Here is a 53,654-nt window from a genome sequence, read left to right as displayed (position 1 = left end):
TACCACGAATATTTTATGAATTTTTAATCCTATTTAAGCACTAGAAAATTACGAAAAAATAAGGTTCGGGTTTACCTTTGCCGATTCCGACTTTGGGAACGCGCTCGGGACGTCTAACAATGGGGGGTAGCCAAAACCTCGGTCCAATTCGGAGACTTTTCCGGTAACGGTCCGTGCATCGCCCAAATTTGCGGCTTGGCCAATCGCCGAATTTCTGCGAATTGAGGATACCTACACGAAGCCCACAACACGGGGGTTAGTACATAAATTTTTCAGTATTTTCTAAGCTCATTTAATGCTCGAAAAAATACTGCGAAGTTCCATGGGATCCATCGAAAAACGATGTCGGAAAAATTCGAAATTTATGTCGCCGCGAAGCTCTCGACGAGTGGAGCGCTCTGGTGCTCTCGGTTTTCTCGTGGGATTCACGGTTTGCGAGAAATCTAGCCCGAAAGTCAAAATGGGCTAAAACTTCCCGGGCAAAAATTGGACAAATCACTTGATGGATTTCGGCGTTCTTGGTGTCTATGGAAAGCTCTCGACGAGTAGATGATTTTAGACACAAGACCCGGTCCGATTGGGGGCCAGATCGGCCAGATTTTGGCTGGGAAGACGAACGGTCACGCGCGCGAGGGAGGGACGTTCGCGCGCGTTTTTCGGCCGTTTGGGGTGGCGGCCAGTGGGCTGGGACAGCTGGGGGTCGTCGCCGGCGAGCTGGGGAGGCAGGAGAGGTGGCGGTGCAGCAAGGGGAGGAGGAAGGAGAGAGAAAAAAGAGAGAGAAGGGGAGGAGGTCGGACGCGCACGGGAGGAAGAAGGAAGAAAAAGAAAAGGCCGGTCCGATTCAACCGGTCCGATCCGGTCCGGTTCGATTCTACCGGTCCGATTCATGATACAAAATTTTGAATTTTTACTCTGCCTCGGGACCGAAAACGAGGTCCAAAAATTTCGAAAAAATTCTAGAAAACTCAGAAAAATTCGTATATTCCAAATATATTTTTAGTTTTACCACGTGGTCTTTAAATTAATTTTTAAAAATCATCAAAGTTTATATTTTCGAAAAATCGAACCCGATTTTTAAAATCCGAAAAATCTCAAATAATTTCTTAAAATTTAAATAAAAATTAAAATACTAATATTACTCATAAAATAATAAATTTAAAATTTTTGGGGTGTTACACCAGGCAGGTCTATTTTGTAGGCGTTATCGTTAATTTTGGCCAGCACTTGGAAAGGTCCATCACATCTTGGTTGTAATTTTGATTTCCTTCGAGAGGGAAACCTTTCTTTGCGCAAGTGAACCCATACCCAATCTCCAGGTTGAAATGTGACTTTCTTCCTTCCTTTGTTGGCTTGACTAGCATATTTTTCATTTTTCTTTTCAATTTGAAGCTTGGCTTGTTCATGGATTTTCTTCACCAATTCTGCTTTTCTTTTTCCATCTAAACTAGCAAGCTCGTTCACAGGCAAAGGTAAAAGATCCAAAGGAGTTGAAGGATTAAAACCATACACAATTTCAAATGGAGAATAGCCAGTAGAAGAATGCACATTTCTATTGTATGCAAATTCAACAAATGGAATGCAATCTTCCCATGACTTCAAATTTTGCTTAACCACAACACGCAAAAGAGTAGTTAGTGTCATATTTACTACTTCAGTTTGACCATCGGTTTGTGGGTGACAAGTGGTAGAAAATAACAACTTGGTGCATAATTTTCCCCACAAAACCTTCCAAAAGTGACTAAGGAATTTAACATCCCTATCACTAACTAAACTCTTAGGTATGCCATGCAACCTAACAATATCTCTAAAGAATAAATTTGCAACATTTGTAGCATCATCAGTTTTATGGCATGGAATAAAATGTGCCATTTTTGAAAACCTGTCAATAACAACAAAAATTGAATCATGGCCTTGTTTAGACCTAGGTAATCCCAACACAAAATCCATAGACAAATGAACCCAAGGATCACTAGGGGTAGGTAAAGGTGTATACAAACCTTGTGGCAAAACTTTAGATTTAGCCTTAGTACACACAATGCACCTAACACATACTCTTTCAACATCTCTTTTCATATTCGGCCAATAAAAATGTTCCTTTAACACATCTAAAGTTTTGGCAACACCAAAATGACCCATTAATCCACCAGCATGAGACTCATTCACAAGTAATTCACGCATGGAACTCTTAGGCACACACAATCTATTTTCTCTAAACAAATATCCATCATGCCTATAAAACTTCTCAAAAGCATTCTTTTCACAAGCTGCATACACTCTAGCAAAGTCATCATCTTCAGCATATAATTCTTTCACATATTCGAATCCTAATAACTTTGCATCAAGAAGGGCAAGAAGGTTATACCTTCGAGATAAGGCATCAGCCACCACATTTTCTTTCCCATGTTTGTATTGAATCACATATGAGATGTAACACCCCCGGTTACATAGCCTGGTAGATTTCACTGTTCCGGTGACCGGTGTCGGTCCGGACAATTAAGGGGATTAGGACCACACTTAAGACAACTTAAGAAGCCATAAATACAAATAATTAGTAATGTTTAATTAGTTAACTATAAATAAGAAAAACAGAACATAAGAGGTTAAACGAGCCGAGAGTCACAGCGATGAGTGACCTCCTCGGGAATGACTGCGAAGTCGTTTTAAACTCAAATTTCGAACCGTAAAAAGTGACGTTGCGGTCCTTAGGACCCTTATGAACACAGTGGAAAAGAGAAAATCACGAAAAAGAACTGTTAAGCCAGTCAAATAATTAGGTCAGGGAGCCGGAAGAAATATTGGATTATTTGCAAACCGGGATGAACCGGCGAGGGGCGATTTGGTCAATTGACCCCGAGAGCTGACTCCTGACCTAACTGTCAAATAAAATTGGAGAAAAGAAAATTTTAGAATCGAGAATTAAATTAAAAAACTAATAGAAAAAAAAATAGAAAAAAAAAGAAAAAAAGAAAGAAGATGGAAAAGTCAAAGTGATGACATCATGTATGATGTCATAAAGGCTTAATTGATTTATTTTATTAATTTGGGGATTTTTGGTCTTCAAAAAGGGGATAAGATTAAAGAAAAGAAAAGAAAAGAAAAAATTAAAACACAAATCTTCTTCTTCCAAAACGTCACTCTCTCTCCCTCATCCTCTCCCTCTCCCTCTCCACAAACTCCATTAAAGCTCAATTTTGAGCTTGAAAATCTTAAGATTTCACCATAGAAAAATTAGCCACCATAGTTAAAGCTTATCTAGGAAACTTGAGAAGAGGATTGAGCAAGAAGAAAAAAGGAAAATTTTAAGGAAAGGAGGAAGAAAATTGCTACACAAAGGTTAGTATGCTAAACTCTTTATTTATCCATTTAAATGCATATGTGACGGTTGAAAGTGAGCTTAGAACTTGATTAAATGAAACAAACATGTGAGAATGACCATTGCTGAAATTTGGCCTGGTTGGGAGGAGTATGGTTTGCATGAATATGATGCAATTGAATGAGTTTAGAAACTTTACATAGTTAAATGATTAACAATTAAACCATTAGAAGTAGTTAAAGGCATGAAAATGATGAGTTAGGGTTTTCAATGCTAGGGTTTATGAACCAAAATTTAGAGAAATGCATAAATGACATGTGTGACCTATTGTAAAATGAAATAATGGTCAATTATAACCAAATAGGTTGTGTGGGAATTGTTAGAAAGAAAACCAAATTCGTAGGTCAATTGGTCATACTGCTGGCAGCATGACCAAACCCACTTTGAAGGACCAAAACTCAAATTTTACAAGTCCCATTGATATGCCACCAATTGGAGATGAAAATAGACATAAAAGAGCACAATTTTCATTAAGGAACCATGGCCAAAAACTGACCAAAACTTGGTGAAACAATTGACCAAAGTGAATTGATTGCAGGCTGCCACTGCACTAAACTGACCAAATGAACAGTAACTGTTCATTTGGTCATAACTCGAATTAGACAGCTCAAATTGACCTGAAATTTGGCTAGGGATTAGAGGGAATATAGATCTAAAACTTTCATGAAGAACATCACCCCAAATTATTCCATTAACCCATTCAAATTATTGAGCAAAGTTAGGTTACTAAACCTGCAACTCAGCAGAATTTTCAGTGAGCAGCAATGTTTGGATGGCTATAATTCCCTCTAGAAAACTCGGATTTAGGCGATTCTTGAACCGATGGAAACCTAAGACATAGTAAAAAATTTCATATGAAGAAAGTGAGACCAAATTATGAACTTAACTTGATCAAATTATTGACCAAAGTTGGATCAAAATCTGCCAGAACCCAAAATACTAGTATGAACATTACACGTGAACAGTAAACTTATTTTGGCCATAACTTGAGCTACAAAACTCCGATTGAGGTGATCCAAAAATGAGAATATACTTAAGACAATAAGAAACATTTTCTATGAAGGAAGTTTTGTTAAATTCCAACAGTAGATCGACCAATGGAATAGTACAACTTCGGAGAATCAAAACCGAAAATTGGCAATTTTGCCAAAATGACCTAAGCTTTGAGAAAATGACCAAAACCAACAAGTTTAATGACCAAAATGTGGTATGTGGGTGAAGTTGGAGTTCCCATACCTATTAAGCCTTAGAAAGTCAATAATTTGACTTGAATAGTGCAGTGAATAGTAACCCAAAATATAAAATTTCGAGAACGTCGAATTTAACACGTTAGAGTTAGGTAAATGTGAAGTTAAGTTTATTTTGGATTTATTTTAAGTTTTAGTACTGAAACATTGGAAAATTTCGTGTTTCAGTGGAAAAGAATATTGGGACATAACCCGAGGAGTCGAGTCAAGGCCAACAGGCGACTCGTTTGAGGTTTGTGCACAACATATACTTTTATAATCATCTTTTGCATATCGTTTTGAATAATATGAAATATCATATTATGGCATTCTTATGATGTTTGATCTAAATTGTTGAAAGTTATTATGTATATTTGAAAAGACAATGTTTAGCAAATTATTAAGATAAGTTTTGAAACCACAGTGTCATGACCACATATTTGAACACCTCACTAGCACGACTAGTGGGGGTAATTAGTTTTGAATTTTGATTCCTTCTCTGGAGAAGTGTTGAGGTGTGCCAGTAGAAGAGGATGTGAATGGATATCCATATATTTGAGCTAGCTAGCCTTGTGATATGATTTCTCTTTAGCCTCTGGCTATTGAGATTCATGTGATTTCTCTTTAGCCTCTGGCTATTGAGATTCTATTTGTTTCGAATGGCGTGATCTAACTGTGGGTTTTATGAAATGTGTTTTGATACTTTGAAATGAACTTGGTTTACATGTAAAATCTCACAATGCATGATTGTATTTAATTTTCATGTTTAGCCAAATTTTTGAATGAATGTGCTTTAAGCTTTGCATAAAGATTATTTTAGTATATTGTGCACCACTGAGTCCTAGTACTCAGTGATAGCTTTATTCTTTGCCGCAGATCAGAGACTAGAGGAAGCGTGAGAGTCTTTGAAGTGTGTGAAGTCATCAGCTTGAAGCCTTCGGGTATAATTTATACCCTAACTGTAAATACTTCTTTTGATGTATATATTGCACATAAATGTATGGACATGTAAAAATGGGTCTTGAGCAGCTTGTACACAAATTTGTATGAAGTTTGTAATAAAGTTTAGTTTATGTTTCTTTTGATATAAATTTGTAAGGTTGTGTATAAATTATTTTGTTTTTAATGAAATATGAATAATATTGATTGACAGTATTTTGAGAACTATTGAACTTGTGAATTTTGAGAAATTGACTGAGTTTGATTGTGAAACCGAAGTAGTGGTTGAGAAAAACTTTTAGAAGTGCTTTTTACAGGTATTCGAAGAACGGTTTTCTCAAAATACAGAGGAAACTCTGTCAAAATTTTTATAAAATTTGCGGAAAACTAAAATGGCCAAAAATATTAATTAGTTTTAATTTCAACTAAATGTTTTTAATACTTATTAGAAATGCTCACCACTTGTCAAAGATAAGAAAATTGTTTTAAAATCCCTTGTAGGGTACTTAATGAATTATCGGTAGGTGAAGTTCGGTAGTTCATTAGGTATTCTACGGGATCATGTTATGCCTTACAGAGGGGTAAGGTGTGACATGGGAAGGTCTCAAGGAACTCAACCCATTTTGCATGACGCCTACTCAACTTATTTTGCCCCTTGATATGCTTCAATGACTCATGATTTGTGTGGATGACAAATTGCTTTGGCCAAAGGTAATGTTGCCATGTTTCCAAGGCACGTACCAATGCATACAACTCCTTGTCATATGTAGAATAGTTTAAAGCTGCTCCATTAAGCTTCTCACTAAAGTATGCTATTGGTCTCTTATCCTGCATTAAAACGGCTCCAATACCTATACCTGATGCATCACACTCAATCTCAAAAGTCTTAGAAAAATCAGGTAAAGCCAACACAGGAGCGGAACATAACATGTCTTTAATTTTGTGAAAAGCATCATCTTGTTTCTGTTCCCAAACAAAATTAACATTCTTTTTGACAAAATCATTCAATGGTGCTGCAATGGTACTGAAATTCTTAATAAATCTTCTATAGAAACTAGCTAGTCCATGGAAACTACGCACTTCAGATGCAGACTTTGGAGTGGGGCAGTCTCTAATAGCTCTAATTTTTTCATCATCAACTTCAACACCACTAGCACTAATGAAAAATCCTAAAAAGACAACCTTTTCTATGCAAAATGAACATTTCTTCAAGTTAGCATATAATTTTTCCTTTCTCAACACATCGAATACAGCTCTTAAATGATGCATATGTTCATTCATGCCTCTACTGTAAACCAATATATCATCAAAATAAACAACAATAAATTCTCCAATAAAAGCATGCAACACATGATTCATCAATCTCATAAAAGTGCTAGGAGCATTAGTTAGCCCAAAAGGCATCACTAACCACTCATATAGTCCATGCTTTGTTTTAAATGCAGTCTTCCATTCATCACCTACTTTCATGCGAATTTGATGATATCTGCTTTTCAAGTCAATTTTGGTAAACACACAAGCACCACAAAGTTCATCCAACATATCATCCAATCTAGGTATAGGGTGGCGATACTTTACAGTGATTTTGTTGACCGCCCTACAATCCACACACATGCGCCATGTGCCATCTTTCTTTGGTACCAAAAGGACAGGTACAGCACAAGGACTCATACTTTCTCTCACGTAACCCTTAGCTAGCAATTCCTCAACTTGCTTTGTAATTCTTTGGTTTCTTCAGGATTAGTTCTATAGGTGGACGGTTGGGAATAATCGCTTCAGTACAAAATTAATCAGTGCTCAATCCCTCGAATATGTGGTAGTCCGGTGGCATCTCCTCGTATCACATCCTCATATTCTGCAAAAGGAGACAACAACACTAGGCAAATTGGGGTCAAGGTCAGATGTGGATAAACAAGAGTCCTTAAACACAATTAATAACATTTGCTTGTTGGCAAACATGGCATTCCTCACATCTCTTCCTTTAGCATACAAGCTTAATTTTCTCTCCCCTCTTTCCATGACTCTCCTTTTGCACAAGTTTCACCTTTTCAAGCACTCTTGGAATGTTTTTCTCTCTTTTATTTCCTCACAACCACCCTTGTCTTGCTCACTCACAACATTTTCAGTCAATTTCTTTTCACTCCTTCTTTTTTCCTCTGCTCTCTTTTCGGCCACTCTTGATTTTACCTCACCCATTGCTTGCTTAAGCCTTATTTGGTCTTCATAAATATGTTTTGGTGTCATAGGTGCCAAAATGATTTTCCTTCCATTCATTTCAAAAGAATACCTATTTTTATACCTATCGTGGATCACCTTTCTATCAAATTGCCATGGTCGGCCAAGTAATAAATGGCCAGCTTACATTGGAACCACGTCACACATAACCTCATCTTGATACTTTCCTATTGCAAAGGAAATCAGCACTCGTTTTGTTACTTTCACCTCACTGCATTCATTCAACCACTGCAATTTATAGGGTCTAGGGTGTTTCAAAGTCCTCAACCCTAATCTCTGCACCAAAATAGTACTAGCAACATTGGCACAACTTCCCCCATCAATGATGACACTACAAGCTTTGTCTTGGATAAAACACCTTGTATGGAAAATTGTTTCTCTTTGCAATTCATCACCAACGTCCTCCTTTACTTGAGTATTTAATGCTCTCATAATCACTAGAGCACTTCCTTCAGCAGCATATTCCACCTCTGCATCCTCCTCCCCTGAAGATGTGGAATCACTAACAATTTCCTCCTCCGTTTCTATCTCACCATTTTCTCTCATGACCATGACTCTCTTGTTAGGGCATTAAGAAGCTATGTGTCCACTACCCAAACACCTAAAACACTTCACATCTCTATTTCGGGTAGTAGTTGCAACCTCCTTTCCTTTACTTTCTACAAATTTCTTCTCCACCTTTTTTTCCTTTTCCTCATTTCTCTTATATTTGCTAACAGCATTTTCCCTATCCTCCTTCTTCCAGTTAGACTTCCAAGATGAAGAAGTACCTGCATTTCTCCAAATTTTGACTTGCTTTTAAGTTGCCTTTCTACCTTCATAGCCATGTGGACCATATCCTCCAACTCAACATAGTGATGTAACTCAACAACATGAGCAATCTCCTTGTTTAGCCCATTCAAGAATCTAGCCATGGTGGCTTCTCTATCCTCCTCTACATTTGCTCTAATCATAGCAATTTCCATTTCTTTATGATAATATTCAACACTTTTAGAACCTTGAGTCAATCTTTGTAACCTCTAATGTAGCTCTCTATAGTAATGACTAGGAACAAATCTCCTTCTCATTATAGATTTCATCTCCCCCCAGGTTGCAATTGATTGCTCATAATTTCTCCTTCTACTAATCAACACTTGATCCCACCATACCAAAGCATAATCAGTAAATTCTACTGCTGCTAACTTTACTTTATTCTCCTCTGAATAGTGATGACAATCAAACACAGCTTCTACCTTCCTTTCCCATTCTAGATACACATCCGGATCATTTTTCCCTTGGAAAGAAGGGATGCTCATTTTAATACTTTTGATATTGTCATCTACCCTTTTCCTCTCTTCTTATCCCCCTATCTCCATTCCTCCTATCTTCAGCTCTTCTCTCATATCTACCCCTCCTAGGTCTTTCAACCTCAAAATCATAGTTATCAACCTCATCTTCATCAGATTCAACTATTGGAGGTACAAGATCCCTTCTATTTGGCCTTCTCTCATTTTGCCTATCTCTTTGCTCCAATCTTTCCAACCTATCTATGATTCCATTGCACACAACATTCATTCTTTCAAATTGTTGTCTGACAGCCTGCATGTAGAATGGATTTTCACATTCACCCTCACTACCATCACCCCTTATAGACTGTTTTGACACTGCAAGAAAATGGTTAGTGTAAAGAAAACACCTCACTCACTCCCTTACGTGTTTACACTCAACAGGGGACACTCCACTCGTGTTTAACTCAACAAGGCTTTTCCCCTCTTATGAACTCACCACTCTGTGCTTTTTACCTCTCTTGGCTATGTCCACAAGTTCTTATCAAACTCAAGTAACTCAAACCAAGACTGTACTCACAAAAATTTAACACACAATAAAATTCTTGAACGTGACGGATCAAAACGAGTAAAAAAAAAAAAGCAATAATGTGACTCAAGAAATCAAGAAAAGAAAAGCTCAAGTATGTAAATGTAATGCAATAAGGAATCAAGAAAGAAGACACCAAAATAAAAGAGTAATGTGTTGGAAAAGTGACAACCTAAAGAAGTGATATCAAGCTTAAATATCCAAGTTTGCCACCAACTTATCACAATTACCAGCAGTTCACACAATACACCAAGAATTGCATAAATTTAGGATCACCAAGCAAACGAGTGTATTTTGATCTGAAATTGAGTAGGCAAATGCAACCCAATACTGACTAATTGCTGCTAGAATTTCAGGCTTTTCTTGACAGACTTACTATGTAAATCAAATGTAATCGTGTCTGCCGCAAAATTTTGGTTCCCCACACAAATGGATGAATTTTAAGCTGAAATTTAATCTGGGAACTACTGATATGGGGTATAAACACCCTGTAAATTTTCAGGCATTTCTGGGTCTATTTGCTATGTGAACTTAATTTGATCGGATCTGCCGCAAAATTTTGGTTCAGTAGGCAAACAATATCAAACAACCCCCAAAATTTACACCCAACGTCTTAAACACACCCAAATAATGCTGGTAAAGTTTCAGGCCTAATAGGTAAGTCGAACTCAATGACCCAAATAATCTCTCATGCTTGATATCAAAATGAAGGAAGCAAGATGGATAGCTAGAATAATGACTTTGGCTTGATTAACCCAAAACCCTAAGACAAACTCAACAAAACAAATTTTTAAACAAACAAGTCATACTAAACCCCAAGAGCCAATTTCGGTCAAGCATACAATGAACAAAAATGTGAATAACAGAAACACAATAAGAAGCAAAATAAGGTTTAGCAAGAAAGAACCAGATGCAAGATGAAGAAGAAGAAACAAATATGGAACTAGAGCCAAACAGCAAATATGAAAAAGGTAACAAACAAAAAGAATAAGAAGCAAATAGAGAATCTACCTTGTTTGGACATCCCTTTGCTCTGACACCAAAACTGATGTGAACCTTCAAGCAATTGGTAACTTGAAAACCCACATTCAAGAATTAAATGAACAATATGGAAAGCACCAAATCAAGATGTATGAATTTGAATCTTTGAACCAGCACAATCAGATTGTTGTGTAATTCAAAGAAAATATCAGAAATGGGATTCTTGACCTAATTCATATGGAGAATGAATAAACCAAGAATATTATGCACATTAAACCTTGCAAGATAAAATCTCAGCAAGTTAATGAGCTTCCCAAGAATAAAGGCAACAGCCAATTTACTCACTAAAGGAGCAGAAACAATCTCTCATTAATATTCAAAGTGTGTCCTCCACTCTCTCATTACACTTGTATTTATAGCCTCTTGGCTTCAAAGCTAAAGACAAAAATATCCCTACTTTAATAACAGCTGTAAGAAGCTTTAAGTCTAAACAAAAATTAATTTATCAAAAGACTAAAAACTCTTACAAAAAGTAAATTTAATACAGCAGCAAATAAGGGCATTTAAGTCCAAAAGAGAGGTGGTTATAACAGATGAAATATTCCTTGAAAAATGTGCCAGCAGATGCATATACATGGGTTGGATCTGGTGCATGCATGTCCACAGGTTATTCCATGTAACCTAATGCTCCACATGACACCTGGTCACTTCTAAGCTTAATTTTCACCAAATTTAATTCTTTATAATTTTCTTCATGTCATTCCAGCTTATAATCCTTACTTCTTATGATTTCACAAATTAAATTCTGAAGTGATTTAGCTCTAGCTCTAGTAATTGGACCTTTGATGAAATCATTTGGTGTGGATGTAGCTTGATTCTCATCAGTTGCATTCCACTGTTTATGATGCATTAGGTTTAGATAGCTATAAAAATTTATACTTAAAATTGGTATTTTACTATCTGAGTCAAACGCTCACTCCTGTTCACCATATTTTTTCAGGCTACAGGATAAGACATTTTTCACAATAACCTGTTCATGTTCTCGCAGGTTATGAAAAAATTACTTAAATGTATTATTATTATTTAAATTTACAATTTAGAACTCCGCATATACTAGTAGTAGCATTAATCCTGTCAGTGACTCCATTAATTTAAGTTTTTGTATTAACAAATGAAACATTTTTATAAGTTTTAAATAGTTTGTAAATGATATAACAGGGTTGAGCTAGACTCCTCTAATTTTAGTTTCTGATAATTACTAGGTTAAGTTGACACAAAATAAAATTATAATAATTTAATTTAAATTATTTTATATGCATATTGGGCCTAAATTATGGGCCTGGTCATGGGTTTAAGAACAGTAAGACTTACTACGGGCCTTTGAGGCTTTATACTGGTCCAAGTCCTAGTGCCAGTCCGACCCATAGGTTAGATCGTGACAAATAACAATAATTATTATAATTAAATAACAATTAATATTATAATAAAAATATTTGTTTAAGATAAATAAAAATAAAGCAACATTAAAGTAACTTAAAATTTATTATAGATATAAAGGGGGAGACAGTTAAGCCACATACAAGCTCTTAAAAATAAATATCACATGATAAACTCTTGAAAAAATTTAACTTGCTTTCATATACAGAGATTGATTTAATCACTTTGTAAATTTCACATAAAAAAATTAAAAAAAAGAAAGAAATATCCATGAGAATCTCTAAATCATTAATTTCGATAAGAATATCCTTCGTCCTAGTTTAATTTAATTCAGCAGCTAAAAGATATATTATTCATTTAATAAATTTAAGTTTAAGTTTTTACTATTCTAATCTTAAAAAAAAAAAAAAAAATTCCCCTAAATCACTTGCAAGTGAGCATGGAATATAGAGTGAATCAAGAAAAGAAATAAATTACTCAATAAAGAACGAATAATAGATTACCAAAGCATGATCAGCCTGTTTGGCGATATTAATGCAACTGATATTAAAAAGTTCCGTGAATAAATTATGCCACCGAGTGTATTTTGTTTTCCTTGGGGGAATAACAGACAATATGCCTTTTTAGTGCAAAAATGTTTGGCAGATGCACCTAATTTTCGTTGTATTCGTTGAACAAATATTTAATTTCTAATAATACAAAGAATAAAAGCAAGGGCAAAGTCATAAATGACTATCCTGTAGTTTTATTTTTTTATAAATAGAAACGTATTTAATTTTTCCACACTTTCCTTTAAAAAAATTAAAAAAATGAAAAGAAATAAAAATCTTTTAAATAATTAATAACTTTTGGTAGATCGCTGTTAAAATTAAAATTGATTAAAATTAAATTGATTAAAATATGTCATGAATTGTGTAACACCCTGAAATTTTAATTTTTATGAGCATTTTGGTATTTTAATTTTATTTAAATTTTAGGAATTTTTTTGAGATTTTTTCGGATTTTAAAAATCGGGTTCGATTTTCCGAAAATATAAACTTTGATAATTTTTAAAAATTAATTTAAAGACCACGTGGCAAAACTAAAAATATATTTGGAGTCTACGTATTTTTCTGAGTTTTATGGAATTTTTTCGGAATTTTTGGACCTCGTTTTCGGTCCCGAGGCAGAGTAAAAATTCAAAATTTTGTATTTCGAATCGAACCGGCCGAATCGAACCGGACCGGATCGGACCGGTCGAATCGGACCGGCCCTTTTCCTTCTTCCTTTTTCTTTCCCCGCGCGCGCGTCCCTCTCCTCTTCTCTCTCTCTTTTCTCTCTCCTCCCCTCCCCTCTGGCCACCGCCTCCTGCGTCCTCCTCGGCCGCCTCCCGGTCCCGGCCAGTGGCGCCTGAATGGCGGAAAGCGCGCGATTCCCCCTGCCAGCGCCGCCCGACTTCCACGGCCAAATCCGGCCGATCCGGCCACCAATTGGACCGGGTCTTGGCGAGAGCTTTCCATAGACACCAAGAACGCCGAAATCCATCGAGCGGATTGTCCGATTTTTGCTCGGGAAGATTTTAGCCCATTTCGATTTTTGGGCTAGATTTCTCGAAAATCGTGAATCTCACGAGAAAACCGAGGCCACCAGCACGCTCCATTCGTCGAGAGCTTCGCAACGACATAAATTTCGAATTTTTCCGACACCGTTTTTCGGTGGGTCCCACGGAACTTCGCAGTGTATTTTCGAGCATTAAATGAGCTTAGAAAATTCTGAAAAATTTATGTACTAACCCGTGTTATGGGCTTCGTAGGTATCCTCGATTCGCGGAAATTCGGCGATTGGCCAAGATGCAAATTTCGGGCGAACCAGGACTGCTTCTGGAAAAGTCTCGGGTGGGCGAGGTTTTGGCTAGCCCCATTGTCGACGTCGAGCGTTCTCAAGTCGGAATAGGCCAAGGTAAACACGAACCTTGTTTTTACGTAATTTTCTAGTGCGTAAATAGGATTAAAAATCCATACAATAATCTTTGAAGCTTAGAAAATTATTATTGTTTTTGCAAAATCTTAGTAATATTGCTAAGGACCGCGGGGCAAAGTTTTATAATTTTTAGAGCTTGTTTGGGCAGTTTTTGCAAAAATGATCAATAATAAGGACTAAATTGAAATTTTGCGTATTGTGATGGATGACTGATTTGATGGGCCCAGGAGGGGCTGTGTGATATGATTGAACTGTTGATATATGGATTGTGAGTATAGAAGTGTGTTTTGAACCCTTTTGCAGGTTGGGTAGGTCCTAGGTATAGGGGAGACTCTGCCGGATTTTCGGCACGACTTAGGACGTAATTGGTCTTTTTCTTTGTTTGTATTGAGTCAGATTGTATTAAATAAATGTAATATGATTGTCAGGTGAGCCGGGACAGCCTTCTTCCTCCGCCCAGCCGCCACAGTAATTTGTCGTCAAGTCTGTGAGTAAAATATTAATTTTAATTGTAATTTCGATATTATTATATGTTCAGTATGCCCATGCATCACTTATATGCATATATTTATTTAGTTAAACTCTAGGCACGATTTATGTTGCATTCATAACTGTTAATATGCTATGGATGTTGTTGTGGTAATTTGGAGCAGTGTGCGTGCGTTGGCGTGCGTGTGATGTGGTGTGGACTATGGATAGGACGGGGTAGTCACGGCTTGAGTAATTCGCTGGGACCGCGTTTCTTGAGGGTAGTCACGGCTTGAGTAATTCATTTGGGACCCTCGATTTGTTTTTTAAGTGGAAGTCCGAGCTTGAGTAATTCGCTGGCACCAGGTTGGATTTAAGAGAGCTGTATAGGGGATCAGCTCCCATATGTTATGATTGATACTACAGGGTGTGTGAGTGCTCCAAATTACCTTTTTGATGCTATGATGTGAATTTATTGCTGATGTTGCATTTCATTCCACAGGTTGCATGAGTTTTAGATAGTTATAGAGATTATGGTTAAAATTGATATTTTACTCTCTGAGTCGAACGCTCACTCCTGTTCAAAAATTTTTACAGGCCACAGGAGGATATTTATTCTGGGTTAACCTGCTTTTATACTTCGCAGGTTGTTTATCGATATTTGTGTAATTTTATTTACTCCTAGAATTTCCGCATGTGTTAGCAGTAATTATTTGAATTTGGTCTGTAATATTATATTCATGTTGGACCTGTAAACTTAATATTTTAAGTCTGTTTTGATGGATTGGATGAGGGAGCTGAGCTCCCATTTATTATTATGTTGATGAGTATGTGGAGGGTGAGCTGAGCTCCCCAATGGATGGTTTATTGTGTTTACAGGTCGGGTGAGTCGAAAACTCCCCGTTGGAAAGTCCATTTTATGGCCGGACTCTGTCCGTTTGTTTTCTTGAAATTGGGCCCAAATGGGCCTTAGAGTTGGGTCAATGAATAGTTAAGGCTTACTACGGGCCTCGGGGGCTTTAGGCTGGCCCAGGTCCTAGTGCCGGTCCGGCCCATAGGTTGGGTCGTGACAAATTGAATCAAAACTGATAGATTTAATTTTATTTAATTATGAATCAAAATTAAAATTTTTTTGAAAAATAAAATTTTGAAGGTTAAATTTATTAAAATTAGACTAAATTAAATCAAAATCAAATTAGAATTAGAAAGAACGAGGGAAGCTTTACAGGATTAACTCAAAACCTTAAATCAAAATTGTTGGAGTAAATTGCATAAAACTATCTCTAAATTATTATTATTATTATTATTATTATATTTGCTATTATGTAAAAAATACTATATTGTTACTATTTAAAGGAAAATAATTAATAATTATTTAAAAACTTAAAATTGAATTTAATTTTGATAGTCAGGTAATAATTTAAAATTTTAATTCAAATTTAAATTGTATTTAACTTAAATAATTAATGATTTTATGATCAGTAAAATTTTATACTATAATTTTAAATTGTTTTATTAAAATTAAAAAAAAAAAAAGCTTTACAATGTGTAGGCAAAATTACAAGTTAATAATAATATACAGAAATTTGACGATAAATTATAGAAAGTATATGAATGAAAAAAATCCATATATATATAAAAATATAAATATAAAAAAATTAAAATTTAATATTGTAAGTGCATCCAATAATTTTCCAAACGTGACAATGAGTGGGCCTTGTGATTACTTTCCTTAGTTTGCAAACTCTTCACCCACCAGGTGGCCACAACATTTTTTATGGTCGTATGGCCTAGGTGGGTCAATTGCCCTCGCCAGACGAGATTGCTTGCTCTCACATCGCTGCCCTATATGGACTTGTGGAGACGTATGGTTAGCTTCCTTCTAGTCACTAAATGCTTGATTGACAACGACACATAACAATCCCTATGGGTTTTCAAAATGAAACTCCCATGTAGAGTCCACTACATTTCAAATTAAAACTCTATGAATCCAAATTGAAATCGGATAGTTTCTCTCTTTTTAAATCACATCGAATTAAACTAGTTTAATTTAATTTAAACCGATAATTTTTAAGAAAAAATTTAAAATATTTTAATTATTGAATTAATTTAAATTAAATTAAATTAAAATTAAAAAAAAATTATATAATTTAATATAATCATCGCTATTGACTCTGATTTAAATCCGAACTAACAGGAGCAAAAGGAGAAGGGAAAGAGGGAGCCTTGGCCCCCAACTCTAGAAGTAAGAAGGCACTCCCAGCAGGTCACTCTTCGGTAGCTGAAAAGCCACGCCACTGCGAATCGCCCGTTTCAACAGTAGCCCCATTGAGCAAAATCCAGGGGCTCGAATTTCTGGTTTTGTGGGCGTGGGGGCCAACATAGTTGATTGGTAAGGTTAGTGTGTCCAATTATCTCACGTTTTCATCCGGCTCAGCGTAAAAAGAATCTTCCCTCTTTTTGAACAAATCGTACCGTCCTAAAAAGGTCACGTGCATTGAATGAGGTCGCCACTGCCTTTGTACGTCTTTGCCGTGCGGACAACACGTAAGCAGTGAAGTTTGTCTTCTGATGTATTATTAATTTATACGGATTATGATTAAACTAATAATCTGGTTTTTAATATTTTTTTTTAATATATTTTATGGTTTAAATTATTCTTCTTTCGGATTAAAATATTAATCAGGTGCTGCCTTTGATTCAATTCGATGCCACCCGTGCTATGAGATTCATATACATTCTAAATGGAATATTTTTTTTCACTACCCAACAAAAAAAAAAATTTGTATTAATTAAAAAAAATAACTTATTAAATAATAAAGCCATAAACTAATATAGACTAATAGTGATGTCATTTTTGTATTATTTATAGTGAAATGTTCTATGTGATTACAGTATATCTAACAAAATTAATATGTTGCATGAAGTGAATCTTGGGGATCTAAAATAGTATGGTTAATAAATATAATTAATTTTACAATATCTAAATTCATTCGCTATAAATTTGATTATTAGTACGTCGTGAAGTGAGTAATATTAAATAATTTATAAATTTTGAATACTAATAAGAAATTATATTTAAATAATGGAAAATAATTTATATAACCTACTTGAACTAATTTTAGATTAATATTTTATTGTTGTTGTGTAATGAAATATTCTCACAATGCCTCGAAATTCTGGACTATATCCTTCACTTTCTATTGTATAGATGCTGAGATTATAAATTATTTTTTTTCAACATCAGTTTTCATGTACGTATAAATAAAAATGTAAGGTCATGTTTGAACTTAAATTTAAGAGATTGAAAAAAGTTTTGTTTTAGAAAAATACTGTTTTAAATATTTATAAAATTAAATTTAAAAAATTTTAATTATTTTAAAATTATTATGATTAACTGCATTAAATATATTTTAGATTAATTTTAATATAATAATAATTAATAAAATTTTAAAAAAATTTAATAATAAATTCAATAATGATGCAAAATAAAATCTACATTTAAACTCTGCTTCAATAACTAAAAAATTGTAGGTTGGATTTTAGATAAAAAAAAAAAAGATTATGTTATTTATTTTTTCACGATAGGTACAACACACTCAGTACTCAAAAATAAATTTTAATATTTTAATAAAATTATAGTAATTTTATTGAGATTCATCTTTTTTAACAGGGCTCTAATTAAAGTCTATAAGTGAATTGACTTTGCTTTATTTTATTTAAAAATTAAATTTTCAGAATTTCACATCAAATTTGAGTTGAATTACTTTATTTGAAGACATCTAAAACATTTTAAGCACTTTTGTTAAATGTCACGTCAATTTGTTTTTTCAAAATATTGATTGTAACTGGTAGAGAATTTATTGTTTAATAAATTAAAATAAAAATTTTATATTATTAATTAAAATTTAAAAACAATGCTATTACAATATCCTAAATGCAGAATCAATAAATAAAATTTACTAAAAAAAGCTATATTTGAGTCGCAGCCTTCTTTCCTTGAAATATTATTTATTAGGAAATTGCTAGTATATTTGCATGTGATCAATAATAATTTTAATATAAAAATAATTTTAATTTATATATTTTTATTTTTAACATATAAAAATAAAATAATATTTTTAATTTATATCTATTTTTATTATTTTTTAAATAGGCTAATTTTTTTCTTTCACAATTTTTATTTAACATTTTATTATAAAAATATAATAAAAATATTAATTAAAGATGTGAAATAACTTAAAATTGTTTAAATTATATAATCATTTTTAAAATATCTTCTTAAGGAAATATAATATTTAAATATTATTTATATATAGTAACATAATATTATTTTAAAGAGTCTTCGGGCTCTCACATCGGTTATGGACGTGTGTGTAGCTTTATAGATATGTGCTAAGATTTCTCCTAGTTTTATCCAGGTGTGAGTATTGATACAGTAACTTCTATACTTCTATGTGTGCGTTTGTTTCATCTTACTATTAAAAAAATAAAAAATCCTTATTGCTATTTGTGGATAGGTCAATGTGGTCTAGTTGAAGTTCCATATGAGGCGTACCTAGGGCTTCCACATTGATTGTGGACGTATGTGTGTGGATAGGGCTTCCACATTAATTGTTGACGTATGTGTTTGGATTTATAAGTATGTACTAAGGTTTTTTCCAGTCTTACCTTGGTATAAGTATATGTACAATAACTTTTATATTCTCATGTATTTCATTTTACTTTTAAAAAACATAATATTATTTTAAAAAATAATATTATTAGTATATATATATATATATATATATATATATATATATTAATCCAATGAGAAAAACAAAAATGCTGACACGAATTTTCTTCAAAAGATGTGAAAAACGTATGCATTTGTTACGCATTTAACTCAAGACGGCAACTTGATATAAAGGTATCCCAACGGCCACCCTGTGCTCACTGGACTCTGCTATCCACTGCTTGCGGTTTTTGATATTACTGTGCAGTGTGTGTATATATATATATATATATACACTTTTAATACAATGAGAAAAAAAAAAATGGTGACACGAATTTTCTTCAAAAGATGTGAAAAACGTACACATGTTATGCATGAAACTTAAGACGGCAACTTTATATAAAGGTGTCGCAACGCCTACCCTGTACTCACTGGACTCTGCTATCCACTGCTAGCGGGTTTTGATAGTACTGTGGAGTGTGGGAAGAGCTCAAGTTTTCATCAATGGCTACTCTTAGGAACTTGTTGAAGAAAAAATCTTTAACGTCCAACGAGCTTGCTATAAGGAGGTTCGTCTCTTCCGAGGCTGCTGCTGAATCTCCTTCTTTTGCTCAAAGAATCAGGGATCTGCCCAAGAATCTCCCTGGAACTAAAATCAAGACTGAAGTTTCTCAAGTAACCCTCTTTCTGTCACTCCTTCGTCATTATAGTTTATTTCTTTTCTTTCTACGCAGTCTTTTTGCTCGGCCTTTTCTGGATTTTTTTTTCTTATCATTTTAAATTTTTTCTGATGAACCTGTAATTTGTGTGTAATCCTCCTTTGTGTGAGATCCTAATAAAGTAATAAGACTCTTCCACTTATTCTTGTTTTGCTTTTATCTTGATTTCGACTAGAACCTGCTTTGGAGAAATTATTTTCGGTATATAATGAATTCCCTGTTCTTTACTCTCTTTTTAATTTCTGAAAAAGTTTTGATTGAACCCAGATGCTACTCAAGACTTGATCATATTTGTGAAAATATGTTTTGGTGTTTCTCATTTTATTAAATCTTTTGTTCTCTGTTTCCTCACTTGTTTTTTCCTCTCTATTTTTCAGCTTATTGGGAGAACTCCCCTTGTTTATCTTAACAAAATGAGTGAAGGATGTGGAGCTTACATAGCCGTCAAGCAAGAGATGATGCAACCAACTGCCAGCATCAAAGACAGGCATGTTTGGTTATTATCTTCCACTACAGAATGCTAATGAAATATATGCCCCGCAAAGTTAAAATCAAATGATTAAAATCATTCATTTCTGGTACAGGCCGGCGTTTTCAATGATCAATGATGCAGAAAAGAAGAATTTAATCACTCCCGGGAAGGTTCGCTCAACAGTTTTTCCAAATCATCTAGATTTGCCTGTATACTCTTTGTTAACCGACTAGTGTACTTGTGTTTTATTAGACGGTCTTGATAGAGCCAACATCTGGTAATATGGGGATTAGTATGGCTTTTATGGCAGCCATGAAAGGATACAAGATGGTTCTAACCATGCCCTCTTACACAAGCTTGGAGAGAAGGGTGACTATGAAGGCATTTGGAGCTGAGCTAATTGTCACTGATCCCACCAAGGGGATGGGTGGAACAGTTAAGAAGGCCTATGATCTTTTGGAATCCACACCAAATGCTTTCATGCTACAACAATTTTCAAATCCTGCAAATTCTAAGGTACATAATCTATCAACATCGCATCACTTTAACTAGTTTCTTGGTTTATTGCTCAGTAAATACTAAATTGATGTCTGACCTTAAAATGGAAAACAGATCCATTTTGAAACGACAGGTCCTGAAATTTGGGAGGATACACTTGGTCATGTTGACATCTTTGTAATGGGAATAGGCAGTGGAGGAACAGTCTCTGGCGTTGGACAGTACCTTAAATCTCAAAATCCTAATGTTAAGGTATGTAATTTATCATTGATTTCACTGCATTACTACCATGTACTGTCAGATATTTGGTTTTATTTCTTCCAAAATGTTTTAGAACTGTTTCTGTTATGGTAGATATATGGGGTGGAGCCTGCTGAAAGTAATGTGCTGAACGGTGGTAAACCAGGTAAGAATCCTTTTTTTTTTTTTTTTTCTTTAATCCCTTGTTAATGCTCTTTTTGGTCCCTTAAAAGAATTCTGCAAAAAAAAAAAAAAAAGAGCTAAAATTTTAACTTCTATTTTCAAATGATGAATGTTTGTTTTGAGATTCCAAATTATAAGTTTTATCTTCTATTAAATTGGTAACCAAAGGAAGAATCCAATGGAGGAAGAAAAGACAAACTAATATATTGATTCTGTGATTGTGAAAGCTTATTTTAAGTCCCGGTTGTCCCTTGCCTGGTTGCCATGTTGGAGAAGTTGATGTTTCTGATGTTGTGTCATTTGGAATAGGTCCTCATCAAATTATGGGTAACGGAGTTGGATTTAAACCAGACATATTGGACATGGATGTAATGGAAAAGGTTCTTGAGGTAAGTGTCATTGTGTAGAAGGAAAGATAGGAGTGTGTATAGCAATGAAATGAAAGTTCTCTATGATGCTCCGGATCAAATGCGCAAAACTGACTGTGAAATGCTCAATCGACAGGTTAGCAGTGAAGATGCAGTAAAAATGGCTAGGAGATTGGCATTGGAGGAGGGGCTTATGGTAATAACTTGAACAACAATTTTAGTTCTGTTATAGTTAATATGTTGTTTTAGTCTTGGTTCAACCTTCTTGTTCGTGTAGGTGGGAATATCATCTGGAGCCAACACAGTTGCTGCACTTAGACTTGCTAGAATGCCAGAGAACAAAGGAAAACTCATCGTGGTAAGAACAACTTCAACTCTGAAGTGATAAGGATGCCCACTGATTTGGGGAGAAAAAGCTATGTTGCTCATTGCTTTTTCTCTTTAAATAATGGGATTCATATAACAACGAAAGTTGTTAGAACAACTTTGCTTTTCCTAGTCATTAGTCTATACAAATTTCTGGTTCGATGTCAAAAGCTTACAACTTCACTATAAGTAATCATTGTTATCATTGCGTCTCGATTGCTTGATTGGAAAATAAGTTCTCAGAACAAGTCCATTACTGATTTGAATTGCAGACTGTTCATCCAAGTTTCGGGGAGCGATACTTGTCATCTGTCCTGTTTGAAGAACTGAGAAATGAGGCTGCAAACATGCAACCAGTTCCAGTTGACTAAGTGCTTTGGGATGGGGTGCTCTATAAATAATATTAAATCTCTTGTATGCAATCATTTGTTGACTTCATATTACTTAATAGGTTTCTTGGGTGAAAAACTATGTCTGCAGAATATTGGTTGTGATAAAGCTTATTATCTGGTAGAAGTCCTGTATTATGGCATCAATTCTCACTTCACCCTGAATCTGAATGGCATCAGAGTGTTCAAGAAATGTTTGGCAAACTAGCTAGTTCAGCTTGACTGTTTTTGGATAAGCTAGCTTTATTAATCCAAAACAAAACAAAGTATCTGCTACAAGCCCAAGGGCATGGTACAAAGGGAAATATACATAAAGAATCTATAATATGGGAAAGCTCAACAATCTTATTTATGGGGATATGAATAGTAACTTTTGGTTGGAAAGAATGTTGTTAAAACGAATTGGGGTAAACTAATTATGTTAAAATATGCAAGTATAAGCATATGCCCATTATTTACACCAGAAAATGAGGTTTTCTTGTTAGCTTTTGAATTTGAATAAAAGGGTTGTGGAGAAGACTATCTGGTTTTGGGCTGAAACTGAAACCAAATTGGGAGTCCGGTCTTTAAGTCTTGGAGACCTAAGATTGAACTTAATGGTATCTCTTAATTTTTGATTTCGATTTAGTTTTGAATTGTTTATTTTAATTTAATTAAATTTAGAAGTTAATTTAAAAAAAATAAAAAAATAAAAATCTACTGAATCGAGTCATGTTCATTAGAAATGATCTGCTCCAACTTTAATCCAATTCAAATGATTCTGGTTAAGTTTAAGTTTAATCAATTTCAGTTTAATTTTAATCGAATGAATTTCAATCCAAAATCAGACGGCCCATGCCTAGGATTAAAGAAAAAAAAAAGGAAAAATTATTATTTAATCACTGTATTTTAATAAAATTAACTACTTGATTCTTGTATTTTAAAATTATTATTTAATCTCTCTATTTTAAGAAAACTAATTAGTTAATTTTTATATTTTTAAAAATATTACTATATAGTCACTCAATTTTATTGAAACTGATTAGTTGATCAATGTATTTTAAAAAATATAATATTTTGAAAAATATATTATTAGATAAAAGTAAAAATTTTACTACGAGGAGACTACATCTGAATTTATATAAATATATATATATATATATATTTTAATTTCTAATTCTTTAGACATTATTTTTATATTTTCACTACTAAGAAATAATTTTCCTTTATTACTTACAAATTTAAGTAAACTGATTAATTTTTTTATGTAAATAATTTGTACTGTTTTTAAAAACATATGAAAATAAAGAGATAATGAGAGGGTGAAGGGTGTAAGCGTAAAAGAGAAGCAATATGAAGACATAATGTAATACCCCAAAATTTTAAATTTTATGAGCATTTTTGGTATTTTAATTTTATTTAAATTTTAGGAATTTTTTTGAGATTTTTCGGATTTTAAAAATCGGGTTCGATTTTCTGAAAATATAAACTTTAATGATTTTTAAAAATTTATTTAAAGACCACGTGGCAAAACTAAAAATATATTTGGAGTCTACGTATTTTTCTGAGTTTTCTGGAATTTTTTCGGAATTTTTGGACCTCGTTTTCGGTCCCGAGGCAGAGTAAAAATTTAAAATTTTGTATTTCGAATCGAACCGGCCGAATCGAACCGGACCGGATCGGACCGGTCGAATCGGACCGGTCTTCTTCTCTTTTTCTCCTCCCTCCCGCGCGCGACGACCCTCTCCCCTTCTCTCTCTCTTTTCTCTCTCCTCCCTCCTCCCCTTGCCGCGCCGCCGCCTCCCCTGCGTCCCCACCTTGCCGGCGCCCCACCTCGGCCCTTCCCACGGCGCGCTGAACGCTTGACGGCCTTGGAAGGGGCCAGCGCTGCGCCGTTTCAGCTTCCCCGGCCAAATCCGGCCGATCCGGCCACCAATTGGACCGGGTCTTGTGTCCAAAATCATCTACTCGGCGAGAGCTTTCCATAGACACCAAGAACGCCGAAATCCATCGAGCGGATTGTCCGATTTTTGCTCGGGAAGATTTTAGCCCATTTCGACTTTTGGGCTAAATTTCTCGGCAAGTGAATCCCACGAAAACCGAGGCCACCAGCACGCTCCATTCGTCGAGAGCTTCGCAATGACATAAATTTCAAATTTTTCCGACACCGTTTTTCGATGGGTCCCACGAAACTTCGCAGTGTTTTTCCGAGCATTTAATGAGCTTAGAAAATTCTGAAAAATTAATGTACTAACCCCCGTGTTATGGGCTTCGTGTAGGTATCCTCGATTAGCGGAAATTCGGCGATTGGCCAAGTGCGCAAATTTGGGCGAACGGACGTTCTGGAAAAGTCTCGGGTGGACGAGGTTTTGGCTAGCCCCATTGTCGACGTCGAGTGCGTTCGAAGTCGGAATCGGCAAAGGTAAACCGAACCTTGCTTTTCGTAATTTTCTAGTGCTTAAATAGGATTAAAAATCCATAAAATATTCATGGTAGCTTAGAAAATTACGATTCTTTATGCAATAGCTAAGTAATATTGCTCAGGACCGCGGGGTAAAGTTTTATAATTTGTAGAGCTTGTTAGGGCAGATTTTGCAAAAATGATCAATAATAAGGACTAAATTGAAATTTTACATATTGTGATGGATGATGATTTGATGGGCCCGGGAGGCTGTGTGATATGATTGAAGCTGTTGATATATGGATTGTGAATATAGAAGTGCGTTTTTAGCCCTTTTGCGGGTTGGGTAGGTCCAGGTATAGGGGACTCTGCCGGATTTTCGGCACGACTTAGGACGTAATTGGTCTTTTCTTTGTTTGTATTGAGTCAGATTGTATTAAATAAATGTAATATGATTGTCAGGTGAGCCGGGACAGCCTTCTTCCTCCGTCCAGCCGCCACAGTGATTGTCGTCAAGTCTGTGAGTAAAATATTAATTTTAATTGTAATTTCGATATTATTATATGTTTAAGCATGTCCATGCATCACTTATATGCATATATCTATGTAGATAAATCCTAGGCACGATTTATGTTGCATTCATAACTGTTGATGTGCCATGGATATTGTTGTGGTAATTTGGAGGCGGTGTGCGTGCGTTGGCGTGCGTGTGATGTGGTATGGACTATGGATAGGGCCAGGTAGTCACGGCTTGAGTAATTTGGGACCCGATCCTTCGAGGGGTAGTCACGGCTTGAGTAATTGGGACCCTCGATTTGGTTATTAAGTGGAAGTCAGAGCTTGAGTAATTCGGGCACGGGTTGGATTTAAGAGAGGCGTATGGGGATCGGCTCCCATATGTTATGATTGATACTACAGGTGTTTGAGTGCTCCAAATTACCTTTTGATGTTATGATGTGAAAATGTTGTTGATGTTGCATTTCACTCTACGAGTGCATTAGTTCTAGATAGTTATTGTTATTATGGTTAAATTTGATATTTTTCTCTCTGAGTCGAGCGCTCACTCCTGTTCAATATTTTTTTCAGGCTACAGGAGGATTTTATTTTGGTTAACCTGCTTTTCTCCCTCGCAGGTCAATTATTACTGTTTGTATAAACTTGTTAAATCTTAGAATTTCCATGTGTTAGAAATGTTATTTGATTTGGAGTCTGTAAACTAAATTATTATTTTGGGACTGTAAACTTAATATGCTATGCATGTTTGATGGATTGGATGAGGAGTGAGCTCCCATTTATTATTATGTTGATGAGTATGTTGTGTGTGAGCTGAGCTACACATTTTAATATATATTGTGTTTACAGGACTAGTGAGTCGAAAACTACCCGTTTGAAAGTCCATTTTATGGCCGTACTCTGTCCGTTTGTTTTCTTGATATTGGGCCCAAATGGGCCTTAGAGTTGGGTTAATGAACAGTTAGGCTTACTACGGGCCTCGTGGGCTTTAGGTGGCCGAGTCCTAGTCTTGGTCCGGCCCATAGGTTGGAGTCGTGACAAATGTGGTATCGAGCCTAGGCTCCAGTTCTTAGGAATGTGTGTCTAAAGTGTTGGGAAGAGTCTACTAGGAGTCACATGCGGAAAAATAAGGTCCACATTCGTCTTGCATTGTCGTCTTTTCTTCTAGTTTATTCTTAATATATTGTGTATAAATATGAGTCAATAGAGTGTGCAATGTGCGATTTTGAATTTTGTGGGCTAATCTTTGCTGAATTTCGAAAATGCGTAGAAGCGGGAGAGCTGCCTTGCACGAGAACGGATGTGCTGACGAGGTGTCGGCACGAGGATGAGCGCCTTTGCCAGGAGGCGGGGTAGGAGGCCTAGAGGCTGCTCAAGTAAAGCGGCTACCCACGGTCGAAACGATCTTTCATGCACGAGTCCCATGGACCCCATGGCGGCTACTCTGGGTAGTGCGAAGAACCATCGACATGATGGCGCAATATATGGTCCACCCTCCACAGCGGCGATCCACACGCACCAAGAGGAACCTTACAAGCAGATAATTAATTTTAAGAAGTTGGTGCAGTACTTATGATGTGTCGGGCGATGCATATCGGTTTACGGATTCTATGACGGCGAGAGCGAGTCTGATTGGTAGCGGGAGGCGATAGAGTGTATGCGACATGTCATGGGGCTATGCCTGACAATGGATGAATGACTACGTGTTACCGGATGGAGGGTTTGACATGGGCTCGGTTGTAGAACTTTTCATCAATCGGTTTGTGCGAAAGCTTGAGAGATCGAAGCGGTGGGCCTTTGAGGCCTTAAGGCGAATGGCAGTGCAGATGAATATGCTCTGAAATTTACGGAATTGGCGAGATATGCCCCTACAGCAGTAGCTACAGAAACTATGAAGGTAAAGAGGTTCCTAAAGGGGTTTGACAGGAGGTATGTAAACCTGGCCATGATGTCTGATCAGTCTTTTGACGTGGTAGTTGATCGAGCCAGACAAATAGAGATTAGCTATGCTGCGGATGACAGTGGAAGAGCAAAGAAAAGCGAGCGAGGGTTCCTCGGTGTCCCTTCCATGGGTACTCCAGACAGTGGTGGCCAGGGTAATTACAGAGGAAATGGTAGGAGCAAGAGAAGTGGTTTGAACCACGGACCACGAGATTGGACCAGTGCGGATCAGCGGTGGTCACGATTCGAAATCTGGCGATTACAGTGCAGTTGGAGATCCTCCTTGGCACCTTGTGCACAGTGTGGAAGAGGACATTCAGGACCTTGTTTGATGGGATCAGGAGTATGCTTCAGGTGTGGCCAACCAGGTCACTTTGCTAGGGAATGCCCCATGTTCAGCGAGCCACAGATGGGGTCACAGGGTTCTGTTGCAAATGTTCCTCGCCAGTTGTATCCGGGTACTTCCAACATGGCGATCGATTCGATGTGCCAGGCGAGGACAAGGGGCGTGGATTTGGAGGCGGTCGGGAGGTAGAAGTCGATGTCGGGGTTCTACCACTCGGGGTAGAAGTCAAGCTCGAGTTTTCACCACGACCCACGGGATGCTCAAGCTTCAAATGCGGTTGTGGCGGTATTCTTACAGTACATTCTTATGAGGCTCGTGTTTTGATAGATCCGGGTGCTACGCACTCATTTGTCTCCCCTGTGTTTGCCATGAGGTTGGGTAGAAACCCTACAACCTTAGAATGCCCTTTGTCGGTAGCTACCCCACTTAGTGACAACATAGATGTAGATATGGTTTTTCCGGGTAGCCCAGTAGTAGTGGATGGAAAGATCCTCCCAGCAGACTTGGTTCCTCTACCAGTAATGGATTTCGATGTAATCTTGGGGATGGATTGGTTGGCAACTCACTATGCCACTTTAGGCTGCGAGGAACAAAAGGTGTATTTCCACATACCAGTGTGGAAGAGTTTAGCTTTGATGGTGTGAGCGTGGCTCCATATAATTTGGTGTCGACAATTAGTGCTAGAAAAATGTTGAGGCGTGGATGCCAAGGGTATTTGGCATTGGTGAGAGATACATGCATAGAAGGTGTCGGCATGGGAAATGTTCTGTTGTCGGAGAATTTATGGATGTCTTCCCGGAGGAGCTTCGGGGTTGCCACGGGAAGGGAAATAGAGTTTTGTATTGATGTTGTCTGGGTACAAACCCCATATCCATGCCACCTTACAGGATGGCACCAGTGAGAATTGAAAGAGTGAAGGAGCAACTACAGGAGCTTTTGGACAAGGGTTTCATACGTCAGAGCACTTCACCACAGGGTGCTCTGTTCTATTTGTGAGAAAGAAGGATGGGTCATTGAGGTTGTGCATTGACTACGACGCAGTGAACAAGGTGACTATGAAGAATAAGTATCCACTTCCTCGGATCGATGATTTGTTCGATCAGCTCCAAGGAGCTAGATTCTTTTCCAAGATAGACCTGCGATCAGGCTACCATCAGTTGAGAATCAGGAATGAGGACGTGTCCAAAAGCGGCTTCGAGGACAAGATATGGTCATTATGAGTTCTTGGTGATGTCTTTTGGACTCACTAATGCACCAACGACCTTCATGGACTTGATGAGCAGGTGTTCAAGCCATTTTTGGACCGTTTTGTCATCGTATTCATAGATGACATTCTGGTATACTCTCGGACCGAGGAAGAACACGTGTGGCACTTGAGGATGGTGTTGCAGACGTTGAGGGAGCACCAGCTATATGCCAAATTTTCAAAATGTGAATTTTGGCTAGAAAGCATCTCATTCTTGGGACACGTGGTTTCTAGTGACGGCATTCAAGTGGATCCCAAGAAAATTGAAGGATGGCGATTGGCTTAGGCCTACAACGATCCACGAGGTGCGAAGTTTTAGGTTTAAGCGGCTACTATAGGCGTTTTGTACAAGATTTCTCCAGATAGCGGCTCCCTAACTAAGTTGACCATGAAGTATTTTCCATTCATTTGGACATGGATAGTGTGAGGTGAGTTTCCGAAGCTTAAGGAGTGTCTAACCACCACTTTGTGTTGACACTACTGTGAGTGGTGAAGGATACACCGTGTATTGTGACGCCTCCAGAGTTGGCCTAGGGTGTGTGTTGATGCAGAATGGAAAGGTAGTGGCTTATGCTTCAAGGCAGCTGAAGAGGCATGAGCAGAACTACCCCACCCATGATTTGGAAATGGCGGCTGTAATCTTTGCACTTAAAATCTGGAGACACTACCTGTATGGTGAAGTGTGCGAGATATACACCGACCACAAAAGTTTGAAGTACATCTTCCAGTGAGAGGATTTAAACTTGAGGCAGAGGAGATGGATGGAGCTTACGAAAGACTATGATTGCACCATCGGTACCACCTGGAAGGCCAATGTTGTAGTAGATGCCTTGAGCAGAAAATCTTCTGGCAGTTTGGCGCACATTTCAGTAGAGAAGAGACCATTGATTCAGGAGGTACATGAGTTGATGGATCAAGGTTTAATCCTAGATCTTTCAGATGAGGGGGTATTGTTGGCTCACTTTTCAGTGAGGCCTTAAGGGAAAGAGTTAGAGTTTCCCAGCACAGAGACCAACAATTGATGAAGATCATAGAAAGAGTACAGCAAGGTGAAGGTGGTGAGTTTGGATTTGCCAATGATGGTGCCCTAGTACAAGGTTCTAGGATATGTGTGCCCGATGTAGACAACCTCAGGAATGAAATCATGCGAGAGGCACACTATACACTGTACAGTGTCCACCCAGGTTCCACCAAGATGTACCATGATGTGAAAGATAGCTATTGGTGGAATGGCATGAAGAGAGACATAGCGGACTTTGTGTCCAAGTGCTTGACGTGTCAGAAGGTAAAGTTTGAACACGAGAGGCCGTCGGGAAAGGCTGCAGAGCTCCCTATCCCAGAATGGAAGTGGGAAATGATCACTATGGATTTTGTGACTGGGTTGCCTCGTACCACGCGAGGATATGATTCCATATGGGTAATTGTAGACCGCTTGACCAAATCAGCTCATTTCTTGCCTGTAAAGACTACATACTCTGTGGCACAGTATGCCCGGCTCTACATTCGAGAAATAGTCAGATTGCATGGAGTTCCGGCTTCCATAATATCGGCGAGAGGGCCCTGATTCACTTCGGTTTTGGAGAAAGTTGCGGGAGGCACTTGGCACCTGATTGAACTTGATGCGGCTTTCCACCCTCGACGGACGGACGGTCGAAAGGACAATCCAAACAACTGGAAGACATGCTTGCATGAGTGTCTTGGATTTTGGAGGTCAATGGGATGACGGCTAGCTTTGGTGGAGTTTGCCTACAACAACGATTACCACTCCAACATAGGGATGGCACCTATGAAGCATTATATGGAAGAAAGTGTAGGTCTCCTGCGTGTTGGGCGAGAAATGGGGAAGCGAAGGTGCATGATGTAGACCTAGTGCGGTACACTTGAGGTAGTTCCTTTAATCGAGAGCAGCGAGGCGGCTTTCGATGAATGAAGAGTTATGCGGACCAGACGGAGGGATGTGGAGTTTGCGATGGTGACTATGTATTCTGAAGGTTTCTCAATGAAGAGTCATGAGATTTGGAAAGAAGGGCAAGTTGGCACCTCGGTATATTGGACCTTTTGAGGTTCTTGATAGAGTTGGAGCGATTGCCTCTGCGGTTGGAGCTACCACCCAACCTTTCTCACGTTCATCCGTGTTTCACATCTCCATGCTCGGAAATACATTCCCGATCCTTCTCATGTCTGCATGTAGGATGTGATAGAGCTAAAAGAGAACTTGACATTTGAGGAGCGACTGTAGCCATAGTGGACTACCAAGTGAGGCAGTGAGATCAAAGCAGATCCCTATGGTTAAGGTTTTGTGGAGAGTCGATCGGTGGAAGAGTGCACACAGAGTCGAGCGGGACATGCGTAGCAAGTACCCTTACTTGTTCAATGTATAATCATGTGCTTTATTACGCCTTGTGTAAAATTCGAGGGCGAATTTTTACGTAAGGAAGAATGTAACACCCCAAAATTTTAACTTTTATGAGCATTTTTGGTATTTTAATTTTATTTAAATTTTAGGAATTTTTGTGAGTTTTTTCGGATTTTAAAAATCGGGTTCGATTTTCCTAAAATATAAACTTTAATGATTTTTAAAAAGTTAGTTAAAGACCCCGTGGCAAAACTAAACAGATAGTGGAAGTCTACGTATTTTTACGAGTTTTAAAATTTTTGAAATTTTGGACCTCGTTTTGGTCCGGCGAGTAAAAATTCAAAATTTTGTATTCGAATCGAGCCAGGCCGAATCGAGCGGACCGGATCGGACGGTCGAATCGGACCGTCTTCTTCTCTTTTTCTCCTCCCTCCCGCGCGTGTGACCCTCTCCCCTTCTCTCTCTTTTCTCTCTCCTCCCTCCTCCCTTGCCGCGCGCCTCCCTGCGTCCCCACCTTGCGGCGCCCCACCTCGCCCTTCCCCACGGTGCGCTTAAAGCGGCCTTGGAAGGGACGCAGCGCGCGTTTAACTTCGGCCAAATCCGGCCGATCCGCCACCAATTGGACGGGTCTTGTGTCAAAATCATCTACTCGTGAGCTTTCCATAGACACCAAGAACGCCGAAATCCATCGAGCGGATTGTCCAGATTTTTGCTCGGGAAGATTTTAGCCCATTTCGACTTTTGGGCTAAATTTCTCAAAACCGTGAATCTCACGAAAACCGAGGCCACCAGCACGCTCCATTCGTCGAGAGCTCGTATGACATAAATTTGAATTTTTCCGACACCGTTTTTGGTGGGTCCACGGAACTTCGCGGTGTTTTCCGAGCATTTAATGAGCTTAGAAAATTCTGAAAAATTAATGTACTAACCCCGTGTTATGGGCTTCGTGTAGGTATCCTCGATTCGCGGAAATTGACGATTGGCCAAGATGCGCAAATTTCGGGCGAAACGGACCTTCACGGAAAAGTCTCGAATTGGACCGAGGTTTTGGCTAGCCCCCATTGTTAGGCGTCGAGTGCGTTCGAAGTCGGAATCGGCAAAGGTAAACCCGAACCTTGCTTTTCGTAATTTTCTAGTGCTTAAATAGGATTAAAAATCCATAAAATATTCGTGGTAGCTTAGAAAATTACGATTCTTTTTGCAATAGCTTAGTAATATTGCTAAGGACATGAGGCAAAGTTTTATAATTTTTAGAGCTTGTTTGGGCGATTTTGCAAAAATGATCAATAATAAGGACTAAATTGAAATTTTACATATTGTGATGGATGATTGATTTGATGGGCTCGGGAGGGCTGTGTGATATGATTGAGCTGTTGATATATGGATTGTGAATATAGAAGTGCGTTTTTAGCCCTTTTGCGGGTTGGGTAGGTCCTAGGTATAGGGGACTCTGCCGGATTTTCTACGACTTAGGGCGTAATTGGTCTTTTCTTTGTTTGTATTGAGTCATTGTATTAAATAAATGTAATATGATTGTCGGGTGGCCGGATGACCTTCTTCCTCCGCCCGCCCACGGTGATTGTCGTTAAGTGCGTGAGTAGAATATTAATTTTAATTGTAATTTCGATATTATTATATATTCAGCATGACCATGCATCACTTATATGCATATATTTATGTAGTTAAACTCTAGGCACGATTTATGTTGCATTCATAACTTTTGATGTGCCATGGATGTTTTTGTGGTAATTTGGAGGCGGTGTGCGTGCGTTGGCGTGCGTGTGATGTGGTATGGACTATGGATAGGGCGGGGTAGTCACGGCTTGAGTAATTGTTGGGACCGATCCTTGAGGGTAGTCACGGCTTGAGTAATTATTTGGGACCCTCGATTTGGTTATTAAGTGGAAGTCCGAGCTTGAGTAATTGGCACCGGGTTGGATTTAAGAGAGGCGTATGGGGATCGGCTCCCATATGTTATGATTGATACTACAGGTGTGTGAGTGCTCCAAATTACCTTTTGATGTTATGATGTGAAAATGTTGTTGATGTTGCATTTCACTCTCGAGTGCATTAGTTCTAGATAGTTATAGAGATTATGGTTAAAATTGATATTTTACTCTCTACAGTCGAGCGCTCACTCTGTTCAATATTTTTCAGAAGCTCTGAGGAGGATTTTATTTTGGTTAACTGCTTTTCTCCTCATGAGTCAATTATTCTTGTTTGTATAAACTTGATAAAACTTAGAATTTCCGCATGTGATAGAAATGTTAATTGATATGTGTCTGAAAACAAAATTATTATTTTGGGAACTGTAAACTTAATATGCTATGCATGTTTGATGGATTGGATGAGGGAGCTGAGCTCCCATTTATTATTATGTTGATGAGTATGTGGAGGGTGAGCTGAGCTCCCCAATTGACTATATATTGTGTTTACAGGTCGGGTGAGTCGAAAACTCCCCGTTGGTAAGTCCATTTTATGGCCGGACTCTGTCCGTTTGTTTTCTTGATATTGGGCCCAAATGGGCCTTAGAGTTGGGTTAATGAACAGTTAGGCTTACTACGGGCCTCGGGGGCTTTAGGCTGGCCCAGGTCCTAGTGCCGGTCCGGCCCATAGGTTGGGTCGTGACACATAAAAATAAGAGAAAAATAAGGAATAATTGATTAGGGTAATTTAGGTATAAAAAATAATTATGGGACTAAATAGTTAACGAAATCAAATTATATAGACTAACTAATGTGTTTTTCTAAAATATATGGACTAACTAATTAGTTTCACTAAAATATATAGACTAAATAATGATTTGATTAGTATTGACTAATGAAAAATTTGACAGATGGCTAAACAGTTTAATAGAGACAAAATATAGGAACTAAATAGTATATTTTTTAAAATACAGAAATTGAATAACTAATTTTATTAAAATATAAAGACTAAATAATAATTTATCAAAAAAATTTCTAACATTTGAGAAGTGCCTAAGAATTGAAGAAATATATATATAATAAATTATTTAATTTTTGTATTTTAAAAAATATATTATTTAGTTCTTATATTTTATTTTTATTAAACTATTTAATTTTTACGTGAAATTAATTATTTGTCAATATCAGTCAAATTATTATTTAATTTTTTTATTTTAGTAAAACTAATTAATTGATATATATATTTCAAAAAATATTATTATTTAATTATCTATTTTAGTAAAACTAATTAATTGTTCTTATATTTCAAAAAATATATTCCTATATAAAAAGTATAAATTTTTCATTACGCAGAGAATAAATCTAAGTTTACATTTTTTTATACTTTGTTTAATTATAATTTTGTTTAATTTCATGAGTATTGTTTTTATATTTTTTCTATTGAAAATTAAATTTCTTTAATTATTGTTTTGATTATTTAGAGATATAGAACTAATTAATGTTTGATCAAATACTACTTTCCAATAAAAAAAAAACACCAAAATGATACATAAAAAATAAAATAAAAATACTTAAACAATTAAAAAATATAAATTCATATTTAATCTCAATACAATAAAATTTTTATTATTCCTTTATAAATATATTTTTCAAAATATAGAGCCAATTAATGAGTTTCATTAAAATAAATTGATTAAATAATAATATTTTTTAAAATATAAAGATTAATTAATTAATTTTATTAAAATAATAAAACTAAATAATAATTTAATTAGACTAAAATTTGTTTACTATATAATTCAATGAAAGTAAAATATATAAATTAAATAAAATAAATTTTATGAAATAAAAATTAAATAATTATTTTAATTAAATAATATAAAAAAAAAACTCAATTACAATCATTAAAATAACAATTAGCACCATACGTCATGTGCCGACCTTAGCTCAGTTGGCAGAGCGGAGGACTGTAGTTGAAAGCAACCGTCATCCTTAGGTCGCTGGTTCGAATCCGGCAGGTCGGATTTTCCATTTTCTTAATGCATGGCATTTTCGCACTTTTGGTGTGCTTCATCTAAACCAACAGAAAGCAGCAGTCGTCAAAATGATGGCTTATTCTAAAAATTAATTAAGTGATTAAAAATATTTGTGCTTTTATTTTCTAAACGGATTTTAATTGTATTTTTGAACGTGTTTTACTCTAATGATTTATGCACTATTCTCCTAGATTTCACTTTTAACTTCATTTTCTCATGCTGTTGACTGCTTGATAGAATTGGAGTTGGACTTCCCAGCAGTAATTCTTGAATAAGCTATGGAGTCAACGTTCACTTAAGTCATTTTCTTTATGATCTCAATAAAATTTGTCTGAAGAGACATGCATATACGGCCACGTTTAGTTTAAATGAACCATTCCATGGAAATTTAACTTTCTAAGAAATTTATTTCAGGAAGTCCTTCAAAGCACCAGAAACAGAGACTTCCAAGTAGCAGGAACGCCACAACCTTGTAAGCACAAACCTATCGGTGCAAAACAGAGCAGCCGGTAACGATACCCCAGAAATTGCCATTCACTAGCTTCTTAATTGCACCCTCTCACATGGCCAACATGCTAGTAGCTGGAGACACAATAAGCTTTGTTTGAGCTAGCAACTTCATCAAAGCAGATCCTCTCATTGTCCCTCACCTAGGAAGTTCAGATCTACAACCAGACACCCATACAAAATAACAAAATCTATATTAACCTCACCCAGACAAATAAAGGAGAAGGTTCTGGATAAAGAAAAAAGAGTTGAGTGGAAATTCTCTCTCTAGATACTAGAGAGAGAGAAGTTTTATTCCACTGGCCATTGACATAAAGAAGAGAACTGACTTTAGCATCATCTAAATCCAATACACAAATAGGTGTCCAAACCTGTCCTTGGCTTTAATGTGGCAACCATTAATCACCCATCCTTTACTTGTTCTCCATATCAATTCTGTACCATAGTCTACGAGCCAGTAAGCTAGACGACACCTAACACGCAGACGATTCCTCCACATACAACTTGGTCTGTATCCAAATTCAGCAGCCCAAATATCGCAACATGGAAAGTATAGTGGTCTGTGAATCTCTCTCTTCAATTAATTGGCTCCATTAGAAAAGTGCCATCATTCTCTTAATTTTTGGACTTATATTTTCCATAAAAATTATTTTATTAATAAATTGTGAAATCGAACAAATTATATGAATAATATTTAATGAATTATTATTGGATTTATTATTAAGATTTAATTTAAAATTAATTTAATATATTTTAATTATAAAATAAATAAATACTTTTTAAAATAACATTTTTTTGAACATCTTAATTAGTTAATTTCACCCATTTAAGTAACAGCTCATTTGCCGCCTTTAGATGGTGTGGAATAAATTATTCCCTAAAATTTTCTTTAAAAAAGGGTAGCAAATTGGTGGACCTATGCCATTAAAATTTCAAAACCTTCCAGCCCACGCATGACACCATATGCTTATGCACCACTTTTCCAGAGAAGGAGAATCCTTTAATTTCTTCAAATTGACATAATTCCATACAAAAAAAAAAAAATCCCATTTGTATTTATAAAGAAAATAAACATAAAATATTTCATCTAAAATTAAAAATATTAATTTTATCTATTTATTTTTAACAAAAGAGTTCTTTTTTATTTGTTGAACCAAAAGCCGTCCGCCAGATATTTTTGGCTTGGAGTTCAAGTACATGGTTAAATGACTAAACTGGGCCCTCCTCTGAATTTCTAACCGTAGTCACGTGGACCCCATCTCCCACTGCATAAAACGCTACAAAGCTCATTCATTACCGAACCTCTGAGGACTCTCAGAGAGAGATAATATTAACCCCAAAAACTCTTATAAAGGAGATAAAAAAAAGAAAATTTCTAGGGTTTGACTGAGGGAAAAAAGAGAAAAAGAAAAATTGCACCTCCTCCAATCGCGTGAAGCCCACAACAGCGATAGAGTCGTAGTGAGTCACTACTGGAATCGCCGATCTCTCCCTGTCCCTCCTCAGATCCATCTCCATTTCCTCCCCGCAATTTTCGTCTTTTTTATAGTGAGGGAAAATTCGACTAAAAAAAATAAAAAAATTAGAGAGAGTGGATAGGCACAGAGAAGCTACAGCTGTGTGTAATGTTTTGAACATTGGGATCGGAGGGTAAAATTGGGGTTTCGTCAAAGTTTTGGAGGGATTTGGCTTTTTCCTCTATTTCTACTCCGTTTCTCCTTTTTTCTGATTTTTCATTTTCTGGGAAAAATTTAAAAAGTTTGGTTTCATTTGGGTGTTAAATTTGCATGCAATCTGCTGGGGGTGGTGGTGGCGGGCCCAGCCGGGTGGGGCCGGCTGGGCGGGCGGCGTCCACGTCATCAGCAGCATCGCCATCTTCGTCTTCCTCTGCAGTATCGACGCCACAATTAGGGTTCGACTCAGTACAGCAGCAACAGCAGCAGCAAATAGGGTCTAGACAGGTAGGGTTTTATGAGTTTAATTTTTATTTGAACAGTAGTTGGTTGATTTTGCATTGGGCTTTACGAATTTGAAGCATTTTTGTAAATAAATAGGTGTGAATGCGTGATAAATGGGATATCATTGATGCATGATCAATGAATTTAGTAATTAATGCGAGTGATTAGTTTGGTACTTGGACAGGATGGAGACTGGCATTAAACTTTGAGTTGCTCTGGCTATAATTAAGCATCAGCTCCGCTCCTATCTGGACTCGAGCAAGCTTAATTACTACAGCTAGGTGGAGTCAGCTTACTTTGTTGCTGTTTCTTTTTGTGTAGCATGCGTCCTGTATTCCTAATCGTTTTTTAATTTGTTTTGTTTAATCTTTCTCCACCTTTTTGATTGAAAATATATTTGGAGGTATATGGTAATAAAATCGAAGGTATTTCTCGTTTGGGTTTGTCAAGTTATTCAGTTTTTTTTTTTCTTGTAAATGTATTTTTTTAGATACGTTCATGTAAATGTGTTTTTGAGGTTCATTTATAGTACAGAAATGTAGTATACTAGTGTTTGATTATGTTTCAAAACTTTGTATAATTATGGTAAGCCTTACTAATGGTGATCTAGAAAAGGAACTTATCAGCAATGAACTTATGTTTTTCTTTTTTTCTTCTTCCTTTCCCATTGTGTTGTTCATGGTAGACTACAATAATTCTGTGTTTTTTAGTTGCATGCTTGTTTATTTATTTATTTTTTTAAATTTTTTTTATTGACTTGCTAGCTGGAAGAATTATCTCTTTATATGTCTTTCTCGTTCACCTATATGTGGTGTAATTTTTGTAATAACGAATCTGCTACCAACAATGTGTACTGGGTTAGATGCTTCCTGTTTGTTTCTTTGCTTTCTGGGGGATTCTGAATCGCAATTGCATTTCAGAGTTCAGTTGGTATATATGTGGTTTAATAATCTTGTTGTGGATAGCTGGTGAGTTTTCTCATGGTCTTCTGAGTTCTAAAGTGTCCTTATCAAGGTTATGTGCATCTTTCATTTGTTCAGCTTGTATTTTTAGGGAGAGAATAGCATATAGTAGTAATTGTGAAAGATGATGTTGAATTTTTGTTTTACGCATGTACTTTTGTTTTAAACTATTGATCCGTTCATGCAGGCATTGCAACACCAATTACTTAGAAAACCTGAAGGCAATGAAACCCTTCTAGCTTATCAAGCTGGTGCTTTTCAAGGAGTTATGGGAGGAGGCAATTTTGCTTCATCTCCAGGTTCAATGCAAATGCCTCAACAATCCAGAAAATTCTTTGATTTGGCACAGCAGCATGCTTCCTCCCAAGACGGCCAGAATAGGAATCAAGCTGTTGAGCAGCAAGTTCTGAATCCAGTTCATCAGGCATATCTCCAGTTTGCTTTGCAGCAACAAAAGTCGGTTTTGGCGATGCAGTCACAACAAGTGGCTAAGATGGGAATGTTGGGCCCTGCAACTAGCAAGGATCAGGATGTGCGGATGGGAAATTTAAAAATGCAAGAACTCATGTCCATGCAGGCAGCTAACCAAGCTCAGGCATCATCATCCAAAATCTCATCTGAGAATTTTTCTCGTGGTGAAAAGCTAATGGAGCAAGCACAAGAGCAGGTCTCTGAACAGAGGAATGAGCAAAAGCCTCCAACCCAACCCCCTATCATTGGACAACTAATGGCTTCTAATGTTATAAGACCTATGCAGGCACCACAGCCTCAGCAGAGCATCCAAAATATAGCAAACAACCAGCTTGCAATGGCTGCTCAGTTGCAAGCAATGCAGGCATGGGCACATGAGCGCAACATTGATCTGTCACTACCTGCAAATGCAAACCTGATGGCACAGCTCATTCCACTCATGCAGTCAAGGATGGCTGCACAGCAAAAGGCCAATGAAAGCAGTGCAGGTCCACAGGCATCACCTGTTCCTGTATCAATGTCAAAGCATCAGGTTGGTTCTCCACCTGTTGCAAGTGAGAGTTCTCCACATGCTAATTCCTCTAGTGATGCATCTGGGCAGTCTGGCCCTCCTAAAGTGAGGCAGATTGTTCCATCTACCCCGTTTGGCCCAAGTTCCAATGCAGGGTTGGTTAGTAGCACTAACAACCTTGCAGGGCAGCAGCTCGCCTTTCACAGCAGAGAGAATCAAGTGCCTCCTAGAAAGGGGGTTGTGCTTGGAAATGGAATGCCTTCCATGCATCCCCCTCCGTCATCTGCAAACATGAGTCAAGGTGCAGATCAGACTTTGCCCGCAAAAAATGCATTAAATAGCCCAGAAAATTTACAAACGCAGCATATGAAGCAATTAAGTCGATCTTCTCTACAGTCTGCTGGCTCTTCTAATGATGGAGGATCAAGCAACCACTTCCCATCACTAGGTGGGCCTGGTGTCCAGATGGCACAACCACATGTTGGGTTCACTAAACAGCAATTACATGTTCTTAAAGCACAAATACTAGCATTTAGGCGACTGAAGGTCTGAAGCTAGCCAGCTCTCGTTTTTCTCTCTCAAGTGCTCTCTTTTCTTACCATCTTACATAGTTTTTCTAATTAAATTTGAAAACATTAGTTTAATAATTTCTGAGCAATGAATATTTATTCCTCTTGTAATTTGGCAGAAAGGAGAAGGTACACTTCCTCAAGAGCTTCTTCGAGCTATTGCTCCACCACCTCTTGAGTTGCAGTTGCAGCAGCAATTACTTCCTGCAGGAGGAGTTAATCAGGATAGATCTGGTGGAAAATTTGCTGAGGACCAAGCAAGGCATTTGGAATCCAATGAAAAGAAATCTCAGGCAAAACCATCTGTTAGTGGACAGAATGTTGCAAAAGAGGAAGCTTTTGCGGGAGATGAAAAAGCAACTGTCTCAGCAAGTCACATGCAGGCCACAATAGCTGTGATAAAGGAACCCACAACTTCAGTGGCTGCTGGAAAAGAAGAGCAGCAAACTGCTACATTTTCTGTTAAGTCAGACCAGGAGGTGGAACGAAGTCTGCAGAAAACTCCTGTTAAAAGTGATATAACAGCAGACAAGGGAAAAGCTGTTGCACAACAGTTCCCTGTGGCTGATGCCGCGCAAGCAAAGAAACCTGCACAAGCAAGCACTCCACCCCAGTCAAAAGATGTTGTTTCTGCCAGAAAGTATCATGGACCATTATTTGATTTTCCATTTTTTACTAGGAAGCATGATTCGATTGGGTCATCAGGGATGATCAACACTAATAATAATCTAACATTGGCGTATGATGTGAAAGATCTTCTCTTTGAGGAAGGCATGGAAGTGCTTAAAAAGAAGAGGTCAGAAAATCTGAAGAAAATCAATGGTTTACTGGCAGTAAATTTAGAGAGGAAAAGGATTAGACCAGATCTTGTATTACGGTTGCAAATTGAAGAGAAAAAGCTTAGGCTTTTAGATTTACAGGCACGCTTAAGAGATGAAGTAGATCAACAGCAGCAGGAGATAATGGCAATGCCTGACAGGCCATATCGGAAGTTTGTTCGGTTATGCGAGCGTCAACGGATGGAGCAAGCAAGACAAGTACAGGCCTCTCAAAAAGCCATGAGAGATAAACAATTGAAATCCATCTTCCAGTGGCGTAAGAAACTTCTTGAGGCTCATTGGGCCATCCGCGATGCACGAACTGCCCGCAACAGAGGAGTTGCCAAATACCATGAGAGAATGTTGAGGGAATTTTCTAAGAGGAAGGATGATGACCGGAATAAAAGGATGGAGGCATTAAAGAACAATGATGTTGAAAGGTATCGGGAAATGTTGCTGGAGCAGCAGACTAGCATCCCTGGTGATGCTGCTGAAAGATATACTGTTCTCTCATCATTCTTAACTCAGACAGAAGAATATCTTCACAAACTGGGAAGTAAAATAACAGCTGCCAAGAATCAACAGGAAGTAGAGGAGGCGGCAAATGCTGCAGCTACAGCTGCAAGACTACAGGCATGCTTTGTTCAACTTCCTTTTCTCTCCCTCTGTCCCTCAGCAACACCTACCACCTTGTTATTGATTTTTTTTTTCCCCACAATTAACATCCTTGTCTGTGAATCAAAATTTTTTACTTTTTTTTGTTTTCTTACTCTCCAAGCAATAATTGATTTCAGATCTGCTAATCCATTCAATTTGTTGATATAGGGTCTATCAGAAGAAGAAGTAAGGGTAGCAGCAGCATGTGCTGGAGAGGAAGTAATGATAAGAAACCGATTTATGGAAATGAATGCACCCAGGGATAGTTCATCTGTTAGCAAGTTAGTTTTTTGATTATATGCTTCATATTTTTCTGCTTTTAGGAGAGGAGTGAACTATTCATTTGATCACGTAGTGCTGATGATGTGGTTGGCTTAACACATGGAAGTTTTGTTTCATATAATGTAAACCAAGTGTGTCTAGCATATTTTGCAATTATTCTGCTTGGAATTAATATTCTTCCTTAAGAAAATCAATGTTTTATTGTAATAGGTTTGACTATTGTTGTTCCTTGTGGTTGTCACCAGATATTACCATCTTGCTCATGCTGTCAATGAGAGGGTCATTAGGCAGCCCTCCATGCTACGAGCTGGAACCTTACGAGATTATCAGCTTGTAGGTTGCTAATATTGAGTATATTTCAATTTTTCTTTAACCATTTGTAGTGTTATAAACTAAAATTTTGAGCTGCTTGCATCTGTGCATGTCTATCCCCTTCAGGTAGGGTTGCAGTGGATGCTCTCCTTGTATAACAACAAATTAAATGGGATCCTGGCAGATGAGATGGGTCTTGGAAAGACTGTACAGGTGGCTGTCTGTTGCCTTGAACCTTTAGAACACATCTTCTTAGAAAATAGAAAACCTGGAAATTGGAAAACCGATCTTATATTTTTGTTTCTAGAAACTCTGTGGTTTCATATCTTATTAGAATAACTCATGGATCAGATAATGCACAATATTTTTTTTTTTTATTACACTTGTGCTGTTCTTAAATGCTTTATCTGCGGTGTAGGTGATGGCATTGATTGCTTATCTGATGGAATTTAAAGGAAATTATGGCCCACATCTTATAATTGTCCCTAATGCTGTTTTGGTAAATTGGAAGGTATGTTACTTTCTAGTTGCATGGAGGGCTTATTATTTTTGTTTTCTAATGTCTAATTGAGTTCCTGCTGCAGAGTGAGTTACATAACTGGCTGCCATCTGTATCATGCATTTTTTATGTTGGTGGAAAAGATCAACGTTCGAAATTATTTTCTCAAGTAAGAAAAAATATGTTTACTTGTTCATTTGATCTTTTGAGTTTTTTTATGAATTGCTGAAGTTTCTCTTAATGTTACTCTGTAGGAGGTTTCTGCAATGAAATTTAATGTTCTTGTGACAACTTACGAATTTATCATGTATGATCGGTCAAAACTTTCTAAGGTGGATTGGAAGTATATCATAATTGATGAAGCACAGAGAATGAAGGACAGGGAATCAGTTTTAGCCCGTGATCTTGATAGATATCGCTGCCAGAGGCGCTTACTTCTCACAGGGACACCATTACAGGTATGTTAAGGACAGATCTTGGTACAAAGATGCTCTTCGTGAAACTAATGCAAATGCTTGGGGTTTTGTGAAGCCTTAGCTAAATTACACCATTTCTTGTTTTGGTTGGCCTGTTAGCAATTTTCCTTTCTGTTATTTTGGCATGCAGTTGTGCCTGCCCTGTTATGCACAAAAAGGCCTTCTGCTGAACTGATTTTACTTGTTAAAATGAACTTTAAGTTAATTAAGGAAACATGTTTGGCTATCAATATCAGATCTGTTGTAGGCCTCTTGGCTTTAGAAAAGATATACTTGCAAGCAAGCATGGTTTTTCTACTAAATGTATTATGCAATTAGAAGGATGGGATTATGGTAATACAAAGTGTGCAAGAAAAAAAGGATTTGAAGTATATAGTGTTTATTTCCCATCAATGAAAAGTGTGCCGAATCTGATATGTTTTATAAGCATTCCTGATCTGAGATTTAGAAATGGAGCCTAAGCAAGATTTGCAAATCTTGGCTGTGTGCTGGACTGGGATGATTCTTTTTGTAGGATTAATACTTGAACTTTTTGGTTCTTATAATGCTGCAGAAAAGGAAGGTAAAGGAAATTCCTTCCATCACTTGTCATGTGGCATCTATTCATATTCATCTGCTTACACAAAAATATTATTCTTAGTAGGGTTACAAAAGACCCATAAAAGGGCTTCAAGATATGGTCAGTGGAATGGAGCCAGCAATATACAGATAGGAATGAAATCATTTGGATTCAATGTCTATTTAGTTTATTTTAATTATGTGAAAAATGAGGCACAAATTTGGTGTTTCAACATCCTGAATATGGAACTCTGATCAATAATTTGGAGCAGCTCACTAGAGAAATATGTTTGACATGGACCATTTTTTTTTTTTTTTTTTTCTGCAGAATGATTTGAAGGAGCTTTGGTCACTTTTAAATCTACTTTTACCCGAAGTTTTTGATAATCGGAAAGCATTTCATGATTGGTTCTCAAAACCCTTTCAAAAGGAAGGTCCTACACATGATGCAGAGGATGATTGGCTTGAAACTGAAAAGAAGGTCATCATCATTCATCGCCTCCATCAAATTTTGGAGCCTTTTATGCTCAGACGACGTGTTGAAGATGTGGAAGGTTCACTTCCACCCAAGGTATGGTGTTGTTCAGTTACAGTTGATCGTGTCTTTTTCACACTGCTTGATTCTAATATCAATGCTGCATTGCAGGTTTCCATTGTTTTGAGATGTAGAATGTCTGCTATTCAGAGTGCCATTTACGATTGGATCAAATCTACTGGTACTCTTCGAGTTGATCCTGAAGATGAGAAGCGCAGGGTTCAAAAAAATCCAATATACCAGCCTAAGGTGTATAAAACTTTAAACAACAGGTGTATGGAACTTCGGAAGGCTTGCAATCATCCTTTGCTAAATTATCCTTATTTTAATGACTTTTCCAAGGACTTCCTTGTCAGATCTTGTGGGAAATTGTGGATTCTGGATAGGATACTTATAAAACTTCAAAGGACAGGGCATCGGGTGCTACTTTTTAGTACAATGACAAAACTCCTTGATATTTTGGAGGAACACTTGCAATGGCGTCGTCTGGTATACAGGAGGATTGATGGAACAACTAGCCTGGAAGATCGAGAATCAGCTATTGTGGACTTTAATAGCCCTGATTCGGACTGCTTTATCTTCTTACTTAGCATTCGGGCAGCTGGAAGGGGTCTTAATCTTCAATCTGCTGACACAGTTATAATATATGATCCTGATCCAAACCCTAAAAATGAGGAACAGGCAGTGGCTAGAGCCCACCGAATTGGGCAGACAAGAGAGGTCAAAGTCATTTATATGGAAGCTGTTGTTGACAAAATTTCTAGCCATCAGAAAGAGGATGAATTGACAAGTGGAGGTATACTTGATCTAGAAGATGATCTTGCAGGTAAAGATCGATACATGGGATCTATTGAGAGCCTCATAAGGAATAATATTCAACAATATAAGATTGACATGGCTGATGAGGTTATCAATGCTGGACGCTTCGACCAAAGAACAACCCATGAAGAGAGGCGCATGACTTTGGAGACATTACTACATGACGAAGAGCGGTATCAAGAAACAGTTCATGATGTTCCATCGCTGCTAGAGGTAAATCGCATGATAGCAAGGAGTGAAGATGAAGTTGAATTATTTGATCAAATGGATGAAGAGCTGGATTGGACTGAGGAGATGACAAGCTATGACCAGGTACCTAAGTGGCTTCGAGCCAGTACGAGAGACGTGAGTGCTGCAGTTGCTAATTTATCAAAGAAACCATCAAAAAATATCTTGTTTGCTAGTGGTTTGGGTATGGAAACCAATGAAATGGAAACTGAAAGAAAAAGGGGGCGACCCAAGGGGAAAAAGTCTCCTAACTACAAAGAAATTGATGATAATGGGGAATACTCTGAGGCTAGTTCTGATGAGAGAAATGGATATTCTGCACATGAAGAGGAGGGAGAAATTAGAGAATTTGAAGATGATGAATCTAGTGGTGCTGTTGGGGCACCTCCCATCAGTAAGGACCAATCAGAAGATGATGTTCCAGTATGTGATGGTGGGTATGAAAGCACTAGAAATATCCAGATGGTAGAAGAAGGTGGTTCCTCTGGATCTTCCTCTGATAATCGAAGAATGACAAGAATGGTGTCTCCTGTTTCTTCACAGAAGTTTGGATCCTTGTCTGCATTAGATGCTAGACCAGGTTCTGTTACTAAAAAGCTGGTATGTTTCTTATCTTTCTGTACTGTGTTATTGGATTGTCTAGGTGTTGCTATCTATTCACTCATTTCTCTTATTTTGTTTCCAGCCAGACGAATTGGAGGAAGGGGAAATTGCAGTGTCTGGAGATTCTCACGTGGATCACCAGCAATCTGGAAGTTGGATACATGATCGTGATGAAGGTGAAGATGAACAGGTTCTGCAACCTAAGATAAAACGAAAACGTAGTATTCGGGTTCGGCCGCGCCAGAACTTGGAAAGACCAGAGGAGAAGTCTGGCATTGAGGCACAACGTGGAGATTCATGTTTGATGCCATTCCAAGTGGACCATAAATATCTAGCACAGCTGAGGACTGATACTGAGATGAAAACATTTGGAGAGCCCGAAGCTTCCAGGCATGATCATAGTGAATCCTCAAAAAGCAGGAGAAACTTACCTTCAAGGAGAATAGCTAGCACATCAAAGTTGCATGCTTCGCCAAAGTCTAGCAGATTGAATGTACAGTGTGCTCCTGCAGAAGACTCTGAAAACTCCAGAGAGAATTGGGATGGCAAAGTTACAAATACAAGTGGGAACTCATTGTTGGGCTCTAAGATGTCAGATGTCATCCAGAGAAGGGTATGCATTGTTGGATCGACTGTATTTTGACATTTTTCTTCATATTATTATATAGGATTACCTGAAAATACTGTCTTTACTCATTCATCTGCTTATGGAATTTGGCAATCATGGTTGTCCTCTTTGAATTTGCTGGTTTATTATGTTGTAGGACCTTATGCTGTTTTATAGTTTTTGAAAGTGCTTTGCATTAAAAATATAAAAATGTGCATATATATGAATGTTGAAATATTATTAGGTAATATTTGATTAAAAAAATGGGGTAATAAATGGTATATTTTCAACCAAAACAAGTTTTTGCACATCCATGTAATTCAAACTTAACTTAACTCAACTCAACTAAACCTTTATCCAAAAAATTTGGGATCGGCTATATGGATTCTCTCTCTCCACTCTAAACGATTTTGGGTTAAATTCTCCAAAATGTGTAATGCTTCTAGGTCATGTTGATCCATGTAATTCAAAATTATAAGTATATATAGCAGTGCTGTACCATCAGTTGCTCTTCTCCCTCCATTTCTCTCCTGCATTTTAATGCTTTTAATATTTTACATGAATTTGTTTTATGATGTCATATTCACCAATAGAGCTTTTCTTTACCTCCCTTGTTATTGAATCTATTTCAGTTTGTTTTGTTAGTATGTTAATGTATGCCTTGTATCTTGAAATTTTTATGGTAAAAATTAGATTATAACTTCTTGAATGATGATTTTAATATCATGAATGACATGATGGTGGTTATGTTATATTATTTATTTATTTACCTCGAAATGCTCATTTGTACAGTGTAAGAATGTAATTAGCAAATTCCAAAGGAGGATAGACAAGGAAGGCCAACAAATTGTGCCTCTTCTAACTGATTTGTGGAAGAAGATAGAGAATTCTGGTTACATGAGTGGTGCTGGAAATAATCTTTTGGATTTGCGGAAGATTGAAATGCGTGTTGACAGATTAGAGTACAATGGAGTCATGGAGCTTGTGTTTGATGTACAATTTATGTTGAAGGGTGCAATGCAATTCTATGGGTTTTCACATGAGGTATGATGCCTCCTTAACTGATTATTTCTTCAAGATCATATTCATTCACTTCTTCCTTTTTTGTATGTGGCTTGGGAGAATGCTTTCAAGGTTGTTTCTAGAAGCAACTCTGTAGAAGCATGGTTAAGCATTATTTAAGTTTTTTCTTTATTGGTTAAGGTTGGCCTTTTTTAAGATGTCTTTCTATTAAAAAGTGCAATACACACTTGCGGCAGTTTGGATCTTCTGATGGATTTTGCCAATTCTGACTTTCTTATAAAATTTAATATAATAAATTAAAATTATACAAGTAATTCATCTCCTAAATTCTTTTTCATGGTTTTTTCAACCCGATTCTTCCTTAAAGTTGCTTCCAGAAACAAATCGTCTTTGACAAATCTTAATTCTTTTGTCATACCTAGTCTCTAGAATTCTCTCAGGAATCAAGTTCCAAAACAACTCCTCTTGTATTGTATCAATTGATAAATTTATTAACTTTCAGAATCTCAAGGTATATTTAAATCATGCAGGTGAGATCTGAAGCAAGGAAAGTACATGATCTCTTTTTTGACATCTTGAAGATTGCATTTCCAGACACTGACTTCCGAGAGGCCAGAAGTGCACTTTCTTTTACTAGCCCCAGTTCCGCTCCATCCCCAAGACAGGCAGCTATAGGCCAAAGCAAGAGACACAGGTTAATAAATGAGGTAGAACCGGACAATAGTGCTACCCACAAGCCAATTCAACGAGGATCAATTCCTGCTGGTGATGACACGAGGGTCAAAGTCCACTTGCCGAAGGAAACAAGGCATGGGAGTGGTGGAAGTGGTAGTAGCCGGGAACAATATCAGCAGAATGATTCTCCACTGCATCCAGGGGAGTTGGTTATCCGCAAGAAGAAGAGGAAAGACAGGGACAAGTCCGTGGTGAAGTCGAGGACTGGATCAACTGGTCCAGTTTCTCCCCCTAGCATGGGTCGTAATATAATGAGTCCAGTTCCAGGTTCAGTCCCTAAGGAATTGAGAATGGGTCAGCAGAATTCCCATCAGCAAGGGTGGGCCAACCAACCTCAACCTTCAAATAATGGCGGTGGCGGTGGCGGCAGTGTTGGTTGGGCAAATCCTGTAAAGAGATTGAGGACAGATGCTGGTAAAAGAAGGCCAAGCCATTTATGACTTTCTAATGGAGATAGTGTATAATGGGGAAAAAAAAAAAGATAATAATAAATTGTTGCCGTTTAGCTGCAGAGTGTATTAGTGGCGCTTTCTGGCCTGTAACAAGAGCAGTTAGCCCATACTGTTAATATAGCGTAGGTCATTGATCCTCCATTGTATACTGCTTCCATGATTTGAGAAATCCAGTAGTTTTCACCTCTGCTTGTTGCAGTTATACTATGCCTCTGTTACACTGTTTATAGTTGAACTTTTCAGAGCACTAAAACTATGGTTTAACGCACCTATTGACATCCCCTTCAGAGGATTTACGAGTTACGTTCCCTTGAGATGATGAATAAATAAAATGTATAACGATGTGCGTAAAGTTGGTTCCCTTGTTTATATGCGAAGGTTGCATCTCTGAAACAAATTCAAGTTCTCTAGCTCTTCACAGGAGGCAGCAATTGCTCATTCCCTTCTTTTTCATTCAAAGAGATATTTATAGCTAGATTCATGCAATAGAAATGAGACCACTCGATGAATTAACAATGTCAAATGACTGGGGGTGGAACGTGAAGCAATGATGCATTAATTTACAAAGGGAAGTAAAAACAGAGGCTAGGAAATACTTCATTTCCTGCCCAATAAGTTCATACTGTAAAGCTAAAAACATCACCATCATGTACAGATATAACAGTTGAGAGGATTGATGACCAACTGCTATGGATCTGCTTGGCCCGCCATCTCCTCATCTTGAGACTCGTATTCGTCCTCACTTAGCTCCTCATCGCTAGATTTGTCCTCTGGGGCAGCCCCTATGTCTTCTGGCTTGGCATATTTCTCACAGTATTCTGGTCGTCAATAAGCCAGTAAAAGCAGGGTATTGATATATTGGCATAAATTAATATTACCTAATTAACTGCCCTCATTTACACACTGCGTAATTGTGAGCAAGCAATAGGCACAGAATCATATAGGTTTCATACAACCCTTGATTAAAGATAGCAACAAACAGTTCTTCAACACTTCATATGAGAAGCATGCTAGGCAATCACGAGAAATCAACATTTGTGAGCAGACTAGGCCCTTCCAGCCTCCTAGCAGGGGTCTATGTTTGGTAATGACGGTGTTGCTATTTTTCAGTTGCACGGTGAAAAATTAAGGGTAAATTGAGTGATAATTAAGTGTTTCCTACATATTTCCTTATGCTATAACACCTAGCATAGCTAAACCAAAGTTTTCTCTCTTGTAAACGAAAGTTTAGCTCTGTGATTAATTCAGTGTTCCCTTCATATTTCTTTAAGGAGGAATGCCTAATCAAACATACAGAACACGGAAAAAAGTACTGCTACCTTTAACTTTCTGTTCATAAGCAGACCGGTCACGCATCATCAAAGCCGCTGCCTCTCCATTCAATGGGTCTGAGGGGTTAGGATACAAAAGAAGCTGTGGTAGAAATACCTCAAATACATTTACCAGATCTGAAGAACATGTGCATTGACAAGTCAGGTTAAGAGCTCTACACATTATAAATTGGAAGTAGATTAAATACTTATCTCAGAAAGTCAAAGAAAAAATCTTTACCAAACATGGGACTCCAAGTCTGATTGATAACGTCCAAACAAACTGAGCCAGACCTGAAATTATATCAACCAAGATTAAACAGAAAAATATAGTAAATGGTGATCTACCTAAGATTGAAAATAACCATTTTTGCTTCAACATTTAATTACTCACATTTCATCAACATTTGGGTGATAGATCTTGTTAACAAAGCCTATCGAGGGAGATTTGTATGGATAAGCATCTGGAAGCTCAACTCTTATCCTCCACACACCTCCATGATAAGGACCTGCCATAATCCATCCATAATGATAAGGTACATAAGAAAAGGCAGGTTTGACAGGAAAAGCTTTGAGGTCAGAGTTGCTCCAAATTGGGCTAAAAAGTTCACAGTAGTGCATTATGAAAAACAAGAACTGCCTAAATCAAGCTTTTTTCTAAGATCAAAAAGTATACAACTATCTAGAATATGAGAGATTCTATAAAATCAAAATAGCAAGAAAAATACTTAGGTTATTAATAACTATAGTCTCACCAATCACAACATCAATATTATATCTCCACCCTCCTCACCAATAACTGTAGATTGTTAAAATGACTAAATCAAGAAAATCAATCACCTTGCTTAGCTCAAAGCTTCCCCATTTAAAAAGAAACTAAAATCTGAAAAGGGAAAAGAAAATAAATGATATGAGAAATGAAGATTTACTGTCATTGGGTCCATGGAAATGAACATAGAAATCTTGCATGCCATCATTTATCATCTCAACTTTGTAGTCACTCATCATCCTAGCAAAACCCAGATTAAAAAAATTGCAAATATAAGCAGAGGAACAAAAAAAAAAAAAAAAAAAAAGAAACTTAAGATATTAAACAGAAGATTAACAATTTCATCAAGTCCATGTCTCTGCGTTTGCTTGGTGACGACATGGTTTCCTTCTTCCAACTTCGTTCGCTTTTCGTTCACCGCTTCAGAGGGAGAGTCTGAGAAAAAAAAAAAAAGAGAAAATGGAGTTTGCTTGTCCAACTGAGAGAAGAAGCAACAATGGTTCGGACATCAACCACTAAAAAAGAATAGCAACGCGGAGACAAGGTGAGATAATAATATAATACCGACATTGTCCATTTAAAAAAAAAAAAACAAACTATTTAATTTTCAATAATAATATTAAATCTATTTTTTATGGATAATTTTCTAAACAATTAAAGAACATGAGACGATTATTATTTTTTTTCATGCAATTATTCGATAGAAATGATAATATTTCTATATAACTTGCCTGGTTAATGCCTCGCTCACCTTCAAGATTCTTCCTCCTGAAATTTTGATAAGGCCCCAAACCGGATTCCAACTTAAATGGGTGGCATTCAAATGGTTAATTCAATGGGTAAGAGTATAAATTCCATTTTTTTATTTTATTAAAATTATTTATTTTTAATATATTAAATTAATATGAAAAAATATATCTTTAAAATTGCTTGAAAAGAAAATTTAATTTTAATATATGAAAATAAATTATATATATATATATACTCAACTCAACTCAACTCAACTAAGCTTTTATCCCAAAAATTTGGGGTCGGCTATATGGATTCGCTTTTTCCACTCTGAACGATTTTGGGTTAAATCCTCAGAAATGTGTAATACTTCTAAGTCATACTGTACTACTCTCCTCCAAGTCAATTTAGGTCTACCCCTTTTTTTCTTTCTATCATCTAGCCTAATGTGCTCTACTTGTCTAACTGGAGCCTCCGTATGTCTACGCTTCACATGACCAAACCACCTCAATCTCCCTTCTCTCAACTTATCTTCAATTGGCACCACTCATATTGGGCTACCTTTTCTCAACTTATATTAACATGTTTCTTTCTTATTTTTAAAGGGAAAAAATTGACATGTTGAGATGATTTTAACCTTTGAAATTATATCTTAACTCTGGGCTAGTAGCTTTCTCTAATGTGGATGGTGATGGACAAAAGAGTTGGAGCCATTATGTGAAGCTTTACATCCAAGAGTAGCCCAATATGAATTTACCATTGTCATCCACCAAGGAAATGAAATCTGCGCCATCCAATGTGGAAATGTTACAGAACTTAGGCCAGCTAACAAAATTTGAAGTCCATAATAGGGTAATGATTGAAGTCTTATCCCCAATCAATGGGCTGCCAAGATTTTTATTTAGGACAAGCACCAAGTTGATATTTGACAATCACCCATTAGGGCTATGTGGGGTATTATATTTTATTATATAGAAATAAAAATCATATTGCTGGGCGATGAATTCTCTCAAAAAGGTTTCTTGTTTCTACATTGATATTTTGTTAATATTATACCTTTCATTTCAACTGTTATAGGCTTTTAGCACGTAGTGATTTTCTTTTTATTCAACACAACCAATCAATTCACATTAATTTTCTTTTGAAATGGTAAATAAATTCTAGAAGATAGGAAGGAGAGCCCAGCTGATGAAGCAAGGTATATAGCAGACTTGCTTGACCTGAATTTCACCTATGAAATAGTTGGAAAGTAATATTCTTGGCACTTAAAAACTGGTCAATAATCCAAGCAAACTTTGTCCCTTGCAGGGCATTTAGCATTGAAATTTTGGATTTTTTTTTATAAAGTTTGAAATTTTGGATTTAAAAATATCAGTTATCAAAAATACATTATTTAAATACCATTAAAAAATTATTATCTTGAAATTCTTATGATTAAAATATGTTAAATTAAACTTTAAATTAATTTTTAATATTTTCTAACAAACATATTTTAAAAATGTAATGAACCAAATTGCCCTTATCACATTGAACTAAGTGCACATCAAGGGCACTATATCTTTGCCTCAAATAACCTCTCTATTCTCCTAATATTCACATGTCGCCATGCATTTCAAAAGAAAAAAGTGACCACTGAGTGCATAAAACAGACATTTAAATGTAAATGCTGAATCATGATCCTCTTAATACTAACATGCATGTACCAGAACTATGAGACACCACAAATAGAATCATAGAATACCAGTTTTCTTGTATCCATATCCCTCTAGCCCATTGATTCTTCATTATATTCCCAAGGCCTTCAGTTCAAGTCAGTCATGTCACAGAAAATCTAATAAAGAATTTATGAGTAAGATACAGGCATGTGACGCAAGCATATATGAATGAACAGGAACTGTCTCAGAAACTGAAAGCAAATAAACCAAAAGCATGTTCAGAGACATAAAACTGCTTGAGCCCTCCAGCTTACTGCTCCCACCAAAATGGATGTAAGTGATGCTCTCCACTGGATTATCATTAGGTGCAAAATTTTAATCACAAGACTTCTGCTAATAAGAGAGTGCAAAATATTTTCGGAGCTTTATGCCAAGACAGCCATGG

At 36.9% G+C, this 53,654-nt stretch overlaps 4 protein-coding genes, 1 long non-coding RNA gene and 1 other non-coding gene across 7 annotated transcripts in view; 4 read left to right on the top strand and 2 right to left on the bottom strand.

The window, feature by feature from the left end:
- Window positions 1-14,099: 14,099 nt before the first annotated feature.
- Window positions 14,100-15,290, top strand: LOC131170726 (uncharacterized). The gene is made up of 2 exons (XR_009141491.1): window positions 14,100-14,491; window positions 15,070-15,290. It is a non-coding gene; the product is annotated as an uncharacterized LOC131170726 (long non-coding RNA).
- Window positions 15,291-19,497: 4,207 nt separating this feature from the next.
- On the top strand, window positions 19,498-22,614 carry LOC110660627 (bifunctional L-3-cyanoalanine synthase/cysteine synthase 1, mitochondrial). Its single transcript, XM_021818975.2, has 10 exons — window positions 19,498-19,861; window positions 20,283-20,392; window positions 20,490-20,547; window positions 20,630-20,893; window positions 20,990-21,127; window positions 21,230-21,281; window positions 21,608-21,687; window positions 21,803-21,862; window positions 21,944-22,024; window positions 22,305-22,614. The coding sequence occupies exons 1-10, from the start codon at window positions 19,691-19,693 to the stop codon at window positions 22,401-22,403; spliced, it is 1,113 nt and encodes a 370-aa protein (XP_021674667.2). The 5' UTR covers window positions 19,498-19,690; the 3' UTR covers window positions 22,404-22,614.
- Window positions 22,615-35,064: 12,450 nt separating this feature from the next.
- Window positions 35,065-35,152, top strand: TRNAY-GUA (transfer RNA tyrosine (anticodon GUA)). The gene is given in 2 exon segments: window positions 35,065-35,101; window positions 35,117-35,152. It is a non-coding gene; the product is annotated as a tRNA-Tyr (tRNA).
- Window positions 35,153-36,974: 1,822 nt separating this feature from the next.
- On the top strand, window positions 36,975-48,948 carry LOC110660625 (ATP-dependent helicase BRM). 2 transcript variants are annotated; one of them, XM_058141744.1, is made up of 14 exons: window positions 36,975-37,632; window positions 38,779-40,119; window positions 40,262-41,593; window positions 41,786-41,898; window positions 42,145-42,236; window positions 42,342-42,424; window positions 42,630-42,722; window positions 42,796-42,879; window positions 42,965-43,168; window positions 44,073-44,315; window positions 44,391-45,926; window positions 46,012-46,542; window positions 47,329-47,580; window positions 48,090-48,948. In XM_058141744.1, exons 1-14 carry the CDS (start codon window positions 37,459-37,461, stop codon window positions 48,732-48,734), a joined length of 6,723 nt encoding a protein of 2,240 aa, XP_057997727.1. In that variant the 5' UTR covers window positions 36,975-37,458; the 3' UTR covers window positions 48,735-48,948. The 2 variants fall into 2 exon arrangements, with proteins under 2 accessions (XP_057997727.1, XP_057997729.1); XM_058141746.1 differs by lacking the exon at window positions 36,975-37,632 and adding an exon at window positions 37,795-37,910.
- A 279-nt stretch (window positions 48,949-49,227) lies between these two features.
- LOC110660626 (ubiquitin-conjugating enzyme E2-23 kDa) lies at window positions 49,228-51,358 on the bottom strand. Its single transcript, XM_058141750.1, has 6 exons — window positions 51,163-51,358; window positions 50,986-51,065; window positions 50,451-50,565; window positions 50,298-50,350; window positions 50,066-50,194; window positions 49,228-49,564 (listed from the first exon to the last, which is right to left on the bottom strand). The coding sequence occupies exons 1-6, from the start codon at window positions 51,204-51,206 to the stop codon at window positions 49,434-49,436; spliced, it is 552 nt and encodes a 183-aa protein (XP_057997733.1). The 5' UTR covers window positions 51,207-51,358; the 3' UTR covers window positions 49,228-49,433.
- Window positions 51,359-53,279: 1,921 nt separating this feature from the next.
- The window catches only part of LOC110660624 (AT-rich interactive domain-containing protein 1), a 10,549-nt gene continuing 10,174 nt past the window's right edge, over window positions 53,280-53,654 (bottom strand). The window contains 1 exon segment of the mRNA XM_058141739.1: window positions 53,280-53,654. This exon segment is cut by the window's right edge and continues 953 nt beyond it. The gene's annotated coding sequence lies outside the window, so the exon portion shown is untranslated.

This window comes from Hevea brasiliensis, chromosome 2 (assembly GCF_030052815.1).
Source record: "Hevea brasiliensis isolate MT/VB/25A 57/8 chromosome 2, ASM3005281v1, whole genome shotgun sequence".
In the NCBI taxonomy this organism is placed as follows: Eukaryota; Viridiplantae; Streptophyta; class Magnoliopsida; order Malpighiales; family Euphorbiaceae; genus Hevea; species Hevea brasiliensis.
The sequence above is the reverse complement of the archived record's forward strand: the minus strand, read 5'-3'. Positions and strand labels throughout refer to the sequence as shown.

What these genes read in the sequence shown, in the direction of transcription:
- LOC110660627 (XM_021818975.2), top strand. Translation starts at nt 19,691, where the DNA reads ATGGCTACTCTTAGGAACTTGTTGAAGAAAAAATCTTTAACGTCCAAC. An exon ending in CAAATCCTGCAAATTCTAAG is followed by an intron (nt 20,894 to 20,989) that starts GTACATAATCTA and finishes AATGGAAAACAG; the next exon opens with ATCCATTTTGAAACGACAGG. An exon ending in GCTGAACGGTGGTAAACCAG is followed by an intron (nt 21,282 to 21,607) that starts GTAAGAATCCTT and finishes CATTTGGAATAG; the next exon opens with GTCCTCATCAAATTATGGGT.
- LOC110660625 (XM_058141744.1), top strand. Translation starts at nt 37,459, where the DNA reads ATGCAATCTGCTGGGGGTGGTGGTGGCGGGCCCAGCCGGGTGGGGCCG. An exon ending in CTACAGCTGCAAGACTACAG is followed by an intron (nt 41,594 to 41,785) that starts GCATGCTTTGTT and finishes TTGTTGATATAG; the next exon opens with GGTCTATCAGAAGAAGAAGT. An exon ending in ACGAGATTATCAGCTTGTAG is followed by an intron (nt 42,237 to 42,341) that starts GTTGCTAATATT and finishes CCCTTCAGGTAG; the next exon opens with GGTTGCAGTGGATGCTCTCC.
- LOC110660626 (XM_058141750.1), bottom strand. Translation starts at nt 51,206, where the DNA reads ATGTCGTCACCAAGCAAACGCAGAGACATGGACTTGATGAAATT. An exon ending in GACATGGACTTGATGAAATT is followed by an intron (nt 51,066 to 51,162) that starts GTTAATCTTCTG and finishes GGGTTTTGCTAG; the next exon opens with GATGATGAGTGACTACAAAG. An exon ending in TTATGAACAGAAAGTTAAAG is followed by an intron (nt 49,565 to 50,065) that starts GTAGCAGTACTT and finishes ATTGACGACCAG; the next exon opens with AATACTGTGAGAAATATGCC.